The sequence below is a fragment of the Anolis sagrei genome, chromosome 6 (genome assembly GCF_037176765.1).
Source record: "Anolis sagrei isolate rAnoSag1 chromosome 6, rAnoSag1.mat, whole genome shotgun sequence".
In the NCBI taxonomy this organism is placed as follows: domain Eukaryota; kingdom Metazoa; phylum Chordata; class Lepidosauria; order Squamata; family Dactyloidae; genus Anolis; species Anolis sagrei.
In genome coordinates this window covers 13,679,893-13,750,948 of record NC_090026.1, presented here as the reverse complement: position 1 = coordinate 13,750,948, position 71,056 = coordinate 13,679,893, and the positions used below count along the sequence as shown (strand labels likewise).

At 42.1% G+C, this 71,056-nt stretch overlaps 6 protein-coding genes across 6 annotated transcripts in view; all 6 read left to right on the top strand.

Annotated features, from left to right (window-relative positions):
- LOC137097238 (C-type lectin BpLec-like) overlaps window positions 1–2,706 on the top strand; it is a 4,199-nt gene extending 1,493 nt beyond the window's left edge. The window contains exons 4-5 of the mRNA XM_067469471.1: window positions 1,123–1,237; window positions 2,418–2,706. Coding sequence (XP_067325572.1) covers window positions 1,123–1,237; window positions 2,418–2,485 — 183 coding nt within the window. The 3' untranslated portion in view covers window positions 2,486–2,706. The remainder of the gene's footprint in view (window positions 1–1,122; window positions 1,238–2,417) is intronic.
- Window positions 2,707–17,599: 14,893 nt separating this feature from the next.
- On the top strand, window positions 17,600–19,647 carry LOC137097337 (uncharacterized). Its single transcript, XM_067469801.1, has one exon. It carries the CDS (start codon window positions 17,850–17,852, stop codon window positions 18,960–18,962), a length of 1,113 nt encoding a protein of 370 aa, XP_067325902.1. The 5' UTR covers window positions 17,600–17,849; the 3' UTR covers window positions 18,963–19,647.
- Window positions 19,648–29,799: 10,152 nt separating this feature from the next.
- LOC132779333 (C-type lectin-like) lies at window positions 29,800–36,962 on the top strand. The gene is made up of 5 exons (XM_060783025.2): window positions 29,800–29,876; window positions 31,444–31,535; window positions 31,779–31,919; window positions 35,991–36,105; window positions 36,774–36,962. Exons 1-5 carry the CDS (start codon window positions 29,810–29,812, stop codon window positions 36,839–36,841), a joined length of 483 nt encoding a protein of 160 aa, XP_060639008.2. The 5' UTR covers window positions 29,800–29,809; the 3' UTR covers window positions 36,842–36,962.
- Window positions 36,963–40,574: 3,612 nt separating this feature from the next.
- LOC132779332 (C-type lectin BfL-2-like) lies at window positions 40,575–47,846 on the top strand. The gene is made up of 6 exons (XM_067469470.1): window positions 40,575–40,605; window positions 42,538–42,618; window positions 44,597–44,688; window positions 44,940–45,080; window positions 46,829–46,943; window positions 47,612–47,846. Exons 2-6 carry the CDS (start codon window positions 42,552–42,554, stop codon window positions 47,677–47,679), a joined length of 483 nt encoding a protein of 160 aa, XP_067325571.1. The 5' UTR covers window positions 40,575–40,605; window positions 42,538–42,551; the 3' UTR covers window positions 47,680–47,846.
- Window positions 47,847–59,577: 11,731 nt separating this feature from the next.
- LOC132779260 (C-type lectin mannose-binding isoform-like) lies at window positions 59,578–63,048 on the top strand. Its single transcript, XM_067469594.1, has 5 exons — window positions 59,578–59,617; window positions 59,787–59,878; window positions 60,121–60,261; window positions 62,069–62,183; window positions 62,813–63,048. Exons 1-5 carry the CDS (start codon window positions 59,578–59,580, stop codon window positions 62,878–62,880), a joined length of 456 nt encoding a protein of 151 aa, XP_067325695.1. The 3' UTR covers window positions 62,881–63,048.
- A 5,297-nt stretch (window positions 63,049–68,345) lies between these two features.
- LOC132779259 (C-type lectin-like) overlaps window positions 68,346–71,056 on the top strand; it is a 7,633-nt gene continuing 4,922 nt past the window's right edge. Inside the window, exons 1-2 of the mRNA XM_067469469.1 lie at window positions 68,346–68,412; window positions 70,990–71,056. The exon at window positions 70,990–71,056 is cut by the window's right edge and continues 25 nt beyond it. Coding sequence (XP_067325570.1) covers window positions 68,346–68,412; window positions 70,990–71,056 — 134 coding nt within the window. The remainder of the gene's footprint in view (window positions 68,413–70,989) is intronic.

Genomic DNA, 71,056 nt, shown 5'->3' with positions numbered 1-71,056 from the left:
GTCACTGTGGCTATGTTATCACACCAAGACTTGGAAGCACTACTTCGTTCTACAGAGAATACTTCTAAAAAACTATGCTGCACATAATCATACTGAACCAAGCAAATTGGATAGTGTGTTGTACATCACTGGGATGTGCAGGTTAAATTATGATTATGGTCTCCTGCATTTCAAAATTCACCTGCACAGCTGGGGAGATCTTAGCCCCAAAATAGTATTTCATGCATTTAAGGAAGTTGTATGTTGACATGGAAATGCCTATGGTTTTCCAAAAAAAAATTGTTGCACTATTACTTGGAGAGTGGAGAGTGGGGAGAAAGGGAAAGGAAAAGGAAGAAAAATGGGGGGGGGGGATATAGATTAGTTATTGGTTAGTTGCATCTTTGCCAACCTTAGCAATTGTGGCATAGACACCGAGAATTGGGAAGCCCTGGCCCTTGAGCGCTCCAGCTGGAGGTCAGCTGTGACCAGCAGTGCTGTAAAATTTGAAGAGGCATGAATGAAGGGCGAAAGAGAGAAATGTGCCAAGGGGAAGGCGCGTCAATCCAACTCCAACTGGGACTGCTTTCCACCTGGAAACCGATGCCCTCACTGCAGGAGAACACGAGGGTCAACAATAGGGCTCCACAGTCACCTACATTCCCTCTGCCAGGACACCCACAATTTGGCATATTCCATTCTTGGTGCTCTCGTCATGTAAAGAAAGATTCTTTTTTGGTGTTTTGGTATTTTCTTATCTAGTAATCTTAATAAAATCGTTTCTGGTTTCAATGTGATTTTGTTGTTTAATATACTTTCCATTTCATTATGAATTTTTATCTAGAAATCTTTCATCTTTGGGCAGGTCCACCACATGTGGTAAAAACTTCCTTTCTTTTGTTGACATTTCCAACATAAGTCTAAACGTTTATATATCTTTGCAAGCTTTCTACTTATAATGTGGATCTTTTCCTGACCACGCAAGTCTCCTGAGTGGTATTAAAGCGGAAAACCAATCACAGACTCTTGCTAGACAACCTCTATTACACCCAATCAAATCTCCTACAGCTTACCAGCTGAGATGGTATCTGCACCATCTCAATTGTCCCTCCACTTCCTCATTTATGTCTCTCATGTCTGCAGAACGGGAGATGGAGGTGGACTGATGAATCAGCCTTCGACTACAAGGCATGGGGGTATGGCCAGCCAGACAATTACTGGAATCAGGAATACTGCGTAGAACTCATGCGTTATACAGGTAAACTATCTGAAAAAGACTGAAAATGAACAAGGTTGTCCAGCTGATGAGTAGAATCATGGTGGAGGACCTGGAAAATACCTACAGAGAAATCCCCTCTATAGTTTCTAGGTCTTCCAGCAACACTCTATGACCAAATTTTAACAGAAACAAACATAGAATAACTTTGGAGGACCTAGAAAATGCCTACAGAGAATATTTTTGGGCATAGCTATGTGAAATTATGGGTACAAATCCCAGCTACAGGGATTATACTTTATCACACACACTCCCAACCAAGTTCTGAACCTAGAATCATTCTTCTCAGTTACTATTATTATTATTATTATTATTATTATTATTATTAATGGTATTTATATACCCCTTTTCTTACCCTTGGGGGGACTTTATTTAGTTTTTATTTGTCGTGTCAGAGCGACCAGTCCATTATATTACATTTCTAACAGAACAAAGCAAACAAACAGAAAAAATACAAAACTTGTGAGTTTGGTAGTTGGTTAAATGTCCTTTGACCAGTATCTGGCCACTTGGAGTGCCAGAAGGCGGATGTCAGGTGGTGCAATACTGGCTAAGTAGTGTAATTTCTCCAGTGGTGTAGGGCGCAGACACCCCGTGATAATGCGGCATGTCTCATTAAGAGCCACATCCACTGTTTTAGTGTGGTGAGATGTGTTCCACACTGGGCATGCATACTCAGCAGCAGAGTAGCACAGCGCAAGGGCAGATGTCTTCACTGTATCTGGTTGTGATCCCCAGGTTGTGCCAGTCAGCTTTCGTATGATATTGTTTCTGGCACCCACTTTTTGCTTGATGTTTAGGCAGTGCTTCTTGTAGGTCAGAGCACGGCCCAGAGTGACTCCCAGGTATTTGGGTGCGCTGCAATGCTCCAGTGGGATTCCTTCCCAGGTGATCTTCAGAGCTCGGGATGCTTCTCTGTTCTTGAGAGAAGGGGGGACTGAAAGCAGTTTACACAGAAATGATGGCCAATTTCAATGGCTTACAAACATAAACCAAATCACAAGTCAACACCATATAACTCAGGCTATAACAGAGCAGTTATCCAGTGAAAAAGTATTTTACAAACTTGAGGACTAGAGAGCTGACACAGAGACAACATCTTGAAACCCTTCCCAATAAATAACAGATTGAGAAGAAAATGACATTGTTTTCTGTATTTTAGGTTTCAAGGATTGGAATGATATATATTGCAAGAATACTAACGCCTTCATCTGCAAACAAAAGCTGTAGAGCTCCCTGTATAACATTGAGCTGTGCATGCCGGATGAAACTAGATTAGATGGATATCTCTTTGATGATCATTGACCACTTTTCCTGATCTGATGCTCTAAAATACCATATGATTTCCCTTCAAAATACTGTCTCTGAAATACTGACTTGATCTCTTCTTCTCACCCTTGTTAATGGCTGCAGCACAATGTGAAATTAAATAAACTATTTTTATGCATCTATTCCATGGTCTTTTCTCGTGTTTTGGAGAGTACTTAGCCCACTCCCACAAGGGTCACTAGGAGGGGTGGCTTGTTGTGAACACTTGTGCAAAAGAGGGAATTTCCATCACCTGCATTTCCTCTTAACCCTGCTAATAAGAGAAGAGCGCTGGGTTTAATGGGTTTGGGGAGAAAGCTCTCTGCAGGACCCTATAGGCAAAAGGCTTTAAAATTGACACAATTCACTAGAGTACCTCAAAAAAGAAAAACCAAATGGAGGACAAGCTGATTTTGCAGCAAAAGCAATTATTTCTTTATCAAGAAAACAGAGAAAGATAGCAGTAAAACCCAACAGAACTTTCTGTGTTCAATACAAAGAGAAAATTAGAAAAATGTCATGAATGCCAAGAATCCTCTTCTTGACCGATGTAAGGGAGCTACAGCTAAGATGAAGGGGTTACAGACTAAAACATGATTTTCTCACCCTCCTATGCAAAGGGAAGTCCAGGTGAGTCGACTGGTTAAAGGCCAATGCAACAGCAGTTCTATCAACAGAGAAGGCAGGGAAGTACAGCCTTGATCAAGAAGACCCTGTGGAGAATTCTGAAAAGGAAGGCTGTCTTCTGGACACATACATTCTCTCTTATTTTTTCTGGGGACCCCTCAATTGCTTTGCCCCTTTGCCTTTATGCAAAACATTCCTCATTTGGGTCTGTCACCTGGAGCAAAGGGGACACCTCTCAGCAAGGCAAACTATGAACGGTTCCACGCAGCCCATTAACCCGGGAGGAATCGGGTTTTGAAAACGCAATTCCGCCCAAGTTCACATCCACACACGCCCCAGAAAGCGCATGCTTTCAGGGGGAGGGAGTGTCCACATGCGTTCCTGGAACCTTCCAGGAGGACAAGGAGATACCCACACCCCTCCCCAAAACCCCTTAAAACAGAGAGGAAAGTAAAATAACTTACCCGGCCAGCATTTAACTGCTGCCGAAGCTCTCCTGGCACATAGAAAAAACATGCAAGGAAAAGGGAGAGGGGCAGGAGTGATTATTTTCCTCTCCTTCCTTTTCTCCTGGCACATATAACTACAGCAACTGGATGCAGAAGGACCCCAACAATCTGTGGAATTCTGAATACTGCGTAGCCCTAAGAGCCTCAACAGGTGAGCCCCTGATAGGAAACTGCATCGTCTTAAGGAATAGTAATGGCATTCTCTGCAAAGAGAACAGATGTAAGAGAAAGAGTTGAGTTGAGACCAAATGGGGAGTGATTTATTATTGTCTCTCCCGCTCTGCCAGGCAAAATTAGTGGTGAATATGTTGGTGGAACTTAATCTGAATTTTGAAGCATCTGTCCAAGGTGCTGAACATAATCTGTTGGCAGGGTCCAATACTCTGGATAACTCCAAACTAAAAACAGGAGAAAAATCCAGCATCCATTTGATATTAGAGTCAGTAGCTGTCAGGGCTTCCTCTTGTGAAAGGCACCAATCTTTTAAGGAAGTAAAACATTATTTGGATGTGGACACATGCCTACTATAGCCACATCCAACATCACAACAAGCCAGAATTCAAGAGGAATATGCTAGTGGAAAGCAGGCAATGCGCCCATTTCTATTGGAACAGCTGAGCAAGTAAAGAGAGAGTCTGCTTGCTCTGATTGGTCACCCTGGTATGAGACTCCTGTCTTGCGTGTCCCCTGAGAAGCTAATCCGGGGTTTGCTTTATGGTTAATTCTCTGGATTACACTACGTAACAACATTTGAGAAAAAGAATTCTGTTCCTGGTTTGGAAGTGTTATTTCCTGTTTAATGGCCCAGCGCTTACTTTGAAAGTAGTAGTTATACTCCAGAAACTTCGTTTTTGTGGCTGCCACAAACTATGTTGAATTGGTTGAGACTTGATAAGATATTCATTGAAAAACTATAGCAAGATGTGCTGCAGGATGTTCTGCAAAAACTAAATTTTTGTGGTATAATAAATCTTTTCAGTGTTTTTACGATAGAACCAATAAGGACATAACATTCATAACCCAGGAACAAAAATGGGTTACATAGTGTTATATATGTGACAGCCTTCATGGTTACTACTGTGTCACAATAAATCATGGACTCAAGCCCTTCCATACAGCTGAATAGAATCTCACATTTTCTGCTTTGAGCTAGAAAATAATAATAATAATAATAATAATAATAATAATAATCTTTATTTCTACCCCTCCTCCATCTCCCCAAGGGGACTCGGTGTGGCCAAGCCCAACAAATTACAACAGAGCAAAAGAATACAACAAAAAAAGCATAAGATAATACATCAAATAAAATACAATAAAATAAATCAAAGAAGATAATATAAAGTTAACACAGAGTATAACATAAATAACAAAACATTGAACCAAGTGAGCAGGGCCAAATACAACAAATAGAATTGTAAAACCCTGGGTGAGATGGATGAGTAGGGTAATGTACTGTATCTGGTGGGAAGTTCAGATGGGACAAACAATGGGATTTAATTCACTGAAGGTATGATAAAGTGCATTGAAAGGCATTATGTTCTGAGTTGGTCAAGGTAGGAGTCTTGTTGTTCAATCCTCAAAGGCACATCGGAACAGTCAAGTTTTTAGGTTCTTCCTGAAGGCTGCCAAAGTGAGCGCTTGCCTACTCTCACCAGGTAGTGACTTCCAAAGTCTAGGGGCCACCACAGGGAAGGCCTTCTCCCTCGTCCCCACAAGTTGCGCTTCCAACGGAAGTGGGAGCAAAAGGAGGGCCTCCCCTGATGATCGAAGTGATCGTGCAGATGCATAGACAGCAATGCGGTCATGAAGGTAGATGGGTCTCATACATGGCAGTGTGGACTCAGGCATCCCAGTTGAAAGCAGATTGCCTGCCAACCCCCGAAATGAAGACGCAACACAACAGTTGTGGGTTAAAATATGGGCAACTTTATTAACTGTTACCTAATTAAATCTATAAATGAATCTCAGTATACGGCTAGCATGAACGTGTTGTGAGTAAAGCCGAGGTAGTGTCCCTTCCGGGCCTACACCTAGGCAAAATTCGGGTGAAGCACCCGGGTCCCCAGGTGACCAAAACCTGGGTGACCTATGTAGGGAAATGTGTTGGAGGAATCTTCCCCAAGGCATTGAGGTAAGACCCTCCCCATTCCAAGGCTATTGATCTTTTAGTCTCAACTCAGCTAGTATAACAACCGTTATGATGTTATGTGTTAATGGACTTCGCCCCATATGGGATGCACACCAAATGTGTGTTTCCTAGCTGTTTTTCGCCATAGAATGGGGGCAAGTGTCTACTCAGCCCCCATCCCCACCCATCTTACAAAAACAGCTTATGGTAACCTGCCAGCCTATGGTATACAAAAGTTGCCCAAACATGAACTGGATGACTTAAAATTAGCGCCTTTTGTGTTGAATCGTGTTTGTATTTATGAGAGCCCCTAAGCTGGGACCGTGTACGCTTCAAAATGAATCAACTTAATGTAACACTTTGGATTGTGTTTAAACTCTGGCGCCGTAAAGTGTGAATGCACTGAAATGTAGAATATGGGGGTAAACCTCCATTTTAGACAACATTACCACGACTGTATCACATGAGTGGTTAACAAGCAAGGTGCTCCTTTAGCCCCTATGGTAAACAACTGCCCGAGAGACAGTGTTCTTTCTCAATCTCCATCTCAATCAATGTCTGACCGTCAGGACTCACAATGTTGGCCATAGGGATAACTCTGAGCCCATGGCTCTGTCCCCGACTTCTATGTAGCATCCATCAGGCCAACCGTCCATGTGCCAACAGAACTGAACATAACATAGGTAAAAAGAAAGGGAGGGGGCGTTGTACCCCTCCCCCACATGCAAGGAGTCACACATTTGACAGGCTTGCCATCAGTTTGCAATCAACTGGGCCCCAGCTGGACCTGACCCTTTCAGGTAAACACATTGACTGTGATGCCTTCTGTCGTGATCACCGAAGGCATAACTTTAACTGGCACCAAAAAACACCCGCGTGCCATCTCACGTTATACGGGGGCTGGGTAATCCAACCTAGTGTCGTTGTGACAAATCTGTCTCTCTCTTATGACTCTCATAGCATAACTTAATGGTCAACCTTTTTTTTTGTTATATATATATATATGTGTGTGTGTGTGTGTGTGTGTGTGTGTATCATGATCTTATGATGTAGTATGGGGTCAATTGCGTAGCCCATGGAGCCTATCTTTGAAATGCCGACTAGTACTGTTAGACAAAGTTATCCAGATGTCAAGGGCTTTGGTGACTAAAACTTGAATGAGGGAGCCTAATTGTAATTACGGCACCTAATCAGGTAATGATAAACATTATGGGCTGTGTTAGCTATATCTCGCGGTCTCGCTCACTTGAATGAGGACTGATAGTAGTAATATTGGCCTATCTCATCGTGTCTCTTGGATTCAACATGTCGAGCCTTGCATCGCCTTTGCACAGCATCTCTATCATGACTCTATTAATTTTAATACCTATTTGTTTATTTATTTTGTAATACATTATTGTCCCCAGGAATTTTGACATGACAGGTTGGGGTGTTTGGCTTGAGCCCATTACATGGTTTGTTTAATATATGAAGTGCCGGCCCGCATGGTTTAGCAGCGTATAATGGGTAAATAAGGTTAAATTATAACGACGAGCCCGGTCACTCTCTCAAATGTAAACTTATATGGATAATTTTTTTAAGAAGTCGATCTCATATGACTTAACCTTGTAGACTGAGCTTGAAGCTCTTAGCAATTTAATTTTCTGAACATATTGTATTTGAACTAAACAGCCCAAGTTCAGCCGTTTTAAAGGCAGTCATGACAGTGGTCTGTCTGAAATCGGTATCGCCGAGCTCTAAACAGGCAGGCTAAAACTTGAAGAAAACCATTATATCTTAAATAACTGGTGACCCCATGAGCATGGTATTGTACCTTAAGTTGTTTATAATTGGTATAACTAAACAGCCCTTTTAAACGGCCGGTGGGCAATGAGTGGATTTTAATCCCTGATATTGAGTTCACAAGGCTGGCAGCCGTGTTATAGTGAACCCTCTGCATTGACCACCTAGGCCTATGATGTGGAAGTAATCATCCCCATTTCCAAAAGGCGATGGGTGGATCCAATATCACTGGAATGAAAGCCAAAACCGGCGAGCCCTTTGTATAGCACGCTAAGCTGTTGTCTGGATCTTAAAATGGAGTTTGTCCCTATCGAATAAAAAGACAACCGACCCATAGGTGGAGCCCTCTCTGCATGTAGCGATCTCAGGGCTAACTTGGCAACAACAAAGAGGAAAAACTAACTTTTTTTGCGAATGAATCAGTATATTAACTGTTAACTATGACATGCCTAAAACCTATGGGGGGGGGGGGCAATTGTGAACCCCCAGTTTATCTTGAGTCAACCCATATAGCAAATCAACCATGTATTCATCGGGACCAAGAGCCACAACTTGAGTCCAATTGGAGTCATAATCTAACCTAGTTGGCAACTAGCGGGCTCACCTTAATTAACTTTGTGGCGTCCTTGAACCACACTAAGGTGCTTCTAATAAGGCCCTTTGTGAAAGGAAGGTAAGGCTGGAGCATCTTTATGCAAATCACTCTTCCCCTGAGTTGATGAAGAGGGGGCTTGGTCTGGCCAACTCACTAGAGGACTATAGATAACGAGCAATGTTTCGGGATTATTAGGCTCCGCAGCCTTCTCTGTAGGAGTGCGCCCACTCCGTATATCTGTGGCAGGTGATCTTCTGCCTTTTCCAAAATTAGTAGGGAGAGGCCCGCATGCAGCAGAAAATTGCCAGGCTGACATCCTTTACATTATATCTCCGGAAGTAAAGCTATCTTGCCACCACATGTGGAAGGGCTATCGTCTGTCGTCATAACTGTTGATCTACTAAATCCCATCGAAGTGTGGGATCCCTGGCCACTTTCAAGTGAAAGAGCCTGCCATAGCGGATTCAAATATCCCCCAGAAAGCTGAAATATATCTCGTGGATGATGTCCAGGTATTGAAATAGGGAATAAGCCCGGGCCGGGTAATGTTGCATTAGCACATAGATGTCTCTTCATCCACTTATCTTGCACTAAAGTTCTCCGGGGTGGAGAGTTGTGGTGGGCAGCTGAGATGGGTGCTTCCCTGTTGATCTTCTCTCTGTTATATGTTTGCTGGGCAAACATCAATGATGCAATACTAAAGTGAACTACCTGCTTCAAAGAACCAGGAAATACTGAGTAGGCTGTGCTCAACTCCGGCCACCGGGGGTGCTGTCACTCCATCTTCCATGCCCAGAAGCTTTCCTCCGACTGATGTCCTTAAGGGCACCTTTCTTACCTCCTCACTAAAAGCAGTACTTATTTTATCTACTCAGATTTGTGCTTTTGACCTACTAGGTGAGCACATGAGCTGGGGCTAATGGCAGGTTCTCACCCCAACCTGGGCTCAAACTGCTTACCTTCTGATCTGCAGCATTTTTCTGCAGCACAGTGGTTTATCCTGCTGTGTTAAATCCAGATGAAGCTACTCTATCATAGTAGCTTCATCAGAAATGGCTCTACGCTTCTTGTTAGTCAAAAGTATCCTGAGATTTTTTTGTTGATTTACATGAATAAAATCATTCCTATACTTTGGCCTACACGTCCTCTTTTTGGGAGAAGAGATTCAAATGACGCCATTTGAAACCATTGTTCCCTTGTGCCTTGGTCTCTAGAGCAGCTGAAAATCCGTTTTTCCCCCTCCTCCTCTCCTCAATGGGACACCCTTTTAAATCTTGAATCATGGTTCTCATGTTCCCTATCTTCTCTTATCCCAGCTAAACATACCCCAGGAGGAAAGGAGGAAGGAAAAAGAGAAGGATGGAAGGAAGAAAAGGATAGAAGGGGCCGCATCCGGCATCCGGCATCCGGGCCTGGGTTTGCCCATACCTGATCTAGGGACTTCATCAGAGGCATTGCAGAAAGGCGGGGGGGGGGGGGGGGGTCAAAGTGTATCATCCCCTTTCATTTTAAAATACCAGGGTTTTTTTTTTTTTGGTTTTTTTTTTTTTACAAATCCCATCAGATACTTTATGTACTCCAGCCTCCGGACAGTCAGGCATCTGGACAACGTTGGCCAGCCCAGCGGAGTTGATGGTAGAGGACCATCGCTTCAATGCTGGTGGTCTTTGCTTCTTCCAGCACACTGACGTTTGTCCGCTTGTCTTCCCAAGAGATTTGCAGGATTTTCTGAAGGCAGCGCTGATGGAATCGTTCCAGGAGTTGCATGTAACATCTGTAGACAGTCCACATCTCGCAGGCATATAGCAGGGTTGGGAGGACAATAGCTTTATAGACAAGCATCTTAGTATCCCTACGGATGTCCTGGTCCTCAAACACTCTCTGCTTCAAAAAGCTACCAATAGTACAATGTTGAAAGCCTAGATTATTAAGAAGGAGAAAATGCAGTGAAAAATTACTCTTCCAGATTCATGAGTAAGGATTTTGTAAAAGAAGTGGAGCATAGGAAACCACCCATAAAAAGGCTCATTCCTCTATGTCATTGAAACAATTCAACACAATGCATCTGACAGATCCCATCCCATGTGTTTTTAATCACATTTTCTCATTACCAGATGCATCGGGAGCTCAGAAGACAGTTTATCCTGATCTTCTGTCCCTTCCGTGTCTCTACACTTTTATTAAATTTCAAGGATGAAGTGCAACAGATGACAACTGGGAGTAGTTTTATATCGTCTGAAGGGCTTCATGTCACTTTGTCCCTGAAATATCTTAGAAGTGTGTGGAAATGGGGGAGGACTTGCATCTGATGAAGTCCTAGTTCACCCTCCTGAATACACAAGTAATGTACTCCAGAAAGATGCTTATCCAAACTCCATTTAAATAGCTCCAAAGATTGGGGGGGGGGGGCACTTTCAAGCAATTCTTACAGTAAGAAAGTTATTTCTAATGTTTATATAAAATCCCTGTCCTTTAATTTCTTGTAACTGGGTGGCAACTACGCGGGTATCTGGAAAGTAAGGTTACAAGATTTAAAAAAATACAAATAATTTGCATTTTACATGGATTGTAGCATAAGTATTACATTATTTTTCCACATAATCACCATTCAGTTCTATACATTTGTCATCAGTGGGACGAGTTTTTGATGCCTGTGTCATAGAAGTTTCCCTCTGCCTTTTTCAGCCAGTTCGTCACTTCATCACATGCTGTCTTGACATTATGTCCTCTCCATAAAGTGAAATGATTTCACAATGAATCATAGCAGCGTTCATGCCCCTAACATTTAGGTAGCGTATTTAGGTAGCATATTTCGCACCTGGAGGGAAATGGAATGAGGATGCTCATCTCTAACCTTCACCACAATGCCAGTCAATCAGCTACTAACCACTGGCACTGCTCCTTCGCTTCCACTGGCTTCCCGCTACACAGCAGTGATACCAACTTCCCCCGAGAAAATTCACCATGAGAGTTACTTGCCTTGTAACCTTACTTTCCAGATAACCTTTGTACTTTGAACCCCATGGAGAACAAAACCCACAAAAATATTTTTGCAAAAGCAATTATAAAACGACAGCCTCCAATTGCCCCCAGTACCTTGTACTACTCATAGGACAATACTGCTGCATTTGGGGAACATCCATGTAGATTTGAGCCAAGGAACTGCCTTTTTATTAGATATATGAAGTTATTCTCTCTAACGTTTCACAGACAGCAAGAGTTATCAATGAGGAAGAACAAATAAGTTAAGTGTGGCTTCAGTGGTTTTTCTGAATCTACTGGAAAGGGCAATATTCCAAACCTCTTCTCTCCCATTTCTTACTGAGAACCATAGAATGTCAAACTTGGAAGAAACTACAAGGGCCATTTAGTCCACCTTCTTGAATAATAGATGTCCAGTCAACAACTGTTTAAAGACCTCTGAAGATGGAATCCATCATTACTAAACAGTTTTCTAGTGTCGAAGGCTTTCATGGTCGGAATCACAACATGGCCAGAATCACAACATACAAACTATCTACAGACCCACCAAGAAAATCCAACAAATGCTACATTCAGTAAAGGACAAGAGGGATCCTCTCACTTCTGCAGGAGTCTAACATATACCATGCAGCTGTGGACAAGGATACATAGGGACCACCAAACGCAGCATTGCCCAAACACGAATCAAGGAACATGAAAGGCACTGCAGACTACTTCAACCAGAGAAATCAGCCATAGCAGAGCACCTGATGAACCAACCTGGACACAGCATATTATTTGAAAACACAGAAATGCCGGACCACTCTAACAACCACCATTTCAGACTACACAGAAAGGCCATTGAAATCCACAAGCATGTGGACAATTTTAACAGAAAGGAGGAAACCATGAAAATGAACAAAATCTGGCTACCAGTATTAAAAAAAACTCTGAAATTACAACAGCACAACAGAGAGGAAACAAACAAGGACATCTAATCACCTCTCAACAAAAGATTGCTCCAGGCACTGCCATGCCATCAAATGCTAATCAAGGTGGTCAGTTGAAACATTCACACCTAGCTCCAACAGACAAGAGTCCTTTGCCCCACCCTGGTCAATCCACAGATATATAAACCCTTTTTCCTAGTTCCAACAGACCTCACTACCTCTGAGGATGCCTGCCATACATGCAGGTGAAACATCAGGAGAAAATGCCTCTAGAACATGGCCATATAGCCCAAAAAAACATACAACAACCCATTCTTTCTAGTGTTTAGCAAAAGAGAAGGGGGAGGTCTTGCCCTGTAATTTCTTCTAATCAAATTCAAACCACTTTTGCAATTTGAACTCAGTTTTCAGCAACTGAAGTAAGCTGAAAACAAAGTGGGAAGAGGACAGAGAAATGGGAACAATTTGAAATAAATTGGGAAAATGGGATGCTGGAGGATTGAGACTGTTCCTGTCAAACTGGATATGTGATGTTAAGTAGAAATTGATATCATGCTTTAATAAAAGGCCTGTCCTAAGTCTTCAAACAAGCCAAGGAGACTAAACAATATTGCCATGTTCCTAGGTAAATGGGGAGGGGAACATAAGATTTCTCCAAGAATGGAGGATCAGTGGGGAAGACCTCCAGGGCCCTTAGCCGATCATGAATCCCCCAGTCCTTATAATAATCAAGATATGTACACCCACTCTTGACTTATCTCCTGTCAGCCAGTTGCCCATAATGTCTTAAAATGGAGCAGTGAACACTGGAATATGTGCTTCTTTTCGGTGAAAGAGGACTTTGATGGCCCCTTCCAGACTATAGTCAATACCTACAGGCAATGATCTACTGAATAGGCTTCTGTTATAATTCATTTACAGAATTCCATGCTGAGTAGGTTAAACAAAAAACTGAGAGTAAACGGGAGTAGAAGCATCATCTTCATCTCTACCTCTCCAAAGAATTAATAATTCTGCAACAGATGGTGCATCCCTTTCTCATTTCCCAACAGATTCAGACATTCATTTTCTATGGATGGATAAGAGGAGTGAGGGTCACACTTTATTTGGAGATGTGGGGGAGAACTAGTAGGTTGGGTCACATTGAGGGAAAATTAGAGGAGAAACTGAGGAGTAGTTGTAAGTTCTCCTCTGGGGTGACTGGAAGTTGAGACCAAACTGGGACTTCCAACTGGGATCAGTTTCCTCTTTGGGATAAGCAAAAGGATTCCAGTATTGAGCCTTTCCATCTTAGATATAGCTGGGGGAGAGATAGATGTCTCCAATTCAACCTTACTCTCCTAAAGTTTACCCTCCCCCCCCCCCCCCCCCCCCCAAAATGACTCTGAGAGCTTGGAGAATGTTCCAGGTAATTTCAGGGGCAGCACAAGTGGAGTTCAAGGGCCATGTCCACCAGAAGTCTGAACATTCCCTTCTCTGCCTTAAATAAATAGTATGTTAAAATTACCCATTGCTTGGCTGGGCCATCAGATGGAGTTTAATCTGTTTAACTCAATATTCAAGCAAATCTGGGCCAGTATTTCCTGGTTCTTTGAAGTGGTTAGCTCACTTTAGTATTGCATCATTGATGTTTGCCCAGCAAACGTATAACAGAGAGAAGATCAACAGGGAAATACCCATCTCAGCTGCCCACCACAACTCTCCACCCCGGAGAACTTTAGTGCAAGGTAAGTGGATGAAGAGACATCTATATATGTGCAAGAGAGTTCCATCCAGGATGCAGAAAGACATATTCCTAACAGATTTTAGAGCAGTCAAAGATTATTAATCAAAGTCTTATGGAAATGTTTGCTAAAAGTTTCAAAACCGAGATTAATTATGAGATGCAAACTACATATTCTGTGGGCTTTTCATATGTTTATATCTCAAATTTGGTGAATTCATCTTTGCTGTCATTTTCCTTCTGATGCGTAGGAAGGAATTGAGACAAACCAAGAGCATGTTGCTCAATGGTTTACTTACTTTGCATTGATTTTACATCAGATGAATGCCATATAAAAGTAATAGACAAGGACTTCTATATCAGAAGCAAGAATTCCAAAACTGGTAAAAACCAGTCAAACCTTAGCAATTCAGGCCACAGGTCTGCAAAACATCCAAATGTAACATACACACTGTGAAGATTGCCAAATCAGGACTATCCCAAGATCTGGGAATTCAGGGCTGAAAGCCCCACAATAGAGATGACCCATGATGATGTTTCAAAGATCACATCACAGGGACAGGTCCTCCAACCTCATCACACTCACCTAAAAAAAAAGTCCTAGGACACTTTCACCCTGTCTTCTGAACAGAGCCCTATATTAAGGCAGCATTAATTATTGTGGAAATGAGAACAAGGCGGATGTGTTACCAAATAAGGAAAGGGAGTCCCGTGTGCAAAAGTTGAGTGTGGGGCTCTGTGCAAAAGTTGAGTGCGGGGTGCAGCCCCTGAAGGAATCATGTGTTTTCCTGGAAATCACATGATTTCAGGGAAATGAGAACTTTCGTTTCTCCAAACTGTATATAAGGGGTTCAGCCCCTAGGGGGAGGCTCTTCTTTAGAGACGCCTCGTTGCGTTTGGAAGAGACCCCTTGCAGCTGCTTTGGAATTCAGTAAACTGCTTTTTCTGGATGAATTATGTTGTCCGTCCTCTTGATTCCCTGCCTGCGCTCGCTCACCGGTTACAAGCCAAGCTTTGGCTGAAGGCCCAATTGGGCAAAAAGGGTCTGCTACATTTCTGGTGCCGTGACTCGGATTAAGTAAGACGAGCCAAGGGTCAGGGGACGGATCCTGTTGGCAGGACGATTCTTGATCAGCACCGAGGACTGGAGGCAACCACTGTGAGCCGAGTAAAGGGGCCCCCATCTGCTGACCGGTTGCAGTGCTTCCCTCTTCTGTCCACGACGCTGGATCAAGGTAATCGCAACGACTTAAATCACCAGAGAAACCAGACGGGAGGAAAAAGAGGGATCCAAGGAGGAGGTAAAAAAAAAAAGTCCAGGGGCGAAGGTTGTTCCGACGTCTATAACAATCTGGCAATTATAGTGGTCAAGTGAAAAAGCTAGCTGGAGGGAGGCAAGGGGGGGGGAAGGAACAGAAATCCCCCAGATAGCTGACTCGTGAGGGTGCCCCGAGACCGAGTCAGCATTGCTCCCTGAAAAAAAAAAGAAGAAGAAGAAGAGAGAAACAGACAGAGAGGGGGGAGGAACTGACCCCTTGGAAGTTTAAACAGTTTGGCGTGTCAGGGAACAGTAGAAATAAACTGTGTGTGTCTGTGTGTTGCAACACTGAATTGAGATTTGTGCATGTCTGAAGCGCTGTTTTGTGAAAAGGAAAGTGAGAAAGAAGGAGTTGGATTCTTGTTATTTTCAAATGGAAACCTGTTGTTTCAGCACTCAGGAAAGGAAAGGAATGTGGTTGATGGAATTATGTGCTAAAAAGAGAGCTTTGTGTAAGTTGGCAGATCACTGGGTATACAGGACTGAGTTCATTGATGGAATGCCAGGGAAGGTTGGGAGTGAGAGATACTTAGACATGTTGAACTGAAAGATATATGGAATGTTAATTGTGTTTAAAGGATTCGAGGAAGAAAAGAAACAGAGGTGCTGATTCAATGGGAAATGATTTATGTTCAAAATGCTGCCATATGAAAAACTGTGTTTTTAAAATGTAAAAGAATGTGTGGGTAATGACCAAATGAGTTATCTTAAATAATTGATCCTTCTAATAATTGTTTTGAATTTTCTGATGTTCTGTTCTGTGTGCTGTATTCAAATTGTGTGAGTGTGCCAATGTGAAAGCTGACCTTGAGAAATTTGTGTGTGTATGCATGTGTGTGCGTGTGTGTGTAAACGAGGTTTCTTTGTGTGTGTGTGAACGTGCAAGAAGCCTAACAACTAACAAGCATTGTATGTGTGAGTGAGATTGGAAAGTGAATAATATGCGATGTGACATTTTCTGAAATGGTTAAAAATCCTAGTGTTCTGTGTCTACGAAAAATGAATCTTGTACTATGAATATGTATCTGAGATAACATGAAGAATCCGCCCAAGAGGGTGCCAGGATGTGGAGGGCTCTCGCTTTACAGAGCCCGAAGAGAGATAACAAAAAAAAAGAGAGAGAGAGAGATATGGCAGCCTGCCCCAGACATTGTTTTCAAAGATGTTTCATTTTTACCACCCCCTCTTTCTTTCAAGGACTGTTATTAGATGTTAACTCTTTGCAGGTTGGGACATTTTTAAGGCTTGTGTGAAGAAGAGAAATGTTACATCTGTGTATGCGGACAAAAAAAAAAGGTTTTTAAAAGGGTTCAGGTTGTCATGAGTTTTGCGGCTGAATGGCCATATTCCTGAAGCATTCTCTCCTGACAATTTGCCTGTAGCAATGACAGGCATCCTCAGATGTTGAAAGTTTAAACTTTTTCTTTTTGCTATTTAGAGATGCACTCACTAGGAACTGTGTGAGAGCTAATAATTTGCAGAAAATAGGGATTTTCCTGCAACTTCTTTTGCGATAAAGAAGAGGCACAGGATCCATGTCTAAAATTTGTTTGGGACAAAAGGTGTTTTCGGAGAGTCTGATTTTGTCTCAGGACAACAACTTGCTAGGAGTTGTGGAATTTCAAATGCATTTTCTTTTGAGGGAGGATTCAACCCCTCCTTCTTCGCTCCTTCTCTCTGTTGTTTTGTTGGAGATACAAGATAACAAGATGGTTTTTCTTCTACATATGACGGTGGGGTGACCGCTGTGGTTTTATGTTAGAAATACATAAAAACTCCCCCAAGATGTCAACAAATAAAATATGTTTTAAGTTAAAACAAAACAAAACTGCCTTTTTAAAAGTCAAGTAGCGAGACATTGATTGTTAAACAGAGTTCTTTACATTGTTTTTGTTTGTTTGGTTTGGTATTTGATTCAAAAGGAAACCAGCAATTGATTTTTACAACAGAATTTACTTTTATGTGGATACAATAACCCTGGACATAAATCATAAAATCAGAGAATCGGGGAGTTGGGGAGACCTCATGGGCCATCCAGTCCAACCCCCTGCTAAGAAGCAGGAATATTGCATTCGGATCACCCCTGACAGATGACCATCCAGCCTCTATTGTTATTTTGACCCAATCCCTCTACAAAGTTACTGAAAGAATTAATTTTAAAATGGGACATTAAACCAGAAAGACAGGGCAGTTTGCCCTGGAGTTGCCAGATTTAAAAGACAATGCTTTGCAAAGGGCCAAAAGAGTTTTTGCCTGATTTGAGAGACATTGCCAGCAAAAAGGTTAAACTGTTTATTTAGTTGAAAAAGCAGGTTGAAGTTGGAAAAGCAAGTCAAAGATGGAATGAGCTGTTGCTTGCAGTAGATGGACAGAGGAACGTGAGATAAATCATGGAAAGAAAACCATAGAAAATTGTCTGAAAGGATGGAGATCGGTTGAGAAGACATTGAAGTGAGAGATTATGGAGGCCCGCCAATGGATGGAGTGAAAGCTATCGACGGAAACCGACGACAGATGGGTAATCAGTATCCCCCTCCCCCCTTTCTCTCACTATCTTTCTATTTATCTTTTCCAGCTCTTGAGCTCCTGATAATGGGAGTCCAAAATACAAGAGCCTATCCAAAGCACCACCTGCTGGATAGGACCAGCAAAAGACATAAGTGTTTACAACTGTGTTTTAAAAAGAGACAGAGATGATGTCATCACCAGCCCTGGGCCTACCTGATATGGAGAAACCCTTCATTCTGTTCGTATCGGAGCGAGAAGGAGTAGCAGTGGGCGAACTTACCCAGGCTTTAGGGTCATGGCAAAGACCAGTGGCATACTTGTCAAGGCAACTAGACACAGTAGCACAGGGAATGCCACCATGCCTGCGGGCTGTGGCAGCAGCAGTAGATTTAATAAAAGAAGCAAACAAATTGACTTTAGGGCAGCCACTGGTCGTAAAGGTACCACACCATGTGAAGGAGTTGTTAGACACCAAGGGACCACACTGGCTCACAAACGAGAGACTGACTAAGTATGAGGGGGTGTTATGTGATAACCCGATGGTAACCCTAAAAACTTGCGCCACCCTGAATCCGGCTACCTTGTTGGCTGCCCCGGGGGAGGAAATGGTCCACCAGTGCATTCAGGTGATGGAACAGGTATACTCCAGCCGACCCGATTTAAAAGACGTACCAATGTCCAACATAGACATGACCCTATTCACAGATGGCAGCAGCTTCGTGGAAAATGGTGAGAGGCGTGCAGGGTATGCGGTGGTGCAGGGGGGGGGAGAGATTTTGGAAGCAGAGTCGCTCCCTCCGGGAACCTCCGCTCAGCGGGCCGAGTTGATAGCCCTCACCAGGGCACTGCAGTTGGCAAAAGGAAAGCGGGTCAATGTCTACACGGATTCAAAGTACGCTTTTACTACGCTTCATGCCCATGGAGTTTTGTACAAGGAGCGGGGACTCCTTACGTCGGCTGGAAAGGGCGTTAAGAATGCAGCTGAGATTGTGGCCCTTCTGGAGGCGGTTTGGGAACCGGATCGGGTTGCTGTAATGCATTGTAAGGGACACCAGAGGGGAGAAGATCCAGTTACGCAAGGAAATAGGTTAGCTGATTTGGCCGCAAGGGAGGCAGCCAAACACCCCCGCAATAAGCAGTGCCTGCTGACTGCAACTGCATTAGAGGACCCCCCATTAGAAAAGTTTGCATATACACAAGAGGAGGAGAATTGGGCCTTGAGAGAAAAAGGAAAATGGAAGGGAGAGGTCATTGTGATGCCAGATAACCGCGTCTACGTCCCTAAGGACATGGCGTGACACATAGTCCGACACACACATTACACTACACACCTGGGTAAGACGGCCCTGGCAACATTGTTGGGACGACAGATGTACATCGATGGGCTCCATAGCTTAACGGCAGCGGCTGCACGCAGGTGCTGGACCTGCGCCAAGAATAACCCTCGAAAAGGACCCTTAAAGCCCCCAGGAGTTCAACATGTGACGAAGTGCTCATTAAGGAGTGGAAGATTGACCCGCTTGGGCCAAAGTGGAGAGGACCCTATACTGTGCTGTTATCAACTCCTACCACCATCAAAGTGAAAAAAGTCAAACCTTGGATACACTACACCCGTGCCAAGTTGGCGCCCCCTGTGTGGAAAGTGGAAAAAGCGGATCAGAGTGACCTGAGACTCAGGATCGTCCGGCAACTCCCTATGGGGTCAACAAGGCCATGAAGCTGACCCCATCGGGTACAACAGAACGTCGAAGGTCAAGTATGTCGCAGTGTGGCCCAACAAAACACTATCCTGGAAGTGGTGAAAAGACATTGTGATGGGAAGGGGAGGAAGAGACACCAGAGAACCAACAGGAGTTTGGACAGTTTTTGGGTTCCTAATGCTTGTAAATATGATCACTATGATATAGGGAAATTGGCTAAAAGAACATGCAGGACTTATGTTTGCCCAGCATGGTAAAGATGTGTCTCCTATATTAGGTTGTTTCATTTTTCTATTGCTAATGGGTTGTTTTCCGATTATGCTCCAAGCCTGCCAAAAATATATAATGCAAGTAGCGCCATTAGAAAAGATAGGTCGCATCCAGAGAAAAGGTTGGAGGGATCCGTAAAACCCTTTGCTGATTTGCTTTCGCTTTTGTAAAACGCTTAGCAAAAAGAAAAAAATGGGGAAATAAGGCAGCATTAATTATTGTGGAAATGAGAACAAGGCGGATGTGTTACCAAATAAGGAAAGGGAGTCCCGTGTGCAAAAGTTGAGTGTGGGGCTCTGTGCAAAAGTTGAGTGCGGGGTGCAGCCCCTGAAGGAATCATGTGTTTTCCTGGAAATCACATGATTTCAGGGAAATGAGAACTTTCGTTTCTCCAAACTGTATATAAGGGGTTCAGCCCCTAGGGGGAGGCTCTTCTTTAGAGACGCCTCGTTGCGTTTGGAAGAGACCCCTTGCAGCTGCTTTGGAATTCAGTAAACTGCTTTTTCTGGATGAATTATGTTGTCCGTCCTCTTGATTCCCTGCCTGCGCTCGCTCACCGGTTACAAGCCAAGCTTTGGCTGAAGGCCCAATTGGGCAAAAAGGGTCTGCTACAATATCACTTATCACCTATCCTTCCTTCAGCACTCTAAGACACTATAGATGTTTATTAACTATTATTCCTCAAAGAGGTTTCTTTCTTATAAACCAAAACAGTTCCCAAAATCACTTCCTTCCTTCCCTTCCTTTCCTACAGACTCCTAGTTCCTTCTTCCTTCCCTCCAAGCTCCTAGCAAACTGCTTCTTCTTCCATCCCAATCTCCTAACTGATCTTAAAATGGCTGCTTAATCTTCTTCCTTTGGCTCAGGCTCCGCTCATCTCCAGCTACTGAGCTTTTCCCTCCAATTTTCCCTCCAAACAGGCTGTACTTCTGCCTTAGAGACTACCTGGTTGCTCCACCCCTGAGCTCTGCTGAGTTTCAGCAAGCTGGACCTGACTTCTACCTTTACACCATCCCTAATAAGAATAAGAATAATACGAAGAAGAAGAAGAAGAAGAAGAAGAAGAAGAAGAAGAAGAAGAAGAAGAAGAACAACAACAACAACAACAACAACAACACAGGAGGCCTGATTCTTGTAGCCCAGGTGCAAGCCATCAGAACAAATGCAATTAAGGCCGGGATCGAAAAATCAGCTGATGACCCAAAATGCAGACTGCAAGGAAGCTGATGAAACTATTGATCATATCCTCAGCTGTTGCAAGAAAATCACACAGACAGACTACAAACAAAGACACAACTCTGTGGCACAAATGATTCACGGAACTTATGTCACGAGTACCACCTGCCAGCAGTAAAGAATTGGTGGGATCATAAGCCCTCAAAGGTCGTGGAAAATGAACATACAAAAATACCGTGGGACTTTTGAATCCAGAGTGACAAAGTTTTGGAACACAATACACCAGACATCACAATTATTGAAAAGAAAAAAGTCTGGATTATTGATGTTATTCCCGGCTGTGGAACTCCCTCCCTGCTGAAGTTAGACAGGCGCCCTCCCTCATGGCCTTTCGTAAGGGCCTGAAAACATGGCTTTTCGAGATGGCCTTCAATTGAGTACTATGTTATTGGAAATGACGACTGGAATGGACTACGACTATGAGATTGATTGACCCCATGATAAGACGAAGCGGATTTTTAGTATAAGTATATGTTATGTAGTAGTAGAATGTTGTTTGCTGTCTCGATTTATTGTAAACTGTCTTTTCTATGTTTTTGTACACCGCCACGAGTCGCCCTAGGGCTGAGAGCGGCGGTTAATAAGTGCAAGTAATAAATAAATAAATAAATAAATAAATAAATAAATGTCGCCATACCAGGTGACAGATGCATTGAGGAAAAAACAACAGGAAAAACTCAGCCATTATCAAGACCTCAAAATCGAACTGCAAAGGCTCTGGCATAAACCAGGTGGTCCCAGTGGTCATCAGCACACTGGGTGCCATGCCAAAAGATCTCAGCCGGCATTTGGAAACAATACACATTGACAAAATCATGATCTGTCAACTGCAAAAGTCCACCTTACTTGGATCTGCGTGCATCATTCGAAAATATATCACATAGTCCTAGACGCCTGGGAAGTGTTCAACTTGTGGTTTTGTGATACGAAATGCAGCATACAGATCTCATTTGCTGTGACATACTGTGTTTTTGTATCAGTAAAATAATAATAATAATAATAATAATAATAATAATAATAATTTATATCTTGCCACCACCTCTCCGAGGCAACTCGGGGTGGCTTACAAGGGGACAAGCCCATGTTGCAAATAAAAACAACATTAAAATCAATCAAATAAAAACATAACACAATCACAAAACATCATCATAAAACAATAAAGCTTCAAGGGTAGGCCAGTATGTTACCTAAGGCTTCTAAGCTGAGAGTTTTGCACTGTGGTTGTCTTCTCCCTGACTCAGGCTCTGCTTTCACTTTTTGTTTCCCAAGACACAGATGATTTGGGAAGTGGTACTGCCTGGTTTGGCAATGGTGATTTTGCATCCCAGAGGGCACCTTCTGTAAATATGATCTATCTCACTTTACGGATATGGATGTGGAGTGTAAATCCACAGGGCTGTGTTGATTACGTATTTCATATACTCTTTTTTATCTTTGAATTACCTAGATGATAAGAAAAGCAAACAATGACATTGAACAGAATAGCCCAGAAGTATGAAACACTGCTACTGTGGGGAAAGGAATCCTGATTGGCCTGGGCTTCCTTTTCTGACCCCTATAAGGATTTGCCTGAATACATAGTATGTGTCTTATAGGATCAACCTTTACTGAAAAGGATTATTATTATTATTATTATTATTATTATTATTATTATTATGCATCCCGCCCTATGTCCCCAAAGGGTTTGGAGTTTACAGCAATGCAAATAATACAAACAATAAACCGTAATAAAACAAATAAACCAAATTAAATTAAATCAGGGAACTCCTCTGTTTTCCTAGAGGTGATGATCACTTGAAATCTATACACATCATAAAAGTGAATATATGTATGTGTATATGTGTCTGAGATGTCCACATGCGCAGACAAGCTCCCACTTCCACAAATAGCTATAGCACCCATTGCACTGGAAGCACCAATGGCTCTCCAATGACATTGCAGGTTATAGTGAGTGCCACGAACATGTCCAAGAGCCCTGCCAGTGTCCTCCACAAACACCACACTGCAAACAAGTATACTTTAAGTGTCTGCAGCCTTTGGAACTCTCTGCTGCATGCACAAAGGGAACAAATAATAATTTTGCCCAGGAGGGTTTCATGCAAGAAAACTAGTTCTACAGGAAGTACTGCAGATGAATGTAAAAGACTTACAATATTGGGGATGCTAAAATAACCATCTAATTCATTTCAGAATTCTGAATTAGATGAACACTATTATTCAATTGAATCAGACAAATGTATTCAATGGCTTTCTCCTTACTCCTTTTTATTCAGACAGACTTTTAAAGAAGGAGGCTTTTAAGATCAAGTCTGGTGGTACAGTGGTTTTTAGTTCTGAATACATTTTTAATAAATTTCAAGGGTTTTAACTGTTTTTAATATCATTAATGTTTAATTCTATTTTATTGTTTGCATATTTTAGGTTTTAAATTGTGTTGCACTGGTTTTGTTGAGTCTCTTTTATAAGAAGAAAAAGTGGGGTCTAAATGATGGTGATGAAGCAATAGGATCCAAACTCAATGAGTCCTGAGGCTCAGAAAGGCAGATGGTAAACAGAAAACTAAAAAACATGGTATTTTGTATTCTCTTAGGCAGGATCTACACTGCTATATAATCCAGATTATCAAAGCAGATAATCCACATTAACTGCTTTGAACTCGATTATATGAGTCTGCAATGCCATATAATATAAAGTCAAGCGGCTTACAAAAGGCACAATTTGATGCCAACACAAACAATAGATAAAACATATATAAACAGCAATTATAAACAATTAAAACAATCAATTATACATCACAATCAATAAAACCAATCTATTGCTCAACGTTCGCCAGCTCAGAATCCGTAGATTCATTCAACATTGTCAAATCCTATCAATAATGGTTGCCATTGTCCTTTGTCTATCTGCCAGATTACCCAAAAGCCTGGTCCCATATCCATGTTTTTAGTTTCTTCTAAAAGAGAGGAAGGATGTTGAAGCCCTAATTTCCCCTGGGAGTGAATTCCACAGGTGAGGGGCCACCACCGAGAAGGCCCTGCTCCTCGTCCCCACCAACCTCACTTGTGATAGAGGTGGGGCCGAGAGCAGGGCCTCCCCAGAAGATCTTAAACTCCGAGGCGGGACGTAGAGGGAGATGTGTTTGGACAGATACACTGGGCCGGAGCCGTATAGGGTTTTGTAGGTCAAAATCAGCACTTTGAATTGTGCTTGGAACTGGATTAGCAGCCAGTGGAGCTGACATAACAGAGGGGTGGTATGTTCCCTGTATGACGCTCCGGTGAGTAATCTGGCTGCCGCCCGCTGGACTAATTGAAGTTTCCGAACAGTTTTCAAAGGCAACCCACGTAGAGTGCATTGCAGTAATCTATTTGGGATGTAACAAGAGCGTGGACCACTGTGGCCATATCTGACTTCCCAAGGTACGGGCACAACTGGCGCACAAGTTTTAATTGTGCAAAAGCTCTCCCAGTCACCGCTGAGACCTGGGGTTCCAGGCTCAGCGATGAGTCCAGGATCACTCCCAAGCTGCGAACCTGCATCTTCAGGGGGAGTGTGACCCCGTCTAACACAGGCTGTAACCCTATGCCCTGTTCGGCCTTACGACTGACCAGCAGGACATCTGTCTTATCTGGATTCAATTTCACTTTCAATTTGTTAGCTCTCATCCAGTCCGACACAGCAGCCAAGCACTGGTTCAAGGTTTGGACAGCCTTATCTTGTATTTGTTCTCTGAAGCACTCAGATAACAGAACCATTTACCTTCTGTGACAACTAGAATCCATCAATCTTGTTTCTTGACAACTGGGGCAGAAATCATACAGCTTTCCAGATGTTGAAGGACTGCCACCCCCAGTTGCCCACAAGCAAACAGCCTCTTCCAGGAAGGGCTCAGCATGCGGCCCAGCTTGAGAGGAAAATACAGGCCTGAAATTTGGGGTGGGAAGCTAGGATTGAGACTGAATTAGATGGAGATCTCTTTGATGATCATTCACTTCTTTTCCTGTTCTAATAATGTAAAATACCCTCTTCTTCTCTTCAAAATACTGTCTCTGAAAGGTTGCAATTTGGGTTGACCTCTCCTTCTTACCCTTGTTAGTGGCAGCAGCATAATGTGAAGTTAATAAACTATTGTTTATGAATATATTCCATGCTCTTTTCTCACATCCTGGAGTGCTCTTATCCCACTCCCAGATCATAGAATCATAGAATCAAAGAGTTGGAAGAGACCTCATGGGCCATCCAGTCCAACCCCCTGCCAAGAAGCAGGAATATTGATTCAAATCACCCCTGACAGATGGCCATACTGCCTCTGTTTAAAAGCTTCCAAAGAAGGAGCCTCCACCACACTCCGAGGCAGAGAGTTCCACTGCTGAACGGCTCTCACAGTCAGGAAGTTCTTCCTCGTGTTCAGATGGAATCTCCTCTCTTGTAGTTTGAAGTCATTGTTCCTTGTCCTAGTCTCCAGAAGCAGAAAACAAGCTTGCTCCCTCCTCCCTGTGGCTTCCTCTCACATATTTATACATGGCTATCATTTCTCCTCTCAGCCTTCTCTTCTTCAGGCTAAACATGCCCAGCTCCTTAAGCTGCTCCTCATAGGGCTTGTTCTCCAGACCCTTGATCATTTTAGTCGCCCTCCTCTGGACACATTCCAGCTTGTCAATATCTCTCTTGAATTGTGGTGCCCAAAATTGGACACAATATTCCAGATATAATATTCCAGGATAAGCACTGGGTCTCTAAAATCACTGGCTTAGATGGTCTGGGAAGATGAAAATAATGGAGTTGCACACCTGGGAGAAAGCCAACCAAGTATGAATACTTGCCTCCTTTCAGATCCGGACAGGATTGTTCAATTTCATTCACAATACTTTACAATGTGTGTGTGCCAGCCTGAGCCAGTTTTACATAGGGCTTGTCTAAAATGACCTAACACCCCTATTTTTTTCGCAGGCACTTCTGACAGGGACGAGAGGCAGGGCCTTCTCAGTGGTGGCCTCTTGGCTATGGAACACCCTCCCTAGGGATATTAGATCAACCCTGTCCCTCCTGACGTTTTGGGAAAAAAAGTCAAAACCTGGCTCCTTGAACAAGCTTTTGCAAATACAGCATAATAGGTAAATAATAGGTAAATTTCTGTATACGAGCCCACATGATCTCTTCGTTCATCTGGAGAGGCCCTGCTCACGATCGAGGGACAGGGCCTTCTCGGTGGTGGCCCCACGACTCTGGAACTCCCTCCCCAAGGACATCAGGGAGGCCCCAACGTTGGCAGTCTTTAGAAGGAGCTTGAAAACATGTGTTCCAGTGTGCCTTCCCAGAATAAGGAATCCTAAGCAATATGTCCTTAACGCACTTTATGAGAGACTTCGAACTGTCTGCACGTCCACCTATCCCAAAACATTCCTCCTATTTCCCTTGGACTTGCCCAACATTTTTAAATTCTTACACTTGTCCCTGCCACATGTTTTCAAAATGTGTCGTGTTATTATTGTTTCACTTTTTATTGAGTTATTTATTGTTGTTTTGCTGTTGTTGTTTTATGTTGTATTTGGGCTCGGCCTCTTGTAAGCCGCACCGAGTCCTGCGTGAGATGGTAGCAGGGGCAGAGCTTTGAGGCAGAGAGTTCTACTGTTGCAGCTCTCATGGTCAGAAAGTTCTTCCTGGTGTTCAAGTGGAATCTCCTTTCCTGTAATTTAAGCCCATTGCGCTGAATTGTAGTCTTGGTAATAAGCACTTCTGACTGTATCTCGGCTGATATTTGGAGATATATTTGACAGAGAGAAGAATAAAGGCATTATGCAATGTGTAACAAGGAAATACACATTGTATACATGGAAATGCTGGGTTGGGGGTAATAGAAGAGCAGAGTTGGAAGAGACCGCATGGGCCATTTATTCCAACCCCCTACCATGAATGAAAAGCCCAATCAAAGCACGTCTGACAGATGGCCATCCAACCTCTGCTTAAAAGCCTCCAAAGAAGGAGCTTCCACTACACTCCAAGGTTGGAGAGTTCCCCTGTTGAACAGCTCTCATGGTAAGGAAGTTCTTCCTAATGTTCAGGTGGAATCTCCTTTTCTGTCATTTGAGCTGAATCTTAGTCTCCAGAGCAGCAGGAAACAAGCCTGCTCCCTTCTTCTTAAGACATGCTTCTGAATATTTAAATGTGGCAATCATGTCTCCCCTCAACCTGATTACTTTACTTCCCTGATCTAGACACTATTCTTCTTTTGATACAGTCGAAAACCACTTTGGCTTTTTTAGCTGCATCACATTTTGGTTCACACTGCATCACACTGTTGGGAGAAAAATTTAAAAAACAATGCATTTATAGCTTTGGGGTGGTAGTAAAATGCGGGGCTAGAGCCATATGTGACTGGAATATAAAGTCAAAAATGGTTGCAAACACAGGGCAGCATCTTCATGGCTCTTATGACTAGATTCAAATTTGTCATAGATAAGAACCAAGCCGTTGAAATAAATACTGCATTTCTTCTATTCTAAGAATGGAAGAATGTCTCTAAAATGCCTCTAAAATGGGGTGCATCTTACCATCACAGGATTTGCTTATGTATTTTGCAGGTGGTTGTGGTACTGAAATTAGGGTGCATCTTACAATCGATGGCAGCTTACAATAGAACAAATACAGTAGTACATAGCTTTAGATAAGATTAATAAAAACCTTACTAATTCCCAAGGGCAATCTGTTATTTTCCCTCACATCCTAAATTAAGTGATTTGGTGTACATTTCCTTATTTGAATAAAGGAATATGTAATTGTCCTTCTGTTCGGTTGATAGCTGATAAATAATCAGTCTAAGATTATGGGAAACGGAACCAGGATTTCCTTATTTCTTTATTGTTATATTGGACTATTATTACCAGTCAAAGGGTATATATAACCTAGAAAAGGTAGCGAGTGACTATTGGCAAAGAAGATCCCAGTACAGCTGTCCACTACAACTGTCCACTGAGGGAAAACCAACATCAGGTGAGTGACTGAGAAGATGTCCTGCAGGTCTTGAATGAAAGCGTTTCTCCAGGCTGTAGACTAGAGCAGACATGGGCAAACTTTTTGACCGGGAGGGTCGAGCAAGGAGAGAGTAGGGCTGGGTACACACTGGGTGGGGAGGGCCCGGCGGGGGGGGGGGGGGTAGGAGGAGGCAGAGCAGGACCTGAGTCATCCTCAGGTTGTCCTCCCAGCATACGGACGGAGCTGCTCACTCCATCCTTATGCCAGGAGAAAAGCAAGACATGCAGCAACTCTTCCTCGATCTTCAGGCTGTCCTCTTGGCATTATGCCGGGAGGAGGGTGAGACAGGCGGTGGCTGGGAATGCTCCAAAGGGCTCTCAGCCACTGTGTGCCTTCTTCGAGCTGTCCATCTGGCATCAGGATGGGACTGCTTGCCCTGTGCGAATGCCAGGAGGAGGATGAGAGACACGGCTGAGAGCACTCCGGAGGGCTCTGAGCTGCTATGTGCCTTTCTCGCCATTTATTTATTTATTTATTGGCATAAGGGCATGGCGGGCTGCCATGTCCTTTTGCTAAGAGGGCAGGGAAAATGAGGAGGGCCTGAAGCAAGCACCCAAGGTGCCAGGAAGGGCCAGGGTCATCCTCAGGTTGTCCTCCCAGCATAAGGACGGGACTGCTCACACTGTCCTTATGCCAGGAGGAGGATGAGACACATGGCTGAAAGCGCTCCAGAAGGCTCTAAGCTCCTATGTGCCTTCCTCCCCATCTGTTTGGCATAAGGGCATGGTTGGCTGCCATATCCTTTTGCCAAAAGGGCAGGGAAAATGAGGAGGGTCTGAGGTAAGCACCCAGGGGGCCGCAACCGGCCCCTGGCCCTTAGTTTGCCCATACCTGGACTAGAGCATGAAAAAGGAAGTGTTTAGTATTGTTTTGACACAAGAGCAATGTATAAGGGTTCAGCAATAACTATTTTTTAACTGAGCTGTAAGTCTCAAGTACAAGGGGAACAATATTTCTCATTCTATTAATATGGAGGGAAATGAGTAATTTCCCTGAGAACGGAAATAGGGAAAGTGCATGGAATTGACAAGAATACTGCATTTTCTGGATAGCTCAGTATCAAGAACAAATCCTAATTAAGTGATGAAAATGCCAAGAGAGCAAGTACAAAGAATGTAGAATCCAGGTGGTTTCTTCACACAGGAAATAATTTCACCATATGTTTTCTGCATCCTGCAGACAAACTTGGCAGGGTGCAGTAGCCACTCTTCGGTAAATACTTAAGAGCAAAACCAGGCTTTCTGGAATGCAATGGGTGGAATCATGAGCCATAAAAGTCATAGAATCATAGAATCAAAGAGTTGGAAGAGACCTCATGGGCCATCCGGTCCAACCCCCTGCCAAGAAGCAGGAATATTGCATTCAAATCACCCCTGACAGATGGCCATCCAGCCTCTGTTAAAAAGCTTCCAAAGAAGGAGCCTCCACCACACACACTGTTTTGATCATCTTTATGACATGACAACAAAACAAGACAGTTGTTTTCATTGAAGTTGTATGGAATAAAAGTCTGTATGCAGAGTTGTGCATCGATTGTGCCATTCAGTCCTTGTATCAGCATTGTGCGTCCTGATGTATCTCTACATTTTCAACAGCTCCTCACAAGCAATTATACTACAGGAACCTTGAATGGAATATAGATGTTCTACATGGGGAGGATGTCCACACATTTCCATATGAAGACATCAATAGGCATAAACAGAACCATGATTTCAACCCATACATTCCCAGCAGATTATATCCATGTTCACCCTCACTACAGTTTTTCATCTAATAGCAGCAATAAAAGACATATTGCTTCATAACGTATTTAGTTACTTCCCGCTGTTTCACCATCTATTATTCACTGACTATGGCTCTTGAATGTCTTCTTCCCCAATTCACTCTCCTTAGAAGTCATCAAGAAGATGGGAATCCTTACCTGTGCCAGTCTCTGCCTTTTTGGCCTTCTGCTCTCCAGTCCTTTTCCTGGTGGTAAGTCCCTTTAGGAAACATCAAGATTATATTTACAGATAATTGATGAGATGGATTAAAAGTAGCTAAAGATAGCTCTTACTAATCTTCATATACTTTAAGCCAAATTCTTCTTTCAAGAGATCTCAATCAGGTTAAGCAAACACAGTTATTGCCATCTCACAAAGTCTGGTTTCTACTAAACCAATGATGAATTCTCAGGCTGTGACTTTTTAATCTTGGAACCCTCCTTTCCACCTTCTAAAGTTGTTTCAAATATCCACACATATAATCTCTTTCTAGTGGGTGCAATATTGTGATTTTCACTAACCCCCAGAAATCATAGAGAAAGTTGTTGTTAACTATAACACAGCCTAACAAAAATATTTCTTGGTGTCTTGGTTATTAGGTCTGTTCCTGGTTTATTTGGGATGCTGATTCAGAAAATTGCATAGAATAGATCACATCAGCTCTAGTTTTTCATATATATATGATTATGATTTTCTGTGGGCGAGCAGATTAAGACTGGTATTTACCATATGTTCAGTATCTCAAAAACTAGACTAGATTGGAGAAAATTGATAGGAGCCCACGGTGTCGCAATGGGTTAAACTCTTGTGCCAGCAGGACTGAAGACTGATAGGTCAGAAGTTCAAATCCAGGGAGGATGCAGATGAGCTCCCTCTGTCAGCTCCAGCTCCCCATGTGGGGACATAAGAGAAGCCTCCCAAAAGGATGGTAAAATATCAAAACATCCGGGCATTCTCTGGGCAACATCCTTACAGATGGCCAATTCTCTCACACTAGAAACAACTTGCAGTTTCTCAAGACTCCCCTGACACACACAAAAAAGGAGAAAATTGTGCCATTTTTCAAATCAGCAACAGGTCAAACATTTGAGGCAAGAAAATGTGTGCTGGCCAGTGTAATGTGGGATGGGTCAAATGATCTGTTCCCAGTACACAGACCATAGCAGAAAGGACCTGGTGAGAAATTTTAAAGAAGAATTAACCACCGTCCATCCATCGCAGCAAGCTGCATCATTTGTTTATTTATGATGTGCATAAGTGCCAGTCCAGTGACCCATAAGATCCTGAGCACAGATCCATTTGGCTTTTCCAAAATGGGTTACACAGAATCACCTATTATGTGGCTTAGTGTGCTTTACCTTGTGTTTTATTTCACATGAAAAATTCTCCAAACCTTAGTATAGGCCTCTTCAACCTGCGACCTTCAAGATTTTGTGGTCTCCAGCTCCCCAAAGCCCTTACCCGGTTGAATTCTGGGAGCTGTAATCCAAAACACCTGCTGAGCTGCAGGCTGCAGAGGCTTGTGTACCTGAAATAAAAATGGACAACTGTGTCCCACCCACAACCCGATGTTGATGTATCTAACCTCCATCAGTCTTAGGCACTATGGTAAATTGTTGAGGACTTGTATGACGGAGGCTGGAGGGTACGCAACACCCACAGGATCACAAAATGTCCATCAGTAAACTAGATCTGCCATATTCCCCTACTTAAGAGACAACATTGATAATCTCTTCAACCATAACTTGTCCTCCATTCCTCTCCCTTTCCTCTTGCAGCGGAGGCTGCTTCCTGTGCCAGAGACTGGATGCAACACCAAGGGAATTGTTATGCGTATTTTGACTACAAGTCGACATGGGCAGAAGCTGAGGTAGGAAACATTTCCGACAACTTGGGAGTCTAAGCTCTGTTACCTTCGCCTCGTGGTTCTCAAGGAATCCAGAATTCCGATGGTTAACATCTTTAAGTATGGATTATACCAGGGTAGTGGGGGATAGCGAACTTCATAGAAAGCAGTGAAGTCAACGAGCTCTTTGCAGTGCCCTTATTCCCATGTAGGAAGGTGATTGTGTGAATAACATTCATTCCCCATCCCTTCCTTCTCTACCCTCAGATGGACTGCCAGAGCTATGGCCGTGGGGCCCATCTTGCCTCTGTTCTCAGCGCGGCAGAGACAGCTCTCGTTGCCAACTACATCGCAACTTACCAAAAAGAGAAAAGCAATGTCTGGATTGGACTCCATGATCCCCGCCACGTGAGCTTCTACCTTGCCTTATTTTGCTCAGGCATTCTCATCAGTAATTTATTGAGACTATTCCATTCAAAACACAACTCAAAAATACTTCCCATTGAATGGTCATATTCTCTTGGAATCTTTCCTTCTCTTGACATTTCCTTTTCAAATACCCTGAGAGAGAATACCATATATAATCTGAGTTTTTGAGCCCCTTTTTGGGTGAAACCCCCCCTCCCCTCAGATTACTCTGTTATTATTAATATTTTGTTACATTTATTATTTTACTCTATTTATTATTATTATTATTATTATTACATTTCCATTATTTTACTCTATTATTTTATTACATATATTATTTTACTCTATTATTAGTTTACATGTATTTAACTCTCTTTATTATTGTTGTTATTATTATATTTATTGTTTTACTCTATTATTGTTACATTTATTATTTTACTTTATTATTATTATTATTATTATTATTATTATTATTATTATTCTAACCTTATTCAATGCAAATGTGCTTATGCATCCTTCCAATAATAATAAAGAGAGTAAAATAATGAATGTAAGAAAAATAATATTAAAGTAAAATAATGGAAATGTAATAATAATAAAGAGAGTAAAATAATAATTATTGTTACTATTACATTTCCATTATTTTACTCTAATAATGCAATCCAGTATTAGCCTGGTTTGACCCTGCTTAGTTTAAAAGACCAGACAGGATAGTGTGCCTTTAGGGCAGTGTTTCTCAACCTGGGGGGGGGGGGGGGGTTGTGAGGACATGTCAGAGGAATCTTCAAAGACCATCTGAAAACACAGTATTTTCTGTTGGTAAAGGGGGTTCTGTGTGGGAAGTTTGGCTCAATGTATCATTGGTGGAGTTCAGAATGTTCTTTGACTGTAGGTTAACTATAAATCCCAGCAACTACAACTCCCAAATATTAAGTCTATTTTCCACAAACTCCATCAGTGTTCACATTTGGGCATATTGAATATTTGTGCCAAGTTTGGTCCAGATCCATCCTTGTTTGAGTCCACAGTGCTCTCTGGATGTAGGTGAGCAACAACTCCAAAACTCAAGGTCAGTGCCCACCAAACCCAGTATTTTCAGTTGGTCATGGGAGTTCTTTGTGCCAAGTTTGGTTCAATTCCATCATTGGTGGAGTTTAGAATGCTCTTTGATTGTAGGTGAACTATAAATTTATAAATTCGAGCAACTACAACTCCCAAATGAGAAAAATATAAATCCTCCCCCCCCCCCCCCCCAAATCCCACAAGTATTCAAATTTGGGCATATTGGGTATTTGTGCCAGATTTGATCAAGTAAATGAAAATACATCCTGCACATCAAATATTTACATTACGGTTCATAACAGTAGCAAAATGACAGTTATGAAGTAGCAACAAAAATAATTTAAGATCTTCTGGGGAGGCCCTGCTCTCCTCGCAGATGTGTTTGGCCTTCTCAGCGGTGGCTCCTTGACTGTGGAACGCCCTGCCTAGAGAGATAAGATTGGCCCCCTTCCTCCTGACTTTTCGAAGAATGGTGAAAACCTGGCTTTTCGAACAGGCCTTCCCAAATACGGCATAGATATACGATACCATGGAACCACTGACGACGCATCTGGATAATGATTTGATATGGAGACGCTTATAATAATATTTTTAATGTTTGTACGGTTTTTATATTTTTATATTGTCTGCTAGTGTTTTTTTTAGATAAAATTTTATTACATTTTATAAACAATTATACAAGGAAAGAGGGAGAACAATTAGGAATAGGAAAGTAGGAAAGAAAGAAGAGATTCAAATACAACAACTAAAAACAAACATCCAACAAAAATTCACCTTAAAAAAGAGAGTTAAAAAATTCTACATTCAATATTTTGTCCTTTAAGAATTTTGTAAAAAAAAAATGGGGCCATTTGGTGCATAAATATTGCATACCAAAATTTTTGATTCTCCTATTGATACGCTGACTCCCAGAATTCTTCCTTCCTGATCTTTAAATTCTAATTTTGATTTTAAAGATTCCCTAATATAAGTTACTACTCCCCTCTTTCCGTAATTTTCTATTAGTTAAGTGGGGTATGTGTCTCTGGGAGATATGCGTTTCTTGAAGGGCTATGATGTCATAGTTGCCTTGTTGTAGTATAGTAAAGAGTTTTTTTCCGTTTTTGCGGGGAATTAAGGCCATTCACGTTATTTGTATAACATTTTATTTGTTGATCACTCATCATCATCATTTTTTTCATTATCAGTCCGAGTCCCTGTGCCACCTGTGTCTTCATCCAAATTACTTAGTGCAGTCGCCCCTTGTATCTGAGCTTCATCCTCGTCATCGTTATCCAGAGATCCGGGTCTTGGCCTTTTCTTCTGGTTTCCTTTTTTGGGAGATATTCCCTTCTTGTCTTTCTTCGTTTCTTTCATCAAATTGTCATAAAAGGCTTTAGCCTTATTCTCGGACGTCAACCAATATTTTTCTTCTTTGTAGGTTGTCATTATACCTTTGTAGCGCTCCCAACGAAATCCGATCTGCCTTTTCTTCAATTCTTCCGTTAGAAAGAAATATTTTCTTCTTCTGTTTAGGACAGTTTGCGGATATTCTTTGAGCATCACTACCTTCGTTCCTTTGTGGAATATTGGTTTCCTGTTGTTATTGTAGAGAATATTGTCTCTTGTTCTTCTTTTTATGAATTGCACTACAATATCTCTCAGTGCTTTATTTATCTTTGAGTAGTTAGCAATGATTCTGAAGATTTTATCTACTTCTTTACCCATTTCGTCTTTTGTAGAATCCGTATATGAGACTAAGATTTTGAGAACATTTGATCTTAGGTCTTCTTTCGGATCTTCCCATACATTCCTTAACCTTAACTGAAAGTCAAATTCCGTCTGCTGGAGCTTTTCCTGTTCTCGCTGCAGTTTCTCTTGTTTCTTATTCAGCTCTTTCATCTTCTTTTTTATTTTGCTCTGGTTCTCCTCTATTTTCTCCTTATCTTTCTTTAATTCTTTCATTTCATCACATAATTGGCTTACTTATTTCTTTATTACCCCAAATTCTTCTTTGATTTCCCTTTTCATCTCTTTCCATTCCTTCTGTATCGACTTATAATTTGCTTCTTGTTTCTCAGCTATCCCATGCACTTCTTCTTGCACTGAGTCTTGTTTTTTGGATAGTTTCTGAATCTCCTTCAATATATCTTTCATTTTTATTTCTTCTGAACCTTGGGACCCTCTTCTCATGGTGGTAGTCAATTTCATTTCTTTGTCTTTATCCATTTTAACTTTACGGGTTGTCACTTTTAAATGTTTCTCTTCTTCAATAAGCGGAGTTTTCTTTCCTTGTAGTCTTCTTAATGGTAGGCGGGGGTGACAACAGTTTTTACAGCCTTTTGGCTGCTTCTTGCGGAGAGGTTTGCTACCCTCGCTCCGTCCGGATCCACTTTACCCCCCTCCCTTGAGGGGTGGGAGATTTCATTGGGAGCTGGAACCTGCCATCGGGTTTAGCACACCTTCGGAACTTGATCCGTCCAAGGGTGGGGAGCTATCGCTCTACCTAACCCCTCAACGTGATACTCCCTCTGAGGAGCTCTCAGAGGGACCGTCCTGTCACCATCTTCCCCCACCGGAAGTCCTTTGTCTGCTAGTGTTTTAACGGTATGTTATTATTTTTTTAATTATTGTAATTGTTTGGCATCAAATTGTTGCCAATTGTTAACCACTCCAAGTCGCCCTGGGCTGAGAGGGGCGGTATAGAAATGTAGTAAATAAATAAATAAATTTATGGTTTGGGGCCACCACAACATTAAGGAGTTGCAGCATTAGGAAGGTTGAGAAACTGCTTTAGGGTATTTATGCCAATATTCTGAGTGTATTTTCCCCAAACACACACATTTCTGTATTTATTATTTTTGGAGTGCAAATTAGACTACAAAACAATGAGTAGTGTGAATATAGTTATATCATTGATGTCCAGTTGAGTTACAAGTTTTGGATGGACAAGTCTGTACAAATCTTTGGGCCTGAGAAAATCATCTTTATCTCTGCTAATCACAAAATATGTCTTTCTGATTTCTACAGAATCGCAGGTGGAGGTGGTCTGATGACTCGGTCTACAATTACAGGGCTTGGTACACAAATGAGCCAAACAACCTTGCCAATGCTGAATACTGTGTGGAGTTGATTCTAGCCAGAAGTAAGTGAATGCTTTCTTGAGGGCTTAATGCAAAGATTCCTCTGTGACATAACTGCTGTCCTAGATCTAGATCAGTAATCGTCGAACTCAGTTTGACCATTATCTAAGGTAGCTGGGACTGGTGGGAAGTGAAGATAAAAACGGCTTCAGCACCAACCTTAGAGCAACCTAGAAGTTCAAGATGAATTCCTTTTCATTTTTGTTCTAGATTTTACATCAGTGGTTCTCAACCTGTGGTTCCCCAGATGTTTTGGCCTTCAATTCCCAGAAATCCTAACAGGTGGTAAACTGGCTGGGATTTCTGGGACTTGTAGTCCAAAACACCTGGGTACCCACAGGTTGAGAACCACTGTTCTATGGTGTCTCTAGCCAATGGCTCTACCTATTTTTCTTTTAGTTTGGGGGCCATTTTCAAGTATTTTTTTGTCCCCAAATAGGCCACAACTGCCAGAGAATCCTGCTAAGACCCTCCAAAACAAATAAAAATGGGAGGGGCGGGGCTGAAAATGGTGATCAAAAGTGGCATGTTGAGGTAGCCTGCAGACCAGGCACAGAAAAGGTCCTCAATGCCTGTACATCTGATGGTTTTCCAGTTAATGACAATTGTTAATTATTTTGGCATTTTGTATGTGTGTGTGTGTGTGTGTTAACAACTTCTTCTATTTTAGGTTATAAAGAGTGGAACGATAGGTCATGTCAAACTTCTAATACTTACATCTGCAAGTATGAACTCTAGAGAAGATGGCAGCTTCCAGCGAAGCCTTCTTGAACGTTGAACGCTTGGATCAACTGGCTTCAGATGCTGTTACCTCTTCCCAGTCCAGCAAGCAGTCGACCTCCACCTTCTGCTTCTTTGGACTTCCTTTCTGATAGCAGCAGAAAATTAATAAATCCCCTCTTGTGTGTGCACTGGCTGTTTTTTTTTCTCCTGACATTCAAAAAGATTGTTGTTCCAAAGACCCCTCTTGGGTGCTACAAGGACGAGAACTCTTCTGGACATTTCTGCTTCAATTCAAAACGGGAAACTTGGACAGGACAGCTTTTCTCCAAGCCCTTCCAGAAAGGCCCTATATCCCAGGATTTGATTCTAGGTTTTCTGTTTATCCCAGATTACCTGGCTGTGTGGACTTACATAATCCATCTTAAAGCGGAAAACCTGGGATCGGATCCTGGAATATAGTGCCTGTCTGGAAGGGCCCTGAGTCTGGAATTGAAAGTTTATCATGCTCCAAATCCATTTTCTTCTTAACCATTCAAGGCAGCATTTCTCAACTCTAGGGTTGGGACCCCTGGGGGGTTGTGAAGGGGTCTCAGAGGGGTCATCAAAGGCCATCAGAAAACACAGTATTTTCCATTGGTCATGGGGGTTCTCTGTGGAAAGTCTGGCCCAATTCTATCATTGGTGGGGTTCAGAATGCTCTTTGATTGTAGGTGAACTATAAATCCCAGCAACTACAACTCCCAAATGTCTATTTTCCCCAAACTCCACCAGTGTTCACATTTGGGCATATTGAGAATCCATGCCAAGTTTGGTCCAGATCTATCATTGTTTGAGTCCACAGTGCTCTCTGTATTTAAGTGAACTACAATTCCAAAACTCAAGGTCAAGGGCCACCAAAACCTTCCAGTATTTTCTGTTTGTCATGGGTGTTCTGGTGCCAAGTTTGGTTCAATTTCATAGTTGGTGTTCAGAATGCTCTTTGATTGTAGGTTAAACTATAAATCTCAGCAACTACAGCTCCCAAATGACAAAATCAATCCCCTCCCCAAACCCAGCAATATTCAAATTTGGGCGTATCGGGTATTTGTGCCAAATTTGGTCCAGCGAACAAAAATACATCCTGCATATTGCATATTTACAATACGATTGGAGGCAATATGTAAACATTCCAAGATAGGAATATAGGTTGAATCAAGTATACTCAAAAGGGTAAGCCTCAGAGACATAGGCAGGGTTATGCTAATATGAACAGCAATAAAAATGATAGAAACAGTATAGTCCAAAAGAGTATATTCCAAATGTAACAAATAATCCATGAATTTCAAAGTACAAAGATAAAAACACAAGATCCAAGGATGCAAAATCCAAAAGAACAAGACAACATAGAGATCCAATATCCAGAACAGGAACCTGGCAAAACTTGAAGCATGAAGCTAGAAACCCACTTGGAAACAAAATGTTCAGACTGAGCTAAAATCCTTTCCCCGTCTCATATAAAGCCTTTCTTGTATCATGTTTGCCTTTCCAACCAGATGAGGATTTTTTATCTCTCTTTTCCAGAAGACAGGCTGACCTTTGACGAGCTTGAGAACTTTCCCTTAGTTTACAAACTTCTTGTCTTCTATCTTCAATCTCATTAACTTCTTCACCTGACAAATCATCCTTAGAAGACAGTTTCTCAGAGAAAGGCTGCTATGGGCCCCTTTCGGGAATTTGCCCTTGAGAATCTACAGGAGAAGCACTCTGTTTGTGAGAAGCCTTGGGTCTCTCGGCAAAGCCAGAACCAGGCCTTTCAACAAGGCCAGGACTTGACAACTCAGGCCCAAGAAAACCATCATCCCCATTGACCTTAGACACAGGTCCAGGAAAACCATCATCCCCATTGACATCAGACAAAATCACAGGCTGAACTACAACATCTAGTCAATTCGTGACAAACGGGGGAAACCCTGGTTTATTCTGAATTAATTCATTTTTTACCGGAGGTGTCGTATAAACCCAGACAGGTTCCGAGGTATGGGCCTGCCTGGATGGGACCTTAGACTCTATTTCCACTTCCTGATTTCTACAGCTCAGACCTCATTTAGCAGGACATACATGTGGGGTGGGAATCTACAAAAATGTGTTGATCCTATTATATTTGTTTTGCACATTTCAAATTATTTTTTTAGTTCTCTGAATTACCAGGCAAGGGAAACACACACCGCCCTGAATTCCTTGAAAGGGAACTGCCTCTGTGTACAAAGGGCTGCTTTTGTGGGAATTGGGCCATTGATTCAGCTGGGCTTCCTTTTCTGGTTGTGAGAAAGAAAGCCACAGATGCATAAGATCTGTTGAGGAACCTAGAATGGGCTCAATACCTGATAATAAGCACTTCTGGCTGTATCTTGACTGATATGTGGAGAAATATTTGACAGAGAGAAGAATAAATGCAGGATACAAAGAGTAACAAGGAAATACACATTGTATGCATGGAAATGCTGGGTTGGGGGTAATAGAATAGCAGAGCAGCATTTATTCCAACCCCCTACCATGAATGAAAAGCCCAATCAAAGCACCTCTGACAGATGGCCATTCAACCTCTGCTTAAAAGCCTCCAAAGAAGGAGCTTCCACTACACTCCAAGGTTGGAGAGTTCCACTGTTGAACAGCTCTCATGGTAAGGAATTTCTTCCTAATGTTCAGGTGGAATCTCCTTTCTGTCATTTGAGCTGAATCTTAGTCTCCAGAACAGCAGAAAACAAGCCTGCTCCCTTTTCTTTAAGACATACTTTCAAATGTTTAAATGTGGCAATCATGTCTCCCCTCAACCTTCTCTTCTACAGGCTAAACATATCCATCTCTTTAAACCACTCTTCATAGGATATGGTCTCCAAACCTTTGATCATTTTAGTTGCCTTCCTCTGGACATTCTCCAGATTAGAGTCAACATCCCTCTTGAATTGTGGTGCCCAGGACTGGACACAGTATTTCAGGAGAAGTCTGACCAAGGTAGAATAGAGGTCCACCATTACTTCCCCTGATCTAGAGATTGTTCTTCCTTTCATGCAGCCCAAGACCACACTGGCTTTTTTGGCTGCATCACATTGTTGGCTCACACTGCATCACACTGTTGGGAGAAGAATTTTAAAAACACAGCACATTTATAGCTTTGGAGAGGTAGTAAAATGCGGGGCTAGAGCCATATGAGACTGGAATATAAAGTCAAAAATGGTTGCGAAAACAGGACAGCATCTTCATGGTTCTTACGACTGGATTCAAATTTGTCATAGATAAGAGCCAAGCCATTGAAATAAATACTGTATTTCTTCCATTCTAAGAATGGAAGAACACCTCTAGAAATTGGGTGCATCTTACAATCACAGGTCTCTCTTATGTGTTTTGCTGGTGGTTGTGGTACTAAAACAGGGCGCAGCTTACAATCAATGGAAGTGTACAATAGTAGAAACACAACAGTACATAGCATTCGAAAAGATTAATAAGAGCCCCACTGATTCCCAAGGGTACACTGTTATTTACCCTCACACCTTAAATAAAGAGGGGTGTCTAGGTGTACATTTCCTTATTTGAATAAGGGAGTATGTGATTGTCCTTCTGATAGCTGATAAATAATTGGTCCAAGAGCATGGGAAACTGACCCAGGATTTCCTCATTCCTTTATTGTTATATTGGACCATTGTTACCGGTCAAAGAATATATATAACCTAGAGAAGGTAGTGAGTGACCATTGGCAAAGAAGATCCCAGTACATCTGTCCACCGAGGGGAAACCAGCATCAGGTGAGTGACTGAGGAGATGTCCTGCAGGTCTTGAGTGGAAGCATTTCTCCAGGTTGTAGACTAGAGCATGAAAAAGAAAATGTTTAGTATTGCTTTGAGACAAAAGCAACGTATAAGGGTTCAGCAATAACTATTTTGAGTTGTGAGTTTTCTAGGCTATATGGCCATGTTCCAGAAGCATTCTCTCCTGATGTTTTGCCCACGTCTATGGCAGACATCCTCAGAGGTTGTGAGGTCTGTTGGAAACTAGGAAAATTGGGTTTATATATCTGTGGATTGTCCAGGGTGGGAGAAAGAGGTCTTGTCTACTTGAGGTAAGAAGCCAGACCTTGAAATGGCTAGGCCATTAAATCCTAATCAAGGTGGCTGAGGGACTTCAACATCCATGCCAAGACCACCCTATCAGGAGCAGCTTAGGACTTCATGTCTTCCATGGCATCCATGGGGCTGTCCCAATGGGTATCTGGCCCTACTCACAGTGCGGGACACACACTAGATTTGGTTCTCTGCCAGGGATGGGAGGAAGGTGGCAGTGTGGAGGAGCTGTCCCTAGCTCTGTTGCCATGGACCATCACCTGATCAGGTTTAGACTTACTGCCCCCTCAACCTCCACAGGGGTGAAGGACCTATTAAGATTGTCCGCCCCAGGAGGCTTATGGATCCGGATGGATTCCTGACAGCTCTTGGGGAGTTCCCCGCCACCTCAGTAGGCGATCCTGTTGATCCTCTGGTCACTCTCTGGAATGGGGAGATGACTAGGGCAATAGACACGATTGCTCCGGAATGCCCCCCTCTCAAGTAGCCGAGCTAAACCAGCTCCTTGGTTCATTGAGGAGCTGGCAGTGATGAAGTGAAGGAATAGGAGACTAGAGGGCTTGTGGCATTCGGATCCGAGCAAGTCAAATCAAATACGGCTAGAAGCCCTTTTAAGGGCACATGCCACGGCAATAAAGGCTGCACAGAAATCCTTCTGGCAGCCAAGATTGCATCTCATCATCATCATCATCATCATCATCATCATCATCATCATCATATTTAAGTACTTATTAATCGCCCTCCATCCGAGAATGCTCTAGGCAATTTACAGCTAAATTGTAAAAGATAAAATACATACATACAGAAATTAAAAATTAACAGAGATCGAATGCTCTAGTAAAAAGCCAAGTCTTGAGTGCTACAGTAAAAGATCCTAAGTCACGCATGGCTCTCAAACAGGGCGGCAAGGAATTCCATAAGGCAGGGGCAGAAATAGAAAAAGCCCTGCGTCTGGTATTTTCCAAGTGCACTTCTCTAGGACCCGGTATATGGAGTAAGTCATGTTGGGCTGGTTGTTGCAACCTCCGATGATAGGAGAAGGAGAGGCGGTCCCTAAGGTATGATGGACCCTGGCCGTAAAGGATTTTAATGGTCAGAATTAACATCTTAAACAGGCCACGGTACTCAGTTGGAAGCCAATGTAAATGTCGCAGCACTGGTGTTATATGGCTTTTCATGGGCGTTCTTGTGAGTAACCTGGCTGCCGCATTCTGAACAATATGGAGCTTTCGGGTCATAGACATCGGAAGGCCAACATACAGGGCGTTGCAATAGTCCAGCCTAGACATGACCGTGGCATGGATGACAGTTGCCAGAGCCTCAACCGATAGAAAGGGTGCCAATTGCCTCGCTTGTCGTAGATGGGAAAAGGCCTGTTTGCTGGCAGCAGTGACCTGAGCTTCCATTGTCATCTGCAAGGAACCGTTTGGCAGAGCTGTTCCGAGTTGTCAGAGGCCTATTAAATCCTGCCTCTCAAGACGGGAGCCCTGACAACTCGGCAGCTCGCTGTGAAGCATGTTGCTTCATAACGTATTCAGTTGCTCCCCACTGTTTTACCATCTGTTGTTCACTGAATATGTCTCTTAAAGGTCTTCTTCTCCAACTCACCCTCCTTAGAGGTCATCGAGAAGATGGGACTCCTTACCTATGCCAGTCTCTGCCTTTTTGGCCTTCTGCTCTCCAGTCCTTTTCCTGATGGTAAGTTCCTTTAGGAAACATCAATATATTAAGAGTTAATTGGAGAGATCCAGTAAAAGCAGTTAGAGAGAGCTCTTACCAATCTTCATATACTTTAAACCACATTCTTATCTCAAGTGATCTCAGTCAGGTTAACCAAACAGACTTTGTGCTGTCTCACAAAGTCTGGTTTCCACTAAACCAGAAGTGAATTCTCAGGCTGTGATTTTTAAAATCTTAACACATATAATCTCTTTCCAGTTGGCCCAATTTTATGTTTTTCTTTAACCCAGAAATCAGAGAGAATAATTTTGTTAACTATAACACAGCCTAACAAAAAAAGATCTTGGTCTGTTCCTGCTTTATTCAAGGTGCTGATTCAGAAACTTGCATTGAATAGATCGCATCAGCTCCAATTTCTCATATACCATCATCATCATCATTTAATAACTTATTAATCGCCCTCCATCCAAGAATGCTCCAGGCGATTTACAGCTAAATTACAAAAGATAAAATACATACATACAAAAATTAAAAATCAACAGAGATCGAATGCTCTAGTAAAAAGCCAGGTCTTAAGTGCGAGAGTAAAAGGCCCAAAGTCACACATGGCTCTCATGTATATGATTATGGTTTTCTGTGGGTGAGAAGATTAAGACTGATATATTTCATATGTTCAGTATCTCAAAAACTAGAGTGGATGGGAGAAAATTTGTGCCATTTTTGAAATCAGCAGGTCAAAAATACCCAGGCACAGGTCTAACATTTGTGGCAACAATATGTGTGCTGGCCAGTGTAATGTGGGATGGATCAAATGGTCTGTTCCCATTACATAGACCATAGCAAAAGGGACCTGGTGAGAAATTTTGAGGAAGAATTAGCCAGTGTCCATTCGCTACAGCACAGCTGCATCGTTTGTTAACTTATGATGTACATAAGTGTCAGTCCAGTGACACATGTTTAGCCTGAAGAAGAGAAGGCTGAGAGGAGATATAATAGCCATGTATAAATATGTGAGAGGAAGCCACAGGGAGGAGGGAGCAAGCTTTTTTTCTGCTTCCCTGGAGACTAGGACGCGGAACAATGGCTTCAAACTACAAGAGAGGAGATTCCATCTGAACACGAGGAAGAACTTCCTGACTGTGAGATCCGTTCAGCAGTGGAACTCTCTGCCCCAGAGTGTGGTGGAGGCTCCTTCTTTGGAAGCTTTTAAACAAAGGCTGAATGGCCATCTGTCAGGGGTGATTTGAATGCAATATTCCTGCTTCTTGGCGGGGGGTTGGACTGGATGGCCCATGAGGTCTCTTCCAACTCTTTGATTCTATGATTCTATAAGATCCTGAGCATCTATCTATTTGGCTTTTTCAAAATGGGTTAGACAGAATCACCTATTATGTGTCTTAGGCCCCTTCCGAACAGCTGAATAAAATCCCAGATTATCTGCTTTGAGTTGGAATATATTGCAGTGTGGACTCAGGTATTCCAGTTCAAAGCAGATATTGTGGGATTTGCTGCCTTAATATTCTGGGTTATATGGCTGTGTAGAAGGGCCCTTAGAGTATTTTACCTTGTGTTTTATTTCACATGAAAAATTCTCCACACCTTAGTATAGGCCTCTCCAACCTGCGACCTTCAAGGTTTTGAGGTCTCCAGTTCCCAGAAGCTCTTGCCGGGTTGTTCTGTTACAATGGTGAGGAATTCCAGGACCTGAAATCCAAAACACCTGGACGGCCTCAGGATGAAGAGGCTTATGTAGCTAACATAGTGATAACAACCTGTGGTCCCCCAGATGTTGATGTCTCTAACCTCCATCAGCCGTAGGCACTATGGTAAATTGTTGAGGGCTTGTATGACGGAGGCTGGAGAGCGCACAACACCCACAGGATCACAAAATGTCCATCAGTAAACTAGATCTGCCATATTCCCCTACTTAAGAGACAATATTGATAACCTCTTCAACCATAACTTGTCCTTCATTCCTCTCCCTTTCCTCTTGCAGCGGAGGCTGCTTCCTGTGCCAGAGACTGGATGCAAAACCAAGGGAATTGTTATGCGTATTTTGACTACAAGTTGACATGGGCAGAAGCTGAGGTAGGAAACATTTCCCACAACTTGGAGTCTAAGCTCTGTTATCTTCGCCTCATGGTTCTCAAGGAATCCAGAATTCAGATAGTTAACATATTTAAGCACAGATTAAACTAGGGTAGGGAGGGGATATCCAACTTCATAGAAAGCAGTGAAAGCAGTGAAGTCAAAAAGCTCTGGCAGTGCTCTTATTCCTATGTGGGAAGATGATTGTGTGAATAACATTCATTCCCTATCCCTTCCTTCTCCATCCTCAGATGGACTGCCAGAGCTATGGCCGTGGGGCCCATCTTGCCTCTGTTCTCACCAAGGCAGAGTCAGCTCTCATTGCCGACTACATTTCAACTTACCAAAAAGAGAAAAGCAATGTCTGGATTGGACTCAATGATCCCCGCCAGGTGAGCTTCTTCCTTACTCAAGCATTCTCATCAGCAATTTATTGAGACTTTGATGATTCCATTCAAGACACAACTGAAAAATACTAACCATTGAATGGTCATATTCTCTTAGAATCTTTCCTTCTCTGGACATTTCCTTTTCAAAGCCCCTGAGAGAGAAAATACCATATTTACTCGAGTATAAGCCAAATTTTCAGCCCTTTTTCTAGGCTGAAAAAAACCCCCCTTGGCTTATACTTGAGTCAAGGCCATTTATTATTCTACTCTGTTATTATTAATATTTTATGACATTTATTATTTTATTCTACTTATTATTACATTTATTACTTTTCTCTATTTATTATTGTTATTTTTACATTTATTATTTTACTCTTTTATTATCATTATTATTACATTTATTATTTTACTCTATTTTATTATTGTTATTATACTTATTATTTTACTCTATTATAGTTATTATTACATTTCCATTATTTTACTCTATTATAGTTATTATTACATTTCCATTGTTTTACTCTATTGTTATTGTTGCATTTATTATTTTACTCTATTATTATGGGAAGGATACGTAAGCACATTTACAGTGAAGAAGGTTAGAGTAATTACGGTAGTTAATCAGAGTTGGATAGTCTTATCTTAAATTACGGTTTTATGTAAATACTCAAAAACATTTAACCTACCGATGCCTCAGTTAATGTATTGATCTCTAGTTTTATTTTGAAATTTACCCATAGCTGCTGCATTTCCCACCCTCAACTTATTTATTTATTTATTTACTGTATTTGTATACCGCTTTTCTCAACCAATTGGCGACTCAAGGTGGTTTCCAACAAATCAGTATACATAGAACAGAATATAGATAAAAACATTAAACAATATAAAACTTCACAAAAGCAATAAAAGCAACATCATCAGTGTCTCATTATTCTCAAGCATTGTCCAATTCCATTGTCAGGTCATTCAATTTCCTATATTAGCTACTCTGTATTTGTAAACGCTTGCTCGAATAGCCACATTTTAACTTGCCTCCAAAATGTCAAGAGGGAGGGAGCAGATCTGATTTCCCTAGGGAGGGTGTTCTATAGCCGAGGGGCCACCACCGAGAAGGCCCTGTCTCTCGTCCCCGCCAAACGTGCTTGTGACGATGGCAGGACCTAGAGTAGGGCCTCCCCAGATAATCTTAAAGACCTCAGTGGTTCGTAAGGGGAGATATATTCGGACAGGTAAGTTGGGCCAGAACCGTTTAGGGCTTTATAGGCCAAAGCCAGCACTTTGAATTGGGCCCGATAGTAAACTGGCAGCCAGTGGAGCTTATACTCAAGTCAATACATTTCCCCAGTAAATGAAAATACATCCTGAATATCAAATATTTACATTATGGTTCATAAGACTAGCAAAATGACCGTTATGAGTAGCAATGAAAATAATTTCATGGTTGGGGGTCACCACAACATGAGGAACTGTATTAAGGGGTCACAGCATTAGGAAGGTTGAGAAACACTACTTTAGGGTATTTATGTCACTGTTCTGAGTGTATTTTCCCCAAACACACACATTTCTGTATTTATTATTTTTGGAGTGCAAATTAGACTACAAAACAATGAGTGGCATGGATATAGTTATATCATTGATGTCCAATTGAGTTACAAGTTTGAGAGTTTAGAATGGACAAGTCGGTACAAATCTTTGGACCTGAGAAAATCATCTTTATCTCTGCCAATCACAAAATCTGTCTTTCCGATCTACAGAATCGCAGGTGGAGGTGGTCTGATGAATCGGTCTACAATTACAGGGCCTGGCACATAAATGAGCCAAACAACCTTGCCAGTGCTGAATACTGTGTGGAGTTGCTTCTGCCCACAGGTAAGTGAATGCTTACCTGAGGTCTTAATACAAAGATTCCTCTGTGACATAATTGCTGGCCTAGATCTAGATCAGTAATGGTTGACCTGAGTTTGACCATTATCTAAGGTAGCTGGGACTAGTGGGAAGTGAAGATGAAAACACCTTCAGTACCAGCCTTAGAGCAACCTAGAATTTCAAGATGAATTCCTTTTCATTGTTGTTCTAAATCAGTGGTTCTCAACCTGTGCGTACCCAGATGTTTTGTCCATCAACTCCCAGATATCCTAACAGGTGGTAAACTGGCTGGGATTTCTGGGACTTGTAATCCAAAACACCTGGGGACCCACAGGTTGAGAACCACTGTTCTATAGGGTCTCTAGCCAATGGCTCTACCTATATTTCTTTTAGTTTGGGGGCCATTTTGAAGTAATTTTTTGTCCCCAAAATAGGCCACAACTGCCAGAGAACCCTGCTAAGACCCTCCAAAACAAATAAAAATGGGAGGGGGGGGAGCTTGAAAATGGTGATCAAAAGTGGCATGTTGAGGTAGCCTGCAGACCAGGCACAGAAAAGGTCCTCAATGCCTGTACATCTGATGGTTTTCCAGTTAATGACAATTAGTAATTATTTTGGCATTTTGTGTGTGTGTGTGTGTGTGTGTGTGTTAACAACTTCTTCTATTTTAGGTTATAAACAGTGGAACGATAGGTCATGTCAAACTTCTAATACTTACATCTGCAAGTATGAACTCTAGAGAAGATGGCAGCTTCCAGTGAAGCCTTCTTCAATATTGAACGCTTGGATCAACTGGCTTCAGATGCTGTTACCTCTTCCCAGTCCAGCAAGCAGTCGACCTCCAACTTCTGCTTCTTTGGACCTCCACTATGATGCCCAGCAGAAAATTAATAAACTCCCTCTTATGTGTGCATTGCATGGCATTCAAAAATATTGTTATTTGCAAATTCTCCTCTTGGGTGACTACAAGGGAGAGAACTCTTGTGGACATTTCTGTTTCAGTTCAGAATGGGAAACTTGGGCAGGACAGCTTCTCTCTGAGCACTTCCAGACAGGCTGTAGGATCTAATCCCAGGTTTTCTATTTATCCCAGATTATCTGGTAGTGTGGTCTCATATAATCCAATTTCAAGAGGGAGACCTGGGATCAGATACTGGAATATAGGGCCTGTCTGGAAGGGCCCTTGGTCTGGAATGGAAAGTTTCTCATGCTCCAATTCCACCTTCTTCTTAACTGTTCAAGGTCTAACAATTCCAATATCCTTTGCATCAATTACACCCCTACAGTTTTTGATAGTTTTTCTAAAACAAGAGTATGAAAGAGGTGACCTCCATTTCACACACTTGGCACACACGCCTAAAATCACATTCAGAGCACCTCCAACAGATGACCATCCAACCTCTGTTTAAAAGCCTCCAAAGAAGGAGCCTCCACCACACTCTGGGGAAGAGAGTTCCACTGCTAAACAGTTTTCCAACTCCTTGATTCATTTTGGTACTATAACTTAGTGAAAAATAACATCTCTATTAAGTGATATTACATTCTATGCAGAAGATGTCATTTCAGTGCAAAACAAGCATGTGTAAAAATTGGTCAAAATCAGTCCTGAATCGCAGAAGTTGGGAACAGAGGGAATCAAATGGCTAAAAGGACTCATTGTTTCTTTCAATAATAAGAAACTAAGTGAAGAAGTCCATTCTTACTGATACTGGGTACAAACATAAACTTCAAGTGATGATGTGACAAAAAGGCAAATTTAGATGACGTGATAGAATGCAACTAGAAGTGTCTGTTTGATTAAAAGACCTCTCAGTCGGTAGATGCTGAGATGCTTAAGCCTCCAGGAGATAGCATTATTTTGTCTGTCTAAAGTCAAAAGTGCCATTGAAATTTGTTAATTGGGTAGAGGATTTCAGCAGGATCAGAACTGCTAATACGTGGATGGCAGAGCAGCAATAGGTACGCTAGACAATATTTCAGAGGAAGACATTGGGAAAACAATAGACTGTTTGTCTATTCTGATATACTTCAGGAGCAGAATTCAAAACTATCTTCACAGATTAGAGAGATGATTGGCCAAAACTAACAAAATGAAATTCAATGGGGACAAATGCAGGATACTCCACTTAGGCAGAAAAAATGAAACACAAAGATACAGAATAGGGGACACGTGGCTTGAGAGCAGTACGTATGAAAAAGATCTTGGAGTCCTCGTGGACAGCAAGAATTTAATTTCCTCAATCTCTTTCCATGATATTGCTTGTTCCATACTTAATTTGTCAATTTCTTGGATCTTTATTTTCCAGTGTTTATCTATATACTCTTCAACTTTCTTTCTTGGTTCTTCATTTGCTGAATAGAGATCCTGAAAAAATTCCTGAAAGATTAGTATTTTATCTTCCATTCTTGTGCACTGTTTTCCATCCTTATCTTTAATCACAGTTATTAATTTCTTTTGTTTCCTAGTTTGCATTGCATTAGCTAGTAACTTAGAGTTTCTATTGCTATACTCAAAATACTCCCTGTTTAAATAAATCAAATCTCTCTGTGCCTTTTCAATCCCTCTTTTTTCAAGTTATTGCCTCATTGCTATTAATTTTGCATAACTCATTCTATCTTGTTCTGTCGTATATCTTCCCTGTAATTTCTTTTTTTTCTGCCTCTAATTTTTTCCAATAATTTTTAAATATTGGAGGAAAAATACAAATTTAATATAGAATCCTCAGGAGGTTGTGGTTTGGCTGCTGGTTGGGAGTAAAGTGAATCCACCCCTCCCCCCACCGAAAGGCTGTGTTTAAGCCATCTCCTGGACAAAAAGCTCCAGGGCTCGGTGGGAGAGGTGAAGTTTGGGTAAGAAAAAAGGGGAAGGGATTTTTGGGAAGGAGGGGGGAGAAAGGGAGGGAGGGGAGGAGGATAACACACCAGGGTGATCTTCTTAACAGGGACCAACCAAGAAACAAAAGAAGACAAACAAATGTTAGATCGAGTTAAGCTGATATCGTGGAACTGTCGTGGGCTTGGATCATGCCAGAAAAGGAGGAGGATTACAAATCAGATTCTTAAAGCCAAAGGGGACATATTTTTCTTGCAAGAAACTCACCAATCACGAGAAGGTTTAAATGAACTGAAATTAAAGGGAACTATAATATATGAAAAAGCTATGGGCACATTGAAAGCAAAAGGAGTAGCAATTATAATTAAGAGTAGCAGTGGATTTAGCATGGTACAAACAAAAAGGATGAAATGGGAAGATATGTGATGATCCAGGGGACAATGGGAGGGGAGGATTATACTTTGGTTAATGTTTATGCACCAAATACAAAACAAAGAATTTTATGAATTGATTTTTAAAGAATTAGAAGAAATTAAAAAGGGGTATGTAATATTAGGAGGGGACTTCAATGGAATTATGGATAAAAAACTGGATAAATCCCACCCTACAAAAGAAAAGGGGAAAAGGAATCTAACAGAACTAAATAAAGTAATAACCAAGGAGGGATTGGTAGATGTTTGGAGAATGATAAAGGGTAATGAAAGAAGATTTACCTTCCATTCCTCAGTGCACAAAAATTACTCGAGGATAGATTATTTTTTTGTTTCAAAAGATTTAATTTCAAAAACTCAAGATGCTGAAATAGAGATTATAAAAACCTCAGACCATGCACCAATTAGTATTATAATACAAATTTGAAAAAATTACAGATTAACTAAAACAGGGGTCCACAAACCTTTTCAACAGAGGGCCAGGTCACAGTCCCTCAAACTGTTGGAGGGCCGGATTATAATTTTTTTAAAAAAAACCATGAATTCCTATGCACATTGCACATATCTTATTTGTAGTATAAAAAACATTTTAAAACAATACAATAATTAAAATGAGGAACAATGTTAAAAAATATAAACTTATTAGTATTTCAATAGGAAATGTGGGCCTACTTTTGGCTGATGAGATAGGATTGTTGTTGTTGTTATGTTCATTCAAGTCGTTTCAGACTTAGGTTGCCCCTGAGCGAGGGCCGGGTAAATGACCTTGGAGGGCCGAATCTGCCCCCCGGGCCTTAGTTTGAGGACCCCTGAACTAAAAGATGGAGAATTGATAATAAAGCAGGGGTCCTCAAACTAAGGCCCGGGGGCCGGATGTGGCCCTCCAAGGTCATTTACCCGGCCCTCGCTCAGGGTCAACCTAAGTCTGAAACGACTTGAAAGCACACAACAATAACAACAATCCTATCTCATCAGCCAAAAGTAGGCCCACACTTCCCATTGAAATACTAATAATTTTATATTTGTTGAAATTGTTCTTCATTTTAATTATTGTATTGCTTTTAAGTGTTTTTTGCACTACAAAAATATATATGTACAGTGTGCATTGGAATTCATTCACTTGTTTTCAAATTATAATCTGGCCCTCCAATAGTTTGAGGGGCTGTGACCTGGCCCTCTGTTTAAAAAGTTTGAGGACCCCTGTAATAAAGTATTAGAAGATAAAAAAATATCAGAAAAATAGAAAAAGAATTAGAGGAAATTTGGGAGATAAATGATAATAATCAATGTTCTGCTGCAATAGTATGGGATACAATAAAGGCAGTGGCTAGGGGACTTTTCATTAAAGAACATAATAGTTTTAAAAAGCAACAGGAGGCAGAAGAAAAAAATTAGAGGCTCATTACCAGTTCTAGTAGGTTTTAAGGTTCCTTTGGAGGTGTAAGTATGTCCAACTGCCAGAGGGAAGGCAGGGTGAAAAATGTTCCTTGGAAAAGTACATGGTCAAGCACATGGTGTACCCTAGAATCTCCCTCTTCATGTCTATCTTCATTATGGAATAATTTTTCTCTGATAGCATTAATTCAGGTAAATTAAAGAAAAATAGAGAAAACAAATTAGGGCATGTAAGCAGGAAATTGCAGCATTTCGATTCCTATCTCTCACATTTCCCAATAGGCTTACACATCCAGCTTACCTGTCTGAACATATCTCTCCTTATGAACCATCTAGGACCTTAAGATCATCTGGGGAGGCCTTGCTCTCAATCCCGCCGACTTCGCAGGCACTTCTGGCAGGGACGAGAGGCAGAGCCTTCTCAGTGGTGGCCCCTCAGCTACGGAACACCCTCCCTAGGGATATTAGATCGGCCCTGTCCCTCCTGATATTTTGTAAAAAAGTCAAAACCTGACTCTTTGAACAAGCTTTTGCAAATACAGCATAATAGGTAAATATAGAACTAAGGAACAGCTTAGATGATGCGATTGGAACATGAGTTTAATAAGAAGACACTGATGATTATATATTTTTAATGGGTTTTGTATGGTTTTCAATATTATGTGATAAATGCTTTCAAACTGTGTTTTATGTTTGTTGTGGCATCAAATTGCTGCCAATTTGTAAGCCACCTTGAGTCGCCTTCGGGCTGAGAAAGGCAGGATATAAATACGGTAAATATATAAATTCTCTATTAATGGACAAGGGACTTGAGGGTCATTCTTTACCTGGAGAATTCCTTCTTCTCAGAAGGCGAACTCATGACTCTTAGTGAGAGACTCTCTTTGGGGCCACTGGAGATTGAGGACAAATTTGGACCTTCCAAGGAGCCATTTCCTCTTCAGGAAATGAGAGAGAGAGAGCACTTGAAAACTGAGCCTCCCCAGTTTAAAGACAGCTGGAGGAGAAAACTGTCTCTAACTTATCCCCACTTCCAAAGTTCTCCCCTTCCCCCAAAAACGGGGAGCTGGGAGTATGGGAAGTGTTCTGGGGAATTTCAGGGTAGAAAAGGTGGGGTTCAGATGCCACAGCCTTTTGGAAAACGGCATTCATAACCTTTTAGGAAAGCCGGGAATCTCCACAGGCTTTTGGAAGCGTGTCTCTTTTGGAGACTTTTCTTTGTAGCAGGAAAAATGAATAGTTGTCATGTATTTGTTTGAAGCCAGAGTCTCCACCAAAAGGAACTGGACATACTCCATACTCCCAGTTCCCCGTTTTTGGGGGGAGGGGAGAACTTTGGTTCTGGCCCAACTTACCTGTGGGAACGTATCTCCCCTTATGAACCATCTAGGACCATAAGGGGAGATCATCCGGAGAGGTTGATCATCCGGAGAGGTTGAGATCATCCGGAGAGGCTCTGCTCTCGGCCCCGCCTTTGTCCCAGGTACGTTTGGCGGGGACAAGAGACAGGGCCTTCTCAGCTGTGACCCCCGGCTATGAAACACCCTCCCAAGAGAGATTAGATCTGCTCCCTCCCTCTTAACGTTTCGGAAGCAACTCAAAACGTGGCTGTTTGAGCAAGCGTTCACAAACACAGAGTAACGGATACAGATAACTGATATAGGAACTGATGACTGACAATGGAACTGGACAATGCTTGACAATAAGGGGACGCCAATGATGTTGCTTTTATTGTTGTGTGATTTATGTAATTTTAATGTTTTAAATTGTATTATAATACTATGTATGCTGTTTTGTTGGAAACCGCCTTGAGTCGCCGATAGGCTGAAAAATACAAATACAGTAAATAAATAAAATAAATAAATAACCAAGCAATACAATGCAAGACATTTATACACTCTTACTTTATTTCAAAGTTCCCATACCCTCTTCTGATTGGCTGAAAAGTGATCAAGTTTGGACCCGGATTCTCATTGGCTATGGAATCCAGTTGCAATCAGAGATTAATTGACTTTTCTTTGTAGCAGGAAAAATTAATAGCTGTCATTTGAAGCTGGAGTTGTTTGAAGAGTCTGCCCAGAAAGAAAGGGCTAGATTTGGCACATGGTTTGAGACAATACGTCAACAGTCCAAGATAGGAATATAGGTTGAGTCCAGTATACACAAAAGGGTAAGCCTCAGAGACAAAGACTGGGTTATGCTAATATGAACAGTTCAATGTAAAACATTCAGATTTCATCAGGGAAATACGGAATGTGTAACAAGGAAATAAACATTGTACACATGGAAATGCTAGGTTGGGGATAATAGAATAGCAGAGTAAAAGAGTCCATGTGAGCCATTTATTACAACCCCCCTACCATGAAGGAAAAGCAGAATCAAAGCACCTCTGACAAATGGCCATCTGACCTCTGCTTAAAAGCCTCCAAAGAAGGAGATTACACCATATTTCAAGGCAGAGAGTTCCACTGTTGAACAGCTCTCATGGTCAAAAAGTTCTTCCTAGTGTTCAGGTGGAATCTTCTTTCCTGTAATTTAAGCCCATTGCGCTGAATCCTAGTCTTGGTATTAAGCACTTCTGACTGTATCTAGACTGATATTTGGAGATATATTTGACAGAGAGAAGAATAAATGCATGATGCAATGTGTAACAAGGAAATACACATTGTATACATGGAAATGCTGGGTTGGGGGTAATAGAATAGCAGAGTTGGAAGAGACCACATGGGCCATTTATTCCAACCCCCTACCATGAAGGAAAAGCCCAATCAAAGCACCTCTTTTTTTTCTTTTTTCTTTTGTCGTGTCAGAGGAGGGCGACTCAAATGATCAAGGGTCTGGAGAACAAGGCCTATGAGGAGCGGCTTAAAGAGCTGGGCATGTTTAGCCTGAAGAAGAGAAGGCTGAGAGGAGACATGATAGCCATGTATAAATATGTGAGAGGGAGTCATAGGGAGAGGAAGCAAGCTTGTTTTCTTTTGCCCTGGAGACTAGGATGCGGAACAATGGCTTCAAACTACAAGAAAGGAGATTCCATCTGAACATTAGGAAGAACTTCCTGACTGTGAGAGCTGTTCAGCAGTGGAATTCTCTGCTCCAGACTGTGTTGGAGGCTTCTTCTTTGGAGGCTTTTAAACAGAGCCTGGATGGCCATTTGTCAGGGGTGCTTTGAATGTGATTTTCCTGCTTCTTGGCAGAATGGGGTTGGACTGGATGGCCCCAACCCATCCAGTCCTGGGGTCTTTCCAGGTTTTAAATTGTCTATAATTTCCTCAATCTCTTTCCCTGATATTGCTTGTTCCATAGTTAATTTGTCCATTTCTTGGATCTTTATTTTCCAGTGTTTATCTATATACTCTTCAACTTTCTTTCTCGGTTCTTCATTTGCTGTATAGAGATCCTGAAAAAATTCCTGAAAAATTAGTATTTTATCTTCCATTCTCGTGCACTGTTTTCCATCCTTACCTTTAATCACAGTTATTAATTTCTCTTGTTTCCTAGTTTGCGTTGCTTTAGCTAGTAACTTAGAGTTTCGATTGCTATACTCAAAATACTCCCTGTTTAAATAACAGGGACCAACCAAGAAACAAAAGAAGACAAACAAATGTTAGATCGAGTTAAGCTGATATCGTGGAACTGTCGTGGGCTTGGATCATGCCAGAAAACCCCCTACCATGAAGGAAAAGCCCAATCAAAGCACCTCTTTTTTTTTCTTTTTTCTTTTGTCGTGTCAGGAGTGACTTGAGAAACTGCAACTCGCTTCTGGTGTGAGAGAATTGGCTGTCTGCAAGGACATTGCCCAGGGGATGCCTGGATGATTTGATGTTTTTATCATCCTTGTGGGAGGCTTCTCTCATGTCCCCGCATGAGGAGCTGGAGCTGATAGAGGGAGCTCATCCGCCTCTCCCTGGATTTGAACCTGCGACCTGTTGGTCTTCAGTCCTGCCGGCACAGGGGTTTAACCCACTGCGCCACCGGGGGCACCTCGGGCAGATGGCCATCCAACCTCTGCTTAACCTTCTCTTCTACAGGCTAAACATATCCATCTCTTTAAACCACTCTTCATAGGACACGGTCTCCAAACCTTTGATCATTTTAGTTGCCTTCCTCTGGACATTCTCCAGATCAGTCAACATCCCTCTTGAATTGTGGTGCCCAGGACTGGACGCAGTATTTCAGGAGAAGTCTGACCAAAGTAGAATAGAGGTCCACCATTATTTCCCCTGATCTAGAGATTGTTCTTCTTTTGATACAGCCCAAGGCCACACTGGCTTTTTTAGCTGCCTCACATTGTCGGCTCACACTGCATCACACTGTTGGGAGAAGAATTTTAAAAACACAGCACATTTATAGCTTTGGGGAGATAGTAAAATGAGGGGCTAGAGCCATACAAGACTGGAATATAAAGTCAAAAACGGTTGTGGAAATGGGACAGCATGGCTCTTACAACTGGATTCAAATTTGTCATAGATAAGAGCCAAGCCATTGAAATAAATACTGTATTTCTTCCATTCTTAGAATGGAAGAACGCCTCTACAACACCTCTAAAAATGGGGTACATCTTACAATCATAGGTCTCTCTTACGTGTTTTGCTGGTGGTTGTGGAACTAAAATAGAGTGCATCTTACAATCTATGGAAGTATACAATAGCAGAAATACAATAACACATAGCATTCAAAAAGATTAATAAGAGCCCAACTGATTCCCAAAGGTACACTGTTATTTACCCTCACAACTTAAATAAAGAGGGGTGTTTTGGTGTACATTTCTTTATTTGAATAAAGAAGTATGTGATTGTCCTTCTGATAGTTGATAAATAATTGGTCCAAGAGCATGGGAAACTGAACCAGGATTTCCTCATTCCTTTATTGTTGTTTTGGACCATTATTACTGATTAAAGGCTATATATAACCTAGAAAAGGTAGTGAGTGACCATTGGCAAAGAAGATCCCAGTACAGCTGTCCAGTACATCTGTCCACTGAGGGGAAACCAGCATCAGGTGAGTGACTGAGAAGAGGTCCTGGTCTTGAGTGGAAGGGTTTCTCCAGGTTGTAGACTAAAGCATCAAAAAGTGTATTGCTTTCACACAAAAGCAACGTATAAAGGTTCAGCAACAACTATGTTTTAACTGAGTTGTAGGATTTAAGTACAAGGGGAATAATATTTCTCATTCTGTTAGTATGTGCAGTGATGAGTAATTTCCCTGAGAACAGAAATAGGAAAAGTGTATGGAATTGACAACAATATTGAAGTTTCTGGATAGCTCAGTATCAAGCAAAGGAGAAAAAAGGTAAAGGTAAAGGTTTCCCCTTGACATGAAGTCTAGTCGTGTCTGACTCTGGGGGTTGGTGCTCATCTCCATTTCTAAGCTGAAGAGCCGGTGTTGTCCATAGACACCTCCAAGGTCATGTGGCCAGCATGACTGCATGGAGTGCCATTACCTTCCCACAGGAGTGGTACTTATTGATCCACTTACATTTGCATCTTTTTGAACTACTAGGTTGGCAGAAGCTGAGACTAACAGCGGGAGCTCACCCCGCTCCCCTGATTCGAACTGCAGACCTTTCAGTCAGCAAGTTCAGCAGTTCAGCGGTTTAACCTGCTGTGTTCCCCTGATTTGAACCACCGAACTTTCAGTCACCAAGTTCAGCAGCTCAGTGGTTTAACCTGCTGACTGGTGATGAAAGTGCTAAGAGAGCAAGTACAAAGAATTCGGGATCCAGATCGTTTCATCACACAGGAAATAATTTCACTATATGTCTTCTGTATCCTGCAGACAAACTTGGCAGGGTGCAGAAGCCATTCTTAAATACTTAAGAGCAAAACCAGGCTTTCTGGAATGCAATGGATGGAATCATGACCCATAAAAGTCCAACTGTTTTGAACATCTTTATGACATGACAACAAAACAAAACAGCCCATATATTCACTGAAGACTAAAATGATCAAGGGTCTGGAGAACGAGCCCTATGAGGAGTGGCTTAAGGAGCTGGGCATGTTTAGCCTGAAGAAGAGAAGGATGCGGAGATATGACAGCCATGTATAAATATGTGAGAGGAAGCCACAGGGAGGAGGGAGCAAGCTTGTTTTCTGCTTCCTTGGAGACTAGGACGCGGAACAATGGCTTCAAACTACAGGAGAGGAGATTCCATCTGAATATGAGGAAGAACTTCCTGACTGTGAGAGCCGTTCAGCAGTGGAACTCTCTGCCCCGGAGTGTGGTGGAGGCTCCTTCTTTGGAAGCTTTTAAACAGAGACTGGATGGCCATCTGTCAGGGATGATTTGAATGCAACATTCCTGCTTCTTGGCAGAATGGGGTTGGACTGGATGGCCCATGAGGTCTCTTCCAACTCTTTGATTCTATGATTCTATGATCTCAACCCACACATTCCCAACAGATTTGATCTGTGTTCACCATCCCTGCAGTTTTTCTTTTAATCGCAGCAATAAAAGATATGTTGTTGTTGTTTATTTGTTCAGTCGCTTCCGACTCTTCATGACCTCATGGACATGTTGCTTCATAACCTATTTAGTTGCTCCCCACTCTTTTACCATCTATTGTTCATTGAGTATCTCTTGAATGTCTTCTTCCCCAATTCACTCTCCTTAGAGGTCATCGAGAAGATGGGACTCCTTACCTGTGCCAGTCTCTGCCTTTTTGGCCTTCTGCTCTCCAGTCCTTTTCCAGGCGGTAAGACCCTTTTAGGAAACATTAAGATTATATAGATAGTTAATTGGAGAGATCACCTAAAAGTAGCAAAACATAGCTCTTACTAATCTTCATATACTTCAAATCAAATTCTTCTTTCAAGTGATTTTTTTCTCTAGTATGGTGACGATTTTAATCAGGTTAAGCAAACACAGTTATTGCTGTTTCACAAAGTCTGGTTTGCACTAAACCAGAGATGAATTCCCAGGCTGTGGTTTTTAAATCTTGGAAAACTCCTTCCCACCCTCTAAAGTTGTTTTAAATATCCACACATATCATCTCTTTACAATTGGTGCAATTTTGTATTTTTCTTTAACCCAGAAATCATAGAGAGAAAGATGTTGTTAACTATAACACAGCCTAACAAAAAAAAATCTTGGTGTCTTGGTTATTTGAGGTGCCGATTCAGAAAAGTGCATTGAATAGATCACATCAGCTCTAGTTTCTCATATATATAATTATGGTTTTCTGTAGGGAGCAGATTAAAACTGGTATATGCCAGAAATTCAGTATCTCAAAAACTGGAGTGGATAAGAGAAAATCTGTGTCATTTTTGGAATCAGCAGGTCAAATATACCCAACAACAGGTCTAACATTTGAGGCAACAAAATGTGTGCTGGCCAGTGTAATGTGGGATGGATCAAATGGTCTGTTCCCATTACAAAGACTATAGCAAAAAGGACCTGGTGAGAAATTTTGCGGAAGAATTAGCCAGTGTCCATCCGCTGCAGCACAGTTGCATCGTTTGTTTACTTACGATGTGTAGGAGTGTCAGTCCAGTGACCCATAAGATCTGGAACATCGATCCATTTGGCTTTTCCAAACTGGGTTACCTGGAATCACCTATTACGTGTCATAGGCCCCTTCCACACAACAGTATAAAATCCCACATTATCTGCTTTGAACTGGGTTATATGGCAGTGTGGACTCAGGATACCTGAGTCCACACTGCCATATAACCCAGTTCAAAGCAGATATTGTGGATTTTCTGCCGTGATATTCTGGGTTGTATGGCTGTGTGGAAGGGCCCTTAGAGGTTTTACCTTGTGTTTTATTTCACATGAAAAATTCTCCACACCTTAGTATAGGCCTCTCCAACCTGCAACCTTCAAGGTTTTGATGTTTCCAGTTCCCAGAAGCTCTTGCCGGGTTGTTCTGTTACAATGGTGAGGAATTCCAGGACCTGAAATCCAAAACACCTGGAGGGCCGCAGGATGAAGATGCTTGCGTAGCTGCCATAGAGATAAACAACCTGTGGCCCCTGAGATGTTGATGTCTCTAACCTCCATCAGTCGTAGGCACTATGGTAAATTGTTGAGGGCTTGTATGATGAAGGCTGGAGAGCGCACAACACCCACAGGATCACAAAATGTCATCAGTAAACTAGATCAGTAATATTCCCCTACTTAAGAGACCACATTGATAACCTCTTCAACCATAACTTCTCCTTCATTCCTCTCCCTTTCCTCTTGCAGCGGAGGCTGCTTCCTGTGCCAGAGACTGGATGCAAAACCAAGGGAATTGTTATGCGTATTTTGACAACAGGTTGACATGGGCAGAAGCTGAGGTAGGAAACATTTCCCACAAATTGGAGTCTATGCTCTGTTATCTTCGCCTCATGTTTCTCAAGGAATCCAGAATTCAGATAGTTAACATATTTAAGCACAGATTAAACTAGGGTAGGGACGGGATATCCAACTTCATAGAAAGCAGTGAAGTCAAATTGCTCTGGCAGTGCTCTTATCCCTATGTGGGAAGATGATTGTGTGAATAACATTCATTCCCCATCCCTTCCTTCTCCACCTTCAGATGGACTGCCAGAGCTATGGCCGTGGGGCCCATCTTGCCTCTGTTCTCAGCAAGGCAGAGTCAGCTCTCATTGCCGACTACATCTCAACTTACCAAAAAGCGAAAAGCCATGTCTGGATTGGACTCAATGATCCCCGACAGGTGAGCTTCTTCCTTACTCAGGCATTCTCATCAGCAATTTATTGAGACTTTGATGATTCCATTCAAGACACAACTGAAAAATACTACCCGTTGAATGGCCATATTCTCTTAGAATCTTTCCTCCTCTGGACATTTCCTTTTCAAAGCATCCTTCAGTACTCTTGGGTGTAGTTGATCTGGCCCTGGGGACTTGAACTCATTTAGAGCGGCCAGGTATTCCTGGACGACTTGTTTCCCAATTTGGGGTTGGATGTCCTCTAATCCCTCATCCACTCCATCTTGCTGAGGTTGAAGATGACTTTCTTTTTGTGAGAAGACCGAGGCAAAGAAGGCATTAAGTAGTTCTGCCTTTTCCCTACCCCCTGTCAGCATTGCCCCATCTTTTAGCATTGCCCCATCTTCTCCTCGAAGAGTCCCTATCGCCTCCTTGTTTTTCCAAATGTTCTCTGCAGTTTTGCACCTGTTTTCCCCAAAGCACTGCTTTTGTATATGTATATTTTGTAAGAGTTTTCCCCAACAATCTCTTAGACCAGGGGTCCTCAAACTTTTTAAACGGGGGCCCGGATTACTGTCCCTCAGACCGTTGGAGGGCCAGACTATAGTTTTTTTTAAAAAAATTATGACCAAATTCCTATGCACACTGCACATGTCCTATTTTGCTACTGTTATGAATTGTAATGTAAATATCTGATATGCATGATGTATTTTTATTGTCACAATCTGAACCTAAAGCATAGTTTTAGCATGTCTGAAGATAAAATAGTTCCAATTAAAATGAGGAAAACATTCTATTTTCTGTCTTTTTGAAAGTGGTTTTTGGAATATGTAAGCATGAGTCCCCTTTCGGGGGGGGGGGGAGAAGGGCAGGGTATAAATGAAGACTTGGCTATTCTGATGTGCCTTTCCTGAATAGGATAACCTCCAGCACTACGTCCCAGAAGCACTTTATTAGAGCTTAAGACTCTCAACCTGGGGGTGGGGGAGTTGTGAGGACATGTCAGAGGGATTGTCAAAGACCATCAGAAAACACAGTATTTTCTGTTGGCTCAATATATCATTGGTGGAGTTCAGAATGTCCCAGCAACTACAACTCCCGAATGAGAAAAATAAATTCCTCCCCCAACCCCACCAGTATTCAAATTTGGGCATATTGGGTATTTCTGCCAGATTTGGTTCTGTAAATGAAAATACATCCTGAATATCAAATATTTATTGTCGAAGGCTTTCATGGCCGGAATCACTCAGTTCTTGTGGGTTTTTTCGGGCTATATGGCCATGTTCTAGAGGCATTTCTCCTGACGTTTCGCCTGCATCTATGGCAGGCTCACCCTCTGAGGATGCCTGCCATAGATGCAGGCGAAACGTCAGGAGAAATGCCTCTAGAACATGGCCATATAGCCCGAAAAAACCCACAAGAACTGAGATCAAATATTTACATTATGGTTCATAAGACTAGCAAAATGACCGTTATGAAGTAGCAATGAAAATAACGTTATGGTTGGGGACCACCACAACAAGAACTGTATTAATGGGTCACAGCATTAGGAAGGTTGAGAAACACTGCTTTAGGGTATTTGTGTCACTATTCTGAGTGTATTTTCCCCAAACACACATTTCTGTATTTATTATTTTTGGAGTGCAAATTAGACTACAAAACAATGAGTGGTGTGGATATAATTATATCATTGATTTCCAGCTGAGTTACAAGTTTGAGAGTTTTGGATGGACAAGTCGGTACAAATCTTTGGACCTGAGAAAATCATCTTTGTCTCTGCTAATCACAAAATATGTCTTCCGATTTCTACAGAATCGCAGGTGGAGGTGGTCTGATGAATCGGTCTACAATTACAGGGCCTGGGACATAAATCAGCCAAACAACCTTGAAAAGGCTCAATACTGTGTGGAGTTGCTTCTAAACACAGGTAAGTGAATTATATGACATAATTGCTGGCCTAGATCAGTAATGGTCAACCTCAGTTTGACCATTATCTAAGGTAGCTGGGACTGGTGGGAAGTGAAGATGAAACCACCTTCAGCACCAGCCTTAGAGCACCTAGAAGTTCAAGATGAATTCCTTTTCATTGTTGTTCTAGATCCTACATCAGTGGTTCTCAACCTGTGGTTCCCCAGATGTTTTGGTCTTCAACTCCCAGAAATCCTAACAGGTGGTAAACTAGCTGGGATTGTAGTCCAAAACACCTGGGGACCCACAGGTTGCGAACCACTGTTCTATAGGGTCTCTATCCAATGGCTCTACCTATTTTTCTTTTAGTTTGGGGGCCATTTTCAAGTAATTTTTTTGTCCCCAAATAGGCCACAACTGCCAGAGAACCCTGCTAAGACTCTCCAAAACAAATAAAAATGGGAGGGGGGGGGGCTGAAAATGGTGATCAAAAGTGGCATGTTGAGGTAGCCTGCAGACCAGGCACAGAAAAGATCCTCAATGCCTGTACATATGATAGTTTTCCAGTTAATGACAATTGTTAATTATTTTGGCATTTTGTGTGTGTGTGTGTGTGTGTGTGTGTGTGAACAACTTCTTCTATTTTAGGTTATAAACAGTGGAACGATAGGTCATGTCAAAATTCTAATACTTACATCTGCAAGTATGAACTCTAGAGAAGATGGCATCTTCCAGCGAAGCCTTCTTGAACGTTGAACGCTTGGATCAACTGGCTTCAGATGCTGTGTTACCTCTTCCCAGTCCAGCAAGCAGTTGACCCCCACCTTCTGCTTCTTTGGACCTCCACTATGATGCCCAGCAGAAAATTAATAAACTCCCTCTTATGTGTGCATTCAAAAATATTGTTATTTGCAAATTCTCCTTTTAGGTGACTACAAGGGCGGGGGGGGGGGGGGGAACTCTACTGGTCACTTCTGCCTCAGTTCAGAATGGGAAACTTGGGCAGGACAGCTTCGCTCTGAGCCCTTCCAGACAGGCCCTATATCCCAGGATGTGATCCCAGGTTTTCTGTTTATCCCAGATTACCTGGCAGTATGGACTCACATAATCCAGTTTAAAGCAGAAAACCTGGTATGAGATCCTGGGATATTTATTTATTTACTATATTTATATCTTGCCTTTCTCGAGCCTGAAGGAGATTCAAGGCTGCCTCCAACATAGGAAATAATCCAATGCCTTAAAAACAATATACACCCAATATACAATTAAATAAACATTTCAATTAAAAAATTAAAAACATGATTAGAAAACATTAAAACATTTAAAGCATTACAATTACTACCATAAACCATGCTATCTGCAATCAAAATCTAGGCCATTCCAGAAGTCATTGCACATAATCCCAAATTAATCTATTTCACTGTATTATTCACCAAAGACTTGATCCCAAAGTCACGTTTTCACTCGCTTTCTGGTCAGGAGAGAAGAGGCTGATCTAATATTGCTGGGGAGGGAGTTCCACAGCCGAGGGGCTACTGTCTGTCTGGAAGTGTACTGAGTCTGGAATGGGAAGTTTCTCGTGTCTCAATTCCATCTTCTTCTTAATCATTTCCACCTGAACATTAGAAAGAACTTCCTGACTGTGAGAGCCGTTCAGCAGTGGAACTCTGCGCTGCAGTGTGGTTGAGGCTCCTCCTTTGGAAGCTTTTAAGCAGAGGCTGGATGGCCATCTGTTGGGGGTGCTTTGAATGTGATTTTCCTGCTTCTTGGCAGGGGGTTGGACTGGATGGCCCACGAGGTCCCTTCTAACTCTATGATTCTATGATTCGCTGCCCGTATTGGACTGATACCAAAATAGTAGGAAGCCCCAAAGAGATCATCTCAGCCCACTCTTTGGGGAACCTCTTGTGTGCCCTTGAGCTTCACCTCCTCCTTCCAAAAGGAGACCCCATTGAACTCAGTTAGGAATCCCTGCCGTACACCAAGGCCTTCTCGTTGGCTAAGGGAAATCCCAGTTCCAACATAAACTAAACTGAGTAAACATCAGGGCAGAGTGCTCCATTACAAACTTTCCAATAAACAGAAAACCAAACTATGTAAAACACTGTGTTGTCGAAGGCTTTCATGGCCAGAATCACTGGGTTGCTGTGAGTTTTCCGGGCTGTATAGCCATGTTCCAAACCTGCTATCAAATGAGAAGCCCAGCAACTCAAACTCATCAAGGTGGGCAATGCATGAGACTGAATGCACATAATATTAGAGAAATACACGGTAGCACTGGCAGCAGCTAATTGATCGATTGGTTGATCATTAACTATTCAAAAGACTCAAAAGTAGCCTGAGATATTTTGTTGACTTGCCTGAACAAAATTGTGTTTAGTCTCAGTGTCGCCTTCTTGGCAGAAGAGATGTAGATGACTAGAATGCAAACACTAGCACAGCAAACAAGTGGCTTTGTGTACAGAAAGATATTTTGTGTAAACACTGCTACTACATTAATGTGCAAAGGGTGTGCCTTCTTGGATTACCTTATGACAATTGTACACCTGCAAACTTTAAACCACACAGATCACAGAGAATCCTTGGCAAAGGAATATGTACACAGGACTCCTTTCTCGATGGCAGGAACTGTGATTAACTTGCGTTCCTGGGGATTATTGTGTTTGCATTGCTTTATTGTATACTTAGTTTGTTACATATTTTCCATTGAGCCACCTAGGTCATGGAATCGTATAAGTTTCAGAGAGACCATATGGGACTTCTTTTGTAAGGATAAGAATCTATCAATCCCATTCCTATGCAACAGCAACAGAAGTCACACAGTCTTCCAGATATAGAGAGATTACAACCCCCAGTATTATTTACCACCATTGCCAGTGCTAAGAAAATCTGGGATTGCTGATCCAACAACATCTGAAGAATTGTAGGAGTCTCTACCCTACTATAAAATAATTCCAACATCCCAATAAGCCTCCTTCGGACTTGTGTGCTCCCTGCACATTGCTCAGTGAGCAACCTGACCACTGTCCATTGGACCAATTGAAGCTTCTGAACACTCTTCAAAGGCAACTCCACATAGTTGCAGTAATGTATGTAGGACGTAACCAGAGTGTGGACCAAATACTCAATTTTTGCCCATTTTGCCAAGTTGGGCTAAAATTGAATAATTGGGCTACTGAACATGTAAAAGTTCTATCACCAACACATGGCCTGAACCCATCTGATATATCCCAATTTATGTTCTAGCACACAACCCCCTGTTGCCTCAGCTCCACCAGCTGCAAGTCTGCTACCAAGCACAATTCAAAGTGCTTCTTGGAAGGAGACCAATGATCACTCTTGATAAAATAGTGAAGAGTAGAGACATCACACTGGCATAGAATCATAGAGTTGGAAGAGATCTCATGAGCCATCCAGTCCAACCCCCTGCCAAGAAGCAGGAAAATTGCATTCAAATCACCCCTGACAAATGGCCATCCAGCCTCTGTTTAAAAGCCCCCAAAGAAGGAGCCTCTACCACACTCTGGGGCAGAGAGTTCCACTGCCCAACAGCTCTCATAGTCAGGAAGTTCTTCTTAATGTTCAGATGGAATCTTCTTTCTTGTAGTTTGAAGCCATTATTCCATGTCCTAGTCTCCAGGGAAGCAGAAAACAAGCTTGCTCCCTCCTCCCTGTGGCTTCCTCTCACATATTTCTACATGGCTATCATGTCTCCTCTCAGCCTTCTCTTCTTCAGGCTAAACATGCCCAGCTCTTTAAGCCGCTCCTCATAGGGCTTATTCTCTAGACCCTTGATTGTTTTAGTCACCCTCCTCTGGACACATTCCAGCTTGTCAACATCAAAGATACATATAGTTGAAGCAATGATATTCCCTATGGATTTGAGAGTTGGGCCATAAGGAAGTCTGAGCGAAGGAGGATAGACGCTTTTGAACTGTGGTGTTGGAGGAAAATTCTGAGAGTGCCTCGGACCGCAAGAAGATCAAACCAGTCCATACTCCAGGAAATATAGCCCGACTGCTCACTGGAGGGTAGGATATTAGAGGCAAAGATGAATCACTTTGGCCACATAATGAGAAGGCAGGAAAGCTTGGAGAAGACAATGATGCTGGGGAAATTGAAGGAAAAAGAAAGAGGGGCCGACCAAGGGTAAGATGGATGGATGGTATTAGCTTCCGAGCACAATTCAAAGTGCTGATGTTGACCTATAAAGCCCTAAACGACTCCGGCCCTGTTTACCTCTCCGAACGTATTCTCCCCTACGTACCATCAAGACTACTAAGATCGTCTGGAGAGGCCCTGCTCTCGGTCCCACCGGCCTCGCAAGCGCGCCTGGTGGGGACGAGGGACAGGGCCTTCTCGGTGGTGGCCCCACGACTCTGGAACTCTGGAGGCCAGAACCGCCCCATCCATCCTAACATTTAGGAAACGGGTGAAGACGTGGCTGTGTAGTCAGGCCTTCGATGAATGAGACAACACCATAGGACCCTGATGTACATCCATCTTAATAGGACGACTGACCACTGTAGTTTTATATATAGTGTTTTTAAAGTTGTTTTTGTAATTGTGATATATGATATTTTAATGAGTGTATATGTTTTTTATGGCTGGAAACCGGGCTGAGTCCCTCAATGAGGTTGAGAAGCTCAGTATAGAAAACTGTGAAATAAATAAATAAATAAATATCCTTGAAGTGACTGGCTTGACTTTGAAGGAACTGGGGGTGGCCATGGCCAACAGGGAGGTCTGGTGATGGCTGGTCCATGAGGTCACAAAAATTCGGAAGCAACTGAATAAATAAACAACAACCTTAACCAAGTGCCAAAAGAACTTCAAGCATGCCAGGGTAATGGTACAATGTTCAGATTTTCAAAAGGAAATGAAGGGCTTCGCAAAAGAAAAGACCTTGGGCAGAAAGAAGGAGGCAATAGCCAACAAAGGCGTACATGTTGTATACATGGAATCTAGGGCTGTGGAGAAAAATTGAATGTAACACTTTACTGAACATGTATGGCTTTGTTATGCTAGTAAGGTTTGGAGCTATAACCATATATCCAATGCAATCTAAAGTCATAAATGGCTGTGAGTAAAACACAGCAGGATAGGTTTCACATCTAAGCATAGGTAACAGCAGAAATAAAAGTATGGGGCATTGGTCAAAATGAATCTGAGGCTTCCTGAATGCGAATCTGATTTGGTATCTGTGCTCATCACCACTTAGATACGTATTTACTTATTGATTTAATAAAGGATAAATTGTTCCTCTCTTAAAGCTGATGACTGATGAGTAGATGATCCATGGATATACAAACTGGAATCAGGATTTCCTGATTTCTTGGACACATTCTGCATATGCTTGTATGCTAAATATCCCAGCAAGAGAGAGAGTGCAGTCAAAGAGAATCCCAGTTCAGCTGTCCGCAACATCTGTCCACGGAGGAGAATACCAACAAAAGGTGAGTGACCAAGAAGATCTCCTGCAGGTCTTTAGTTAAAGGGTTTCTCCAAGCTACAGTCTAGATTGGTGGTTCTCAACGTTCCTAATGCTGCGACCCCTGAATACAGTTTCTCATGTTATGGTGACCCACAACCATAACATTATTTTTGTTGCTATTCCACGACTGTGATTTTGCTACTGTTATGAATCATAATGTAAATATCTGATATGCAGGATATATTTTCATTCACTGGACCAAATTTGGCACAAATACCCAATACGCCGAAATGTGAATACTGGTGGGGTTGAGGGGGGATTGATTCCATAATTTGAAGAGGCACAAATGGAGGGCAAGGGGGAGAAAGGTACCAAGAGGAAGGCACATCAAGCCAACCCTCACCACCTTCCACCTGGAAACCGATGCCCTCACTGTGGAGAACATGCAGGTCAAGAATAGGGCTCCACAGTCACCTATATATCCACCGCCAAGACACTACACTTGGAAGGACATCATACTCTGACAATGAAGGATCACCTAAGTAAGTAAATAATGTCACCCAGCATGTTTCCTTGAGGTTCCATATAAAACTCAGTGTTAGCCTTCACTGCAGTTTTCCTTCCAATAGCAACAATGAAAATATGGCACCACTTAAAATTTATTTAATTACATGTCATTTTGGCATCCACTGCTCACAAACTCAGCTTTTGAATGTCTTCATTTTTTATATAAAGATCACCCAGAAGATGGGACTCCTCACCTATGCCAGCCTCTGCCTTTTTGGCTTTCTCCTCTCCGGACCATTTCCAGGAGGTAAGTTCCCTTATGAAGCATCAAGATTATTACTAAGGTTAATGAGTGTTGACTAAAGGTAGCTAAAATTTACTTATGCAATCTTTAAAATGATCTTTCAAATGATTGCATAAGTCAGGTTAATCAAACAAAGTTAATGCTACCTCACAAGGTCAGGTTTTCAGTAAATCAGGGTTACAACCACTGGACCACACTTTGGCACCTTGAAAGCCTCCTGTCTGTCCCTCAATGTTATTTCAAAACAACAACAACCCATACACTAAGCTCATGCAATTTGGCTGGAGGACAATCTGGTTTTGTTATCCAAATTTCATTGGGTATCCAGATAAGTTTTTGGGATCCTCCTGAAAATCAGCTAATGAAAAATCTATTTTTGGCTAGACAGCCGAAACATCCAGGAATCTTTGGTCCATTGGCAGGAATGGGGAACTTACGAGGTTCCCCTTTCTGTTTCTGGGATCCTTTCCTTTCTTCCTTTCAAGGAGGCTTGGTTTTGAGGAATGGGGTTAAGGAAGGATCCTTCCTGTGCTCTTTTTCTTTCTTCTTTTTGAGGGAGCCTGAGTTTGAGGAACGGGGTTAAAGAAGGGCTTCCTGGGCTCCTTTTCTTTCTTCCTTTCAAGGGAGCTTGGGTTTGAGGAACAGGGTTTAGAAAGCATCCTTCCTGGGCTCCTTTTCTTTCTTTCTTTCGAGGGAGCCTGGGTTTGAGGAACGGGGTTAAGGAAGCCTTTGAAGACGGCCCGGAAGCTCCAACGTGGGGTTGCCTTTGAAGACGGCCCGGAAGCTCCAATTAGTCCAACGCTCGGCAGCCATGATACTAACTGGAGCGGAGCGCAGGGAGCATACAACTCCTCTGCTGCACCAGCTCCACTGGTTGCCGATCTGCTACCGGGCTCAATTCAAAGTGCTGGCGTTGGCCTTTAAAGCCCTAAACGGTTCTGGCCCAACTTACCTATCCGAACGTATCTCGGCCTATCAGCCCACCAGGACCCTAAGATCTTCTGGGGGGGCCCTGCTCTCTATCCCGCCTGCTTCACAGGTGCGGCTGGCGGGACGAGAGACAGGGCCTTTTCTGTGGTGGCCCCGCAGCTATGGAACGCCCTCCCCATGGAGGTAAGATCAGCCCCCTCATTGATGGTATTCCGGAAAAAACTAAAAACCTGGATGTTCGAGCAGGCGTTCGGTTAACTCAGTGCAATAAGTATAATGATTGAAGGACTGGCAATTTGGACGACGACACTGGATCGCGATTTTAGTCAAGAGATGAATTGGATTGTTTATTGATATATGTACTGTGGATTGTGTTTTATACTTTTAAACTGTATACTGTTGTTTGTTATAAGTTGTTGTAAACCGCGTTGAGTCGCCGGCTAGGCTGAGAAACGGCGGTATACAAGTATAGCAAATAAATAAATAAATAAATAAATAAATCCCTCCTGGGCTGCTTTTCTTTCTTCTTTTCGAGGGAGCCTGGGTTTGAGGAATGGGGTTAACAAAGCATCTTCCTGGGCTCCTTTTCTTTCTTCCTTTTGCGGGAGCCTGGATTTGAGGAATAGGGTTAAGGAAGCATCCTTCCTGGGCTCCTTTTCTTTCTTCCTTTTGAGGGAGTCTGAGTTTGAGGAACAGGGTTAAGGAAGCATCCTTCCTGGGCTCCTTTTCTGTCTTCCTTTCGAGGGAGTCTGAGTTTGAGGAACGGGGTTAAGGAAGCATCCTTCCTGGGCTCCTTTGCTTCCTTTCGAAGGAGCCTGGACTTGAGGTATGCAGATAAGGAAGCATGCACTGCATGCTCCTGAACAGAAAGGAAGAAACTGTGCCCGGCTGCCACATGGTAATGGTAAGCTGGCCCTTACCATTATAGCCAGCTGAAAAAGCCAAACAAGTTGGATTGGTCGAAGGGAACCAACCAAACTGAATCCGTGCACAAGCCTACCATACCCTATCTCTTTGAAGTATCTTTAGAATTGATCAATTTTGTGAAATCTTTAACTGCAAAGTCATAGAGCAAGTCATTAACTATAATATGTGATGGATCGTTGAGCCTGTTTCCAATACACAGCAAATAGCAACAACAAAAAAAGACCTGGTGGAAAAGATTAAGTAAGAACTACCCTTGTTGTATAGGACTAAAAGATTACCAGAGTTCATCCACTCCAGCACAATTCCATCACATATTCAATTATGATGTGAAGAACTTTCGAGTCCTCTAGCCTATGAAATCTTGAGTAAGGATTCACTTGGCTTTTCCAAGACAGTTTAAATGGTACCTACCACATATTAAGTGGCTCAAAATGGAGAAAACTCATGTTACATTTCACATGTAAAAGTCTTTCCCTCTTAGTACTGTCCTCAAAGATGAATGATTTGTGGCCCTTCAGATGTTGATGGAGTATAACTTCCATCCATCTTACAAAGCATGGTAAAGCTTTCAGAATGTGTTCAATGGAAGCTAAAGTGCAGGTAACACCTGAAAGTCCACAAAATGTCCATCCATGAACTAGTTCAGTAATATTTCTCAATTTAAGAGATGATAGTCTCTTCTACCATAACTTGTCTTTCATTCTCCGTCCTTTCTCCTTGCAGCTGAGGCTGATTCTTGTCCCAGAAACTGGCTTCAAACTCCAGGGAACTGTTACGCATACTTTGATAC

Bases quoted from the DNA above. Each gene is read 5' to 3' on its own strand.
- LOC132779332 (XM_067469470.1), top strand. From the start codon at position 42,552: ATGGGACTCCTTACCTATGCCAGTCTCTGCCTTTTTGGCCTTCTGCTC. The intron at 44,689-44,939 runs GTAGGAAACATT...CTCCATCCTCAG, and splicing joins TGACATGGGCAGAAGCTGAG to ATGGACTGCCAGAGCTATGG. The intron at 46,944-47,611 runs GTAAGTGAATGC...CTTCTATTTTAG, and splicing joins GGAGTTGCTTCTGCCCACAG to GTTATAAACAGTGGAACGAT.
- LOC137097337 (XM_067469801.1), top strand. From the start codon at position 17,850: ATGATGTCATCACCAGCCCTGGGCCTACCTGATATGGAGAAACCCTTC.
- LOC132779333 (XM_060783025.2), top strand. From the start codon at position 29,810: ATGGGAATCCTTACCTGTGCCAGTCTCTGCCTTTTTGGCCTTCTGCTC. The intron at 31,536-31,778 runs GTAGGAAACATT...CTCTACCCTCAG, and splicing joins CGACATGGGCAGAAGCTGAG to ATGGACTGCCAGAGCTATGG. The intron at 36,106-36,773 runs GTAAGTGAATGC...CTTCTATTTTAG, and splicing joins GGAGTTGATTCTAGCCAGAA to GTTATAAAGAGTGGAACGAT.
- LOC132779260 (XM_067469594.1), top strand. From the start codon at position 59,578: ATGTTGATGTCTCTAACCTCCATCAGTCGTAGGCACTATG. The intron at 59,618-59,786 runs GTAAATTGTTGA...TTCCTCTTGCAG, and splicing joins CATCAGTCGTAGGCACTATG to CGGAGGCTGCTTCCTGTGCC. The intron at 62,184-62,812 runs GTAAGTGAATTA...CTTCTATTTTAG, and splicing joins GGAGTTGCTTCTAAACACAG to GTTATAAACAGTGGAACGAT.